The sequence below is a fragment of the Phoenix dactylifera genome, unplaced genomic scaffold, assembly GCF_009389715.1.
Source record: "Phoenix dactylifera cultivar Barhee BC4 unplaced genomic scaffold, palm_55x_up_171113_PBpolish2nd_filt_p 000097F, whole genome shotgun sequence".
In the NCBI taxonomy this organism is placed as follows: Eukaryota; Viridiplantae; Streptophyta; class Magnoliopsida; order Arecales; family Arecaceae; genus Phoenix; species Phoenix dactylifera.
In genome coordinates, this window is record NW_024067681.1 from 801,478 (window position 1) to 873,566 (window position 72,089).

Consider the following 72,089-nt stretch of genomic DNA (forward strand, 5'->3'; position numbering starts at 1 on the left):
AACTAGTAAAAGAATGTTAATTTTATATTTCCTTTTTTGTTGGTAACTAATTTTGTTGGTAACCTAGGAATAAATGAGTTTACCACATAGGATGAAGTAATTTATTTCAAAATAAAGAGGAGTAGGAGTACTCACTTACTTCCAATTCACTTACGTCACTTCCAAAACGCAGATGGAATGTCTTTGGCTCTGATCTAAAAGTGATATGTAACCTTTACGCCCTTATGGCTCGAGATTGGCCAGGCATGGGCTTCATTAGCACACTGACCTTCCCCCTAGTCTAAATGATATTTGGTCTAGGACTTCAGGAAGCTAATCAACTTCCAGAGTCAATTGTTTTGTCTACCCAGTGCTGCTTCCAGGATTCTAATCTCCCACTATCTCTTTTGGCTACTATACATGGAGCTTGAATCCTTCATGTGCATGTTTTGTAATGAGAGGTTGTACATCCTTGGATAGCAGCTATATCATCCATCTTAGAGGCAGACGATAGTCATTTATCCTTATGACATGCATGCCTGGCATCAACCCTCTTTATTTTCAAGATGGGTGACAATTGTCTATCTTCGAGATGGATGATATAATGTTGATTTTACCGTTGCTCTACCGTGAACCATAGAGGGTTCGAGCTTCTTATCACATACTGATTGTGAATACCGAAAAATGTGAATTACCTTAACCCCCAAGAAAAAAGTCGCATGTAATTACCACCTACATGTCTAGTCATGCATAGACACAACAAATGGAGAATGCTTTTGAGCCAAGAGTCTAGGTTGACTTTTGTCTTGCTGGAGTTGACTCGTGATCTCTATGGGTCAACTTGCTAATATATATGCTGAATTTTATGGCTCTCTGTCTTTCTTCTAAGACTATTCTAAGGTCGACTCGTGAAGGAATATCAGTCTGTATTAGTGTGCCAGAATCAATACATCAGATTTTAGGGGTTAACTCTTGAGATAACCTAAGTTGCAATTTGCTGCCATTGCATGTGAGCGTTCAATGGTTACTTCAAAGTATCTTTGGAGTCGAATTTCTTTATGTAGAGCTTTAGATAATTAAGCTTCATTTCTCCATATTGAGAGTGATTGAAGAATTTCTTCTTGGCTTCCTGCAAGCATTCTAGTACACTCCAAGTAACTGATTAGTGAACACATTACTCAAATATATTGTATCATCAAAATCAAATATTTTAGATCAACAATCTTTTTCTTTTTGATGATGACAAAATCTTTGAATTCTAAAAATAATAGTATAAACGAGAATGACATCTTTTGATACTGAATCAATATATATATATATATATATATATATATATATATATATATATATATATATATATATATATAATTTATTTTTATTCTTGATTGAATAGTGCTTGAATGGAGTAAGATTTCTTTGAAAACTACCACAAGGTTAGCTTTGTATGCTACTCCAAACTTTGCTATATAGAGAAATTCTCCTACTTTATGTTTTACATATTGGTTCCTTCTTATTACTCTTTTTAGAGGTTTTGATTATTTCTTTTGCTTCAATATTCCATAATCTTCTTTCTTCCATATTCCATAAGATTAGGTTTCTACATATTTTTATTCTTGCTTCTCACTATTCTTCCTTTTGGTATTTCCTCCCTTTTTGTCATAATCAAAAAGGTAAGTTAAAGAAAGGAACATACACAAGAGAGATATATTGAGAATTTTATAACACGAATTCATAACACTAAAATATCCGTACATTAATTCCAAATACTTAAAGCTAAAACACAATACAAGATAAATGAACCCATATCACATGGTAGGAACTTAAACTATAGAGTTTTATTAAGTAAAAGTGAGCAAACAAAATTATGATTCTATAAATTGTATTTGCTGAAGTGCAAAGATAAGAAGTAGATCAAGTAAACCTAGAAATCTATACAAAATAAGAAGATGAGGAAGGTTCCTACGTTCTGGAATCATTTGAGGAAGAGGATGAGGATGAGCTAGGGTAAGGGCGATAAATGGTGGATCTTCGAGCTCTAAACCTTAGTAGAAGTGGACGAGATAGACTAGGATAAGAGGGTCGACTGACTCTCAACTTCTGCATGAAGTGACCAATTATCTCAACAAGAGCAGAGGCAAATGTTGTAGGAGATTCAGTCAGACACCATAATTCATCCCAAACCTCCTTGAGAATCCTTAGAATATGTTCACTTATTTTCTATGTATATGCAGTAAATTTTTTGATTTCTTTCATCATAGAAACCTGTAAGTTCCTTGTCTCCCCTTCAATATATGCTATCCTCCTGAATTGATTAGTCACCAAGAATCGAATGTCAAACACCTCATGCCTCAGCTTAGCTATCATCTGGGTCAATGAAGAAATATGAGGCTCCAATCTCTTATCTGTAGGAAGAGTGTCATGTGGTGGCTTAGGGGATTGCTGCTCTCCGTAATTTCGGATGCCATCAGCCCAATAATCGCATGCTCAATGATGGATCTCAACTGCTCCTCATCCAATTTGACCATGTGACTCAAACTACTCTTTATTTTTCATACACAACTTATTAAATTTATCTAGTAACTCAATAAAAACTTCTCGAAGCTTCTTTATTTTGTATCATCAAAATCAAACCTTTTGGGTCAACAGCTGGTAAATCCAATGGTGGGCAGGCTCAACAAGCTTCAAGATGGAGGCAGAGTGGAGGAGGGGGCAGTAGGAGGACGATGAGGGCAGAGTTGAGGAGGGAGGGGTTGTGTGGGAAATAGGAACTATCATTTAGAATCTTGTCTTAGGATTACGCACTGGACTCTTTGAGGTAGAGAATCTTGTCTTAGGATTTATGGCTTTTGTGTAGGGCAGGAAGAAAAGAGATTTGAGAGGGGTTTGAGATAACAAAGGCAGAGGAGCATCATTTGTTTTTTTGGCTCTGCAGGTGAAAAGAGAAGTTAGGGAGGATTAAACCATCATTCGTGGGAAAGGAACAAAAACATGAGAGAGTGCAATGGGTATTCTTAAAAAAAATAACTTCCTGTGGTGTTCTCAAAAAAAAAAATAACTTCCTTCAAACGCAACATTCAGCTTATGGGACTGCATCTATGGGAAGTGCGAGGGAGTCAGCTTTACGTATCTACATTAATTAAGGCGGATTCTTAATGCGGTCCAAGATTACTTTTGAGTTGCAGCCCCAAATTCAATGATATGACTATAGAAAATATAGGAGAAGAAGAAGGAGAGAAAATAGAAGAGCCAAATGTAATATTAAATTTTATTAATTTAGTTTCTTTCTGTACATCTATACAGCCGAATCACCTTTTATATGGACTAGGACTCAAAACCATTCTCTCTCCACCAAAACACCATCAGGCCAAGAACCTTTTCATGTACAACTGAAAATCTCTCATCTCTTCTTTTGTTATCCTAATCCAACCCAAATCCATTACAACTATAACTATTAACCATTTCAAACTCTTAATGTAATTTTGGATTAGACTTCCAATACTAAGTCAAAGAATGCTGAATCTATTTCACACCAATCTATGAGCCATCATAGACCAAACCACTAACTGATAGATGTCCATTAGTTCAAATGTTGTAACTTAGCATAGAAGAACATGTCGTATCTTAAGATTCTTTAGATTATTTGCCTCCATACACATTAGTCCTAAAATGGAATTGTTAGGATCATTTGGAATTTTTAGATGAAATTATCTCTATTGAGTTAGCTTTGAAATGCATCATGAATCAATTTGATTAGAATTCCAATGATAAATTTATGGAAGGCATGTTAATAATGTCAAAGCCTCCAAATCTATTGGACGAAACCTAACCATTCGACTCATTCAAATGGAAGAACACCTAAATTTAATCTCTTAGAATCTAATTTTCAGTGTTTTTAAGGTGTAGGAATGTATGAAAGATCTATATATATCTACTAAAAGAATTATGAGCCTAGTATGACATTTGATCCCTTCTTTTTTATTTGGCGGCATAATCATAAAATCATTATTTTATTAATCTATATTGATGTTGTGATCACTAAGAATGATAGGTCTTACATCACCTATCTAATTGGTCAAATTTTCCGTGAAGGATCTTGGTCCTCTACATTTTTTTCTAGAGATTAAAATCACACTTTTGTCTCAAACGAAATATGATCTTGATCTTCTCCACTGAGCCTCTATGGATGGTTCCAACCTGTATTAATAGCTCTCTGGCCATTGCTTCTATCAAATTAAGCTCTTTGTATGGTGATCCACTGCTGGATTCTTCCTTTTGCTATGGTATTGGTGGTGCATTATAATATCTTTTGCTCTCATTAGGCCAGATTTGTGTTTGCAATACTCAACATTTGATCATCTTGTTGCTATAAGGAGAATCTATCATTTTTTGAAGGGCACAATTGCTCATTAAATTTACTTTAATTGCTGTACCTTGGATCTTCAAGCATTTTATGATGATGCCAACTGGGTTGGAGACTTGGATACCTGACAAAATTTTATTCAACATCATAGTTTCCCTACTACCTTGCTAGTTTTGGCCCAGGCTAATGTATATTGTTTACATATATATCTTTTCCCTTGCTAGAATAAAACATTGTTAATCATTGTCCTGTACACAAAAGTGAGCTAAGAATTGTTTATATGTTTTAGGACCTCTTACATTTATAAGGACAGAGGCACATTTAAAATTCGGCCTATTTACTTAAACCAAAACAAAATAAGTCTTTGCCAGCTAATTTTGCAACTAGATGTGAGTCACAAATTTTCCATGGGACCCAAGAGCACACACATAGCTCTTTGATACATTCCTACACCTTAAAATACTGAAAATTAGATTCTAAGAGTTTAAATTTAGATATTCTACCATTTGAATGAGTCGAATCACTACACCAAAATATTCAATTAGTGAAAAATTATTTTACTACAAAATACAATTTGACGCTAATAAGTACCATAAGATAACAAAATCAAAAATTCATCATGGAATATTATTGAAATAGTATTTTTGGCAACAACATTATATTTCGTTGCTAATTTTTATCACCAAATTTGGAGCACCAAATACTCCCACTCCAGCTTTTTGGTGGGAATATTGTTTGGTAACAATTTATGATATTTTCATAACAAAAAAATTATTATCATAAATGCTTAGGGGTATAAATAGGTCGGATCGAACTGGGCCATGAATGACCCCAACCTAATCCGGTTTCTTGTTCGGGTCCTAATATTAGACCCAAACCCAACTCAATAGAAGATCTGGTCAGGTCAGATCCATAGCTATAATTGTTGACCCAACGGATCATTCGGATCGGGTCGGGTCCATGTATAATCCAATCCCAACTCAAAAAAATTGTGTCCGAATAGGGTCCGATTCAGGTCCGGATTTCTGCTTTCTTTAAACTGCTCTCTCTTCTCTAAGCTAATTGTACAACCCCAAGATGACTTGCCATCCTTAATGCCATTCTTCAAACTGCTCCAATTCTTCTAACTTGCTGCATCTCGTTCACCAGACAGTTCAACTCCTACCTACATAATTAATTCATGTTTGAACCAGAAGTCAGGTTTCTGAAGCAATAAGCGTATATAAAAAAATGTTGTATCGACTTTATTCACATATATCAACAATCTCTCTTAGCATCCACAATGGCTTATCCCCTCAAGGTCAGCAAAATAGGCAACCAAGAGGAGATTCATGGCAAGCATGCGGCTCTGCTATCCTCCAACAAATTAACCAGAAAAAATATATGCTAGAAGAACATCTAGAACCAGATATTGACGACGATCTCATCACTCTTTTTTCTCCAAAATGAGATGGACTTGACGAAAGAAAAAATCAAGAAAAATAGTTCACCCATAGCGAGGACTGTGAACAGGCAGTCTAGATGTGCCATTAACACCTACAGAGCCTCCAAGGTTTTCAGAAACTATTTGTCTGAGGCCGTGGGACGCATAGGACTCATGTTTTTTTTTTTCAATCAAAGCTACCTGATGATAATTCTTAGACACAGATTTGCATGCATGTAGCTAAACCAGGCCCTCAAAGTAAATCTAAACAGGGACAGTCATGGGGTAACTACTTGTTTCGGATATCTGATCTTCTTCATCCTGGTTCTCCCCGGACATCTCTTCCAAAGATTTCCCCTTGGACTCTGGCAACAAGAAGGTAAAGAAGAACCCCAAGAGTTTGCAGCCTGGCAGCAAGAATAGCGAGTTCCTAACGCCAATGCCGGCCGGATAGCCGGGATCGGCCTTGGCCTTGTCCTGGTTCTGCGCCGCATACAGAAACCCAACGCCCCGACAATGGCGCCCGCCTTCCCTGCGGCCGAGGAGATCCGGTGGCACGTCGACCGCAGCCTCGCCGGGAAGATCTCGGCCGAGACGACGAAGGTGGTGCTGTTGGGCCCGAAAAGGTTGTATTCAAATTTATAGCATCTAAAATTAACCGAGGTGGTAGGAAAAAAAAAGAGAGAGTAAATTCTAATTACACAAATAGCTAGTGGGCCCTAATAATTTAGGGGTTCCGGTTAAATTGGGTTGTAGGGTTGAAAATCCAAAATTGCTCAAATTTCAAACTAATTGGGTCAAGTCGGATCGGAACAAAATTCAGAAAATCTAGACTTGGCCTCTAAAATGAAACTGGTCCAATTTTAAAACACAAGTTGACCCTATGGGTCCTTTAAAATGAGTCAGATTGGGTATAAGCAAGTCGGGTCACAGATCAACCCGATCCATTTGAAGCCTTACGAATGCCATGAATTTTAGTGATGATATATTCTTGTCATGAATTAATTATTAATTTTGACGAAGATGTTAGAATCATTATCAAATATATTCTTGGGGACATAAGAAATTAAAGAAAAATTAGCAATTTTTTTGTTTTTATTCACAATATTTTTTTTTGTATTTGACACCAAAACTATATTTTATTACAGGTGGATCTCTATTTTTAAGCGAGGTTAACATGTTCTCACTGAATATTTATTTATTTATATTGTGTATAGTCATAGAATATAAATAGATTTTATATTAACTATTTAACAATGAATTGGATTTTATACATACATATTATTGTATAACTTTTATGATGAAATAATTTTATTACAAATTATTTATATAATTTAACAATAATAGTGTTTCATCGTTAAATATATATTTATTGGCAACATATATAGTTTTGTTGCAAAATACTAACTATTTAGCAATGAAATGGATGTTGTCACCTATTTATCATTGTATATTTAATAAGTTTTGATGCTAATTATTTATGATTTATTTTTATGACGAGTTACTTTTGTTGAGCAGTAATTTGGAATTCAAATGATGAGTTATTTTTATAATGAAATTGATTCTATATTATATTCTTACGTGAAATTTTTATAATGTAATTTTTATAATATATAGGTTACATATATTATTTTTAATTGGATTTAACCAAATCTATTTGATGAACAAATTATATTAGTGAAGTTAGTTTAACAATTAGATAACTATAGGCTAGAAATAAAATCCACTACCAAAATTGCAAGTGACATGCCACAACCATGTAATGGTCTAAATCATAATTATGAAACTTGCATGAAAACTGATTCAACCGACAATTTATATTAAAAATAACTTAAAATTAAAACTATTTTTAATATATAATATGAGGTATTAAAAGGTTTTCAAAAGATATATACAATTACTTTTTTATTACAATATGAGTAAAGAGAATCATGAATTATCTATTTTAGATGACTTTAGAAAAAGATATATACAATTATAGAAATATGTTGAAATTATTTTAAATATTCCAAAAAAAAGGTTTTCAAAATATTATAAGAAGAAAATGAAGTTATTCATTTCTATTTTTTATCAAAAGAAAGAGGATCGAATTTTCTATAAAAATAATTAATTATTAAAATATGAATTACTATAATATATTTGAAATGAGTATATTTTATAATGTGAATAAATTTTGAATAAATTTAATAACCAGATTTTCTTATTACAAGCTAATGTTGTCAAAGTGGTTGAGCATGAGGTAATATCCTACTCATTTTTTGTCATAATTTGCAATAAAATATTTCACTCTAATGCCTAATTTTGAGCATCGAAATAGTATTGTCGCTAATAGTCATCTTTTTTGGGATGATTGTCAAAATATTTTATGATGAAAGTGCTTTCATCATGATAAAATTACTTTTGTAGCAAAAAAATAGCATACACGACCCTTAGAGTTGATTTTTTGTGACAAAATGGATGTTTAGACAATGTTGTTTACTTTCTTAGTGATGAATTAGATTGTCACGAGTTATGCAAGTATTAGCACCAACATTCATTTCATCACAAAATGTTGAATATTTTATGATGAATTACTATTTTCATCATAGATGATTTTTATTGATGGGGCATTGGCTACAAACCTAATGACAAAGTTTTTTTTTTTTTTGGTCAAATCTTTGGATGATGAAATTTATTTTTTAGCAACAATTTTTTTTGCATCTAAATGTATAAAATTTTATAGTGAAGTTTTGCATTATTTTTTTTTTTAGAGTTACCACAAATTTATTGAATGAAGGACTCGCACTAAATGATTTAAAATTGGAAGAATTTATTGGATAAATTGGAGGCATAAAGAAACCAATTAGCGAAAAGAAAAATACCAAATATCTGATGGAAGATTGGTACAGAAAAATCGAGAGAAAGAAAATATGTCTTTTAGTTTAGAAAACTCATTGAAGTCAGTTATCCCTTACTAGTATTAAAGCAGAGAGTGGATACAAAATGACATTCCTAATTTAGGAGAAACTTTGCTCTTTCGATTCAAAAATGGAGAAGTGGTTTCTCTAGAGATTTTTCTTTTCAAAAATAATGGCTCAATTGGATAAATTCACATATTTTATACAATTCTTCTAGTCATGCCGTGACATTGGCTAAAAAGTATATGGGTATAGAATTGAGCACTGCTTTTATCAATGTGACTCGTCTAGCCATAGATAAGCATTTCTGTTTCCATCTGCTTCACCATTTCTCCATCTTGTCAATCATAAAATCAAAAATCCTTTTTCCCTAGGTTTAGAAGCAAATAGAGGGATGCTTAGACAATATTATATAATATTTATATATATGCATATATATATATATATATATATATATATATATATATATATATATAATATACAAGTTTAGAGTGAGATGGGGTTTAAGCGAGGGTTAGGGTCTATTTCGCCTAATCCCTCTCCTAGCTCTCAGCCTCTCTTAAGCAATAACTTTGCCCAAGTTTTTTCTAACTACCATCCACAATCAACAATGCTAGTTGTCGTCAACCCACATCAAATAGATTGGAGGCATCATATATGCTTATAATCTTGGTCAGCCCACCATCAAATAGTTTAAGCTTTTGGATTATGAGATTGTTGTAGGTGGTATCAAAGCCTAGCCCAGTATGCCATAGCTCGACACACCATGTGGTCCATCACCAAAGATACCAAGGTCAAGGTAAGTTAGGCGAAGGTTTTGCCTCCTTATCTCCAAGGAGTGGTGGAGCCAAAAGAGGGTATCACGAGATTGAGTGAGGGAGAAGGTCATAATCCCATATCGATAAATAGGTGGTGCCACATAAGTTTGAAGCTTAGGCAGTCCTCCAGCCAATAGCCTAAGCTTGGGGGCAGTCAATCCGTAACATAATACTCCTCCAGCTAATGGCCTAAGACTCCATTTGGGATTATTTTTGGAGGAATCAAAAGTGCTTTCTAAGCCCAAAAAGATATTTCTTGATGATATATAGATATTTGGTAAAAAAAAAATTAAAATAACTTTCTAGTCCTCCTAGCAATTGAAAAAATTTCAAAGTTTCAATTTAGAGCTTCTCGCCAAAAGTGCTTTTTGAAACATGTTGGAAAGCTATTTCTATGACCAAAATACCCTTACCAAATTAATTACATTTTTATTATAATATTTAGATTAAAATAAAAAATAAAAAATATAAATTAATAATACTTTATACTATATTATAGTAATATAAATTAATATTATAATATAATACTATTATAATATTATACTAAAATAAGAAAAAAGCATTCATATATTGTAACATCATTATACTATGTAATAATATATTAATACATAATAATAATTGTTGCAATACTTTTTATTAAACATGATTTATAATTATTAACTAATAATAGATACACTATATTATATTATATTGCATTACTATTATAATAATATCATAATATATTTTTATATTATATTATTCTAATATTATGATAATACTATGTTACTATGAATAAATCATATTTTAGTATACTATTATATCACAATATCAAACTATCCTAGTATTATTCTATTAAAATCGGTCCAATATATGCATCCAATGCATAACTAACTTATCTGAGCATCTAGAGGCTTTTCAAATTTGGCCATTCAAAACAAATAGAATAAAAGAGCTCATAAATGTAAACAACTGCTACAGTTCTATCTCCACTCCAAACAAACCTGGCCTTAACTCCACCTTTCTCTTCCTGTATCTTGCTGCGACCAAAGAAGAAACGCACCAAATTCCTCCTACCATATTTGTGAAACGTCAAAAGCATCCGAGATTCCCCAAGGAAATCAACCACAGAAATTTCCTGCCTTTCTCGAGCCACTGCAATGAACGGTCAATACCGGATTTCCTCCATTTTTGACCCTCGGCAGGCTCTCACCCTGCTCCCTTGCACGTAGTCTACGTCATTGTTTTCCTCTGTTTATTTTTACAACGTCAATCAAGAAAGAGAAAGTAAATAGACAATAGTGTTTACAGAGAAAGCCAAACATTCGGTGGTAAATCAATGCACACCGTTCGGTGCACGCCAAAATATTCTGCGTCCTCCAAGTCCTATCTCTGAATTTTTTATTTTCCAAAAACTTATAGGAAATAAATATTTAAGAGAGAGAATAATTACGAACGTTTAAATCTTTTAGGAGGGCTAGCTCATGTCCTTGCCACCATTATTCCCTCTGCAGGAATTCCCATCATTCCTTCTGGCAACCCCAGCATAAATGGCGACAAAGAGATTTTTTTTCTTTTTTTTTTTATTATTTTGGTACAAGAACTTCCCTACCAACCTTACCTGAGTACAGAGGAGGCCATAGATATTTTTGTCAGCTGTGCTATTCATTTTTCGGTACATATATATATATATATTATTTAAAAATTTCTATACTCCACCAACCAAAGTAAATTACATAACGGAGAGTGCTCATCCCCCGCTCCCACCTTATAGCCTCTCGATCACCCGGGCGAAGTCATCCTCAAGGATGATTCATTCTGCCCCTAGAACTTGTCCAGCATAACTGCCCTAAGCTCTGTTTGTGTGGTTGACAGTCCTCAGCCTAGTATCGTAACTTTTGATCACAAATCTCATTCCTGCCCTGACACTATCGCCACAAGCACTACCATCGAAGTTTACATTGATATGGCCAGAAGATGAGAGCCCCCAAAATACAAAGACAATGAAGAAATTTTCACGATAATATAAAAAATATTATTATTATTATTATTATTTTTTTATTAATTTATAAAAAATATTTATTTATTTATTTAGATAACCTCATATGCGGCCATTCAAGAGGCATTCTTTAAGTTAGAAAAAAAGAGCTACCTAGTGCGTTTGCAGATACGCTTGTATTTTAATTTTTGTAAATTTATATGTTACTATGGTGATGTCTTTTGACGACTCCTCCATCGATGAAGTTTTCTAACTTTTAACGTGCCATTCCTCGGTAGCCTCCTTATCCGGATAAATCCGGTCACCCTTCCTTATGGGACACGTTAAATCAATTAAATGGCCTCTTGGAAAAATTTTCAGCAGCTGCTCGCCGTACGATTCATAAATTCTGTCACGAATAATAAATCTCGGCTATTCAAGGCAAGATCGGAACCGGGTGGGATTCCAAGAATTTGGATCCGTGCAACAATTGAATCCATGTACTTAACCATGGTTGTGTTTGAAGTCTTAAGCTACTGTTGCTTCATTGCTTTCAATCCATCAATAGACTATTGTACATCTTCTCTTTACTATATATACGTAAGTACACCATTGGACAAACTGTTAACTTATTAAATTGATAAAGGTTTTGGGAGATTTGTCAAATGATCTTGAGATTGAAAGCTAAGGCATGGTTGACTAAGTCATGTTTTTAAAGCAAACTTCTAACTTGGTAGCTATCAAATTTATTACTTGGACAATAACATATATTTGTCGTATATCTTATTATTCTTTTTAAATTAACTCAATTCTTTGTAATTGGAAATAAGGATTACTGTTGTTTAAAAATATCTTTTGATTACATTATTTTTTGTTATTTTAATTAAACCTAGGAAGTATTATATATAAACTAAGACCTACCATAATGGTTACATCTAATTGCTTAGCAATCAAAAGTTTTAGGTTTGGTGCCGGATGGTGCATCCTCAAAAATCTACGGCTCATTAACCATATTTCAAAGTGGTTCTCCCTTTTCTCTGAAAAAGAACTATGAGCTTTTTCTTGCTTAACATGCAGAGTTTTCAATAAATCAAACAGCTTGAGCTTAGCTCCAACTTAACTCAAGAAAAGCTCAAATCAAGCTCAATTTAAAGATGAACAAATCAAACTCAAATTAGCAAGACAAGCTTAAAACTAATTAATTTTGAGCCAAGCCAGAATTTATCCGGCTTAATCATGCTTAGCTCAATAAAACTTGTATTACTAGAAATGAACAAATGTAATGGACATTACAAAGATAAATAAATTAAAAAAATCAAAAAATAGAAAATAAGGGAAATAATATGTGGATGAAATAAAGAGTAAGATATATATTATTTTTTTTTTTGGAAAAAAAAGTCCATTTGGTTGGAGATGTTATAAGAGATAGATGAAGTTTTTTTAAACAAGAAAATAGAGTCCAGCTAGTTTGGGATACATAGGAGAAATTGAAACTTAGGAGAAACTATGCAGATGAGAAATAGAAAATAACTAGAGGCATACATGGAATTAACTCCTTAATCATATTGTTTTTCTGCAAATATTTGTGAAAAGATGAACAAGGGCTATTTCACTCTCATTTAATAATATAGTTAATATAGATATTGTGCATTATATAACTATGTATGATTGTATTAGTAATTTAATTATTGTAATTTATTTATTCTTAGAATCATATAAGCATTAATTTAGGCTTGAACAAAGCTTGAAATTGAGCTCAAATCAAGAATTTATTCTACATTGAACCAAGCTTGATTCAATATTGAGTTGATTTCAGCTCCAAGTTAGGATTATCAAGCTAATCAAGTGAGCTCATTTTCGCTTGAGCTCAAACTAATGGTAGACCGATCAAACAAAATTAGTTTCGAACTAAGCTTGATCAGATCGAAGATCAATCAAGCTTGGCTGCATTACACTCCTATTAACTTAGCATCCACGAATATGCAACAATCTTTGTAGAAAAATATCAATAATTAGATAATATTTTATTTATCATGTATAATGGAGTTGATGGATTATTTTCTTCAAAGAAGAGGGTATGCACTACTAGTTATTCACGTTCAGATTTTTAGAGACGCAATACCCTATAATCGAACTTAGGACCTCTAGTTGCTAAGTGGAGGTACGATGTAAAGATTTCTTATAGAATCAAACTTCGATTTAACTATATCTCAATCTAAAAATCCAATAACAAAGATACTAAAAATAAACTGTATATATGTAGTATGTGTAAATATAGAAATATAAAGAAATTAGATACATGATTTGTGTCAATCCTTTTCTTCATATTTAGACTTATACCTTTTTCTCATGCATACTCCTTAAGCTCTCACCATTGATATTGTAGTCCCAAATTAATCCTAACCTATATTTAAATTTTGATTATGTTACAAAGAAACAAACATATATAGAGATTTAAACAGAATAACACCCATATCAATCATTCACCATTGAATATTGTTTTTTTTTTTAAATCAATCATTCACTTCCCATATCATGTTATTTTCTTACATAATCTAAACAGAATAACACCTCGAGATGACAATTTGCTCATCATGTTCCTTTGCTACTCTTCCTGGATTCTTCATCAATTTCTCTTTCCCACCTTCGATCCAAAGTATATCTCGTGATGATTCAAGCATAGCGGCTGAGGCTCTCTTGCATGGCAACAAACAGTAAGTAAGGTACAATAAACTTTTTATTCATGTTGTGTTATTGGCTAAAGAAGAATCTTTCTTTTGTCATGCTCCCGATATGAATCATTCTTCAAAAGAATGTTTGGAGAATGCATTTTAGATCCCACACCATATAAAATAGAAACCGCCTTATTAACCTTTGGGAAGTTGGTCACTAAAGTCATGCATTAAATTAAGCCTGAAAGTACTCGAATCAAAATTGAATCCAATTATTAATCAAGTTTGGATGCGATTTTGGAGCTTACTATTTTTGATGAATTTGAAGCTGAATTTGATCTCAATTTTTCTCATTCAACTTAGTTGCACATATTGTGTGGATCCTACCTAAATCGACCCACTTGCAATTCTAAGTAGAGGGGTATGACCAGTAGGACAAGTCCTTTCTATAGTAGTCTTAAAAATCTAAAGGTATGAATTTGATGTATATACACAATCCTTTGGGATTAAATGAGAAACAAATTCAGTAGAATATTATATTATATTATCTTATCATTGCTGGACTAGTCACTTTTTGATTAAGCAATATCCAACTAATATTTCACACACAAATACATCTATCTCGCATAAGGTTGTGCTTGTTTTATGCGTATATTTACTTTGCACACGATTATGCTCAAGTATATATATGACTGTGAAGCTAACAAAAAATTAATGGCCATTGAAATGGAGTAGTGGGAACAAAATTTCAATCAATAGAGATTAGATGATGACTATTAGAAGGAGAAATTATTCATGTTATAGTCCCATTCTCGTCAAACTTCTTATGGATGAGCCCCTTTGGCTTCTCAACAAGTTAACAAAAATTTTATAGAGTATTTTCTACATATTTTCCTTCTAGTATCCATTTATAAAAATCATATTACTTTTCATTTCCTATCTTGCATCGTATATCCTACTAGTTAGAAACTAGAAAGAAAACGGAACACCTAGTCCATTCTCTAGCTCCCATTTTTTGTTCAATCCTCCGTATCTCTACGTAGGCTTCTACTTTGTTTTGTATAGAATTATGCTTAATATGTATACATAGAAATTAGTAGAGGAAGCGGATCGAAGATGTTGGTTGGTATGCGACCAACATGAACTATAGTAATGCTTAACCATTAAATCTATTTAGCTTAATTCAAGCTATTATAGGTCAGGTTAGATTATCTAGATTTGGATTCAGAATTTTGACCTATTTAAATAAGTAAGTCAAATCCGAATCAATGGAGTTTAGATCTATATCTAATCCAACCTCACATGATTGCAGCCCTCGATGTCTTCGTTGGTGCCCGACCGTCATGTCCTCGTGAGTTTCTTACCGGGGTGGTGATGGGATTCGAACTCGTAGTTAAAAGCCGGGGGTGACATCCAAGTCACCACAATGCCTATGAGGGAGCACATAGTAATAGGGTGGGTGCATCCACACCGTCTTCGTTCGTACCCACTTTTTTGAAAGGGAGAGCTTTAGAGGGGTACGCCCTATTCAGTCTATTTCCATTCTATTGCTCCTACACTGCCCCTCTTTTGGGCTATTGCAAGGAGGAGAGGTAAATTCGCAGTTACTTCCTTCTTTATCTTCCATCTTGCTCCCAATGTTGCATCCTATTAAGCTTTTTCAAGAAGATTTACTCACATTTTGACCGTAATTTTTTTTTTTTTGGTACAACGGCGGATCACACACAACAGATGTAAATGTGGCCAACTTAGGGTTGAGATTAAAAATAAAAAAAAAAAAATTAATCCCTACTATGAACTTAGTAACCATATAAAATAATAACCAACTTATTGCTTCGTATTATCAAGACGAAGTAATTTATGAAAAAAATATTGCGGAATAAAAAGTCGCTCTAGTCTTATGGTCAAATGAATGAACTGCCGGGAGCATACTCGGTCACCCGATGCAATGGAGGGTCCAAAAATTCTTGATCTTCCCACGGTAAAAATTATGAGTGTCAATACGTGGAGAACCACGCCCACCCCAAATAGGTATAAATAAATAAATAAATAAATAAATAAAAATAACAATAATAGAAATTATGTATATGAAAATAGTTATAAAGTGAATATTTTTTATTTATTTTGATGACAATTATTCTAGTTTGTGATCGACTAAAGCTTTTGAAATAACTTTTACGGGGATTTTTTTGTTGATACAATACTGCATACATGTCAAGAAATTATCTATGATAACTTTCTCATAGAATAATCATGTTTGCCATAAGTAAATTGATTTATATAACTCTTTCTGAGTTGTACTTCTTTTTCAAAAAATTATTTGATATATATAAGATTTATTTCAAGCCTCACATCTTTTGCATGCCAGAACAAAATACTTTTTTTGAAAAAAAAAAGTATAAACAAGGAGTAGGTATACTAAATAAAATTATTTCAAGTGAATATTATCATAAATTATTTTCAGCACAAAACTATCATTTAATCCTTTTTAATTCTTTAAAGTAATTATTCAATATTTTTTAAAAAATAATTCAACAAAAACTATAATAGCTCTTCCCTACTTTCAATTTTGCTTGTTCACAAACCCAAGGGATCCTTCAAGTTTCTTGATTGTCAATTAACTAATGAGATTTCAAATCACGTAATAAATTAAGAATGCAATTTGCGTACCGTACGACTAGTGTTTCTTTTTCCTTGAGTCCGTCCATTGTTTTCTTTATACTTTTCCCATAAAGCGATAAAATTACATGGTTTTGCAAGAGACTTGATAACTCACTTGAACTTTCTCATGCATTTAACTCATATTATACCCGCTATGCCCTCTATATCTACAACTATGATTGAAGTTTGAACTTGGGGTCATTCATGACCTCTTTCCTAGTCAATTACTTACAAATAATATGAACTTTAACCAAGATAAAGACATCATGGTCTCCGAAGAAAGGAAAGGAAAGGGAGAAAAAGGGCAAAGCTACAGTGGGAAAGCATGTTTAAAGTCTAAGGACATCTAGAGTAGGACTAAGTCTCCTTTGCTTCCCTAGTAAGCAAAACTAATAAAAAAATAATCAACAAAAGGGAAGGTGGCCTCCTCTATCTGCAAAGTCCAAGGCATTTACAAATGCCATGACACACACCCTTTATTAGGTCTGCCCAATTCTGCATGGAAGCAGGAGTTTTTTTTTTTTTTTTTTTTTTTGTACATGAGGCAGGAGGAATTTTCAGTGGCAGCCAGCCAGCTGACTGACTTCCCCTCTAAAGTTTTCAAATATAATTACACCTACAGAAGAAGAAAGGGCCTATTTTTCTTGTTTGTTTTGTTCTCCTCTGCTTCCTTGGACCCTTTTCTCCAGCACAACCCCATCTCCACCTTGGTTTTTATGGTCTCTTGGTTTTTTTAAAAGGCAGGCACTGCTGTGATTGATTTGAAAAGGCCAACTCCCCTGGAAAAACACCACATGAATTATATACGTATTATGGGCTAAACCCAAGGCTTGTTTTTAGGATCCTAAGGACTTACAGTTAAAACCTCATGGTCTTTGTCCTCTTGCGCGCCTACCCAAGAAGTTTAGACTTTGTGACAGGAAAGAATACAGAGGGATGAGATGGGAGACGTATGTTTTGACTCATGCATCTTTAAACAATAATATATTCTCCATGCCATTCAAATCTTCTTAGAGAGAAAAGAGGGCTATTATTACTTATCTGTGAGTTAGTAAAAACTCAATGGTCTTTCTCTCTCTTACATCTATATATTCTATTGAATTATTTTATAGCAGTAGGTACTAAATAGTAATATAGTAATAGTAGTTATTTAAGTTAAGAAAGTGTGGCAGAAGGGGAGTAAAGAAATCGTGTGCTCAGCGATTCTATAGCCGTTTTCTTGTGATCATACCTCTAGAGTTGGCAGCCCAAAACTCTCTCTCTCTCTTTCTTACAACTCCCACTTTCTCTCTCTATTTTTTGCTGTGAGTCAAAAGCTCTACCCAAGCGCAATAATTATAATTATGTCAAGAAGGTGATGATATATGATATTTCTTTTCCTTTTTATACTGGATTTTTCAGGAGTATATCAGAAAAGCGCAGCAGAGGAATTTGTCATCTCTCCTTTGTCTCTAGTCTTCTTTCTCTCTCTCTTATCTCTGCCCACTTCCTCTCTTTCTCCAGTCATTAACTCCTCTTAATGATGGCTTCCTCTCGTGATCCGTGGCCTCCAAGTGTTAAGTTAATCCTAGACAGTCCCAACGATATTTAGAGGACCCCAAGTAACAGACTAACGCAAAGGTCAGAGCTTTTTTTCGTTTTATCCTCGTGTGAAGGAACGCGGAGGTAAGAGCTCTAGAGAGAAAACGCGGTGGAAACTGATAGAGAAGCAGAAAGGCAGGGTTTTGGAGGGGTATTAGAGGAGGCAAAGAAGGGTTTTCTCGACAGAGACAGCCATAGATAAGTCCCTGGGACCGGTGGGAGACTCTCTCTTTGGGAAGACGCGTGATAGAGAAGAGAAAGAAAGGTTCTTTGGGACAAGGAACTGGATAGAGTTTGGCTATTAAGACTTCCAGAAAGGTCTGTTTGGTTTCTTTCCTCGCTCCTTCGGCTTAGTTCATCTACTTTACTGGATATATTTATAGTTGCTGAAGAGAATAATGCCCATTTGAAGAAGGGAAGAGGAGGAGGAGAAAGAGATCGAGATGGGGAACTGTGGAAGAAATGGAGGTGTGAGGCAGTACATCAGATCCAAGGTGCCTCGCTTGAGATGGACCCCTGACCTCCATCACTGCTTTGTTCGTGCCATTGAAAGGCTTGGAGGACAGGAAAGTTGGTACCTTTTCCATTCGAAACCTTTGTGCTTTGCCTTTATTTTTATTTGTCTTTCCTCTCTGTGTTACTGCTTATAGTTGTTACTTTTGTTTTGTAATCTCATTGCTTATTTCCTCTATTATTCTAGAGGCTACACCTAAGCTTGTCCTGCAGCTCATGAATGTTAGAGGACTCACAATATCCCATGTTAAAAGTCATCTCCAGGTATGGCTATGCTGTTTTGAAACTTGGTTCAGATTTATCCATGGTCATATTGTTGTCTCTCTTTCTCTTTTTTTGTGTTTTTTTGGGGAAGTTTGGCTGACAGATGGATGGTATGGTTTTAATCAGATGTACAGAAGCATGAGGAATGACATGGGCAGGCAAGGTATATATGGTTTTTATCTCTGCTCTTCTGTCCACCAAAAATTATTCCTGCCAAAATGCTTCTTCCCTTCAAACAGAAATCCATATCCATTTTTTTAAGATTATTTATCTTATGTTAAGAAAGCTCTCTCTATCAATTAACCTTCAAGTTGATGCAGTATTCATCTTTTGCCATTTGAGAAGCCTTGTTGGTAGAGGTTCTTGTTGTTTTTATATTTTTTTCCTTTTTTTCTCTCTCTAAAATTTGTGGCTTATTTTTTACCATTGGTACTCCTTCATATGACTTATCTAAAGATACTTACTCATTAAGTTGATGCAGCATCCTTTTTTTTTTTTTTACTTCCCTCATGTGGATCAGCTTTGATACTAGAGTTTGCTTTCGATTTTTATTTACTCTTTCTTAGTATTAAGACAGTTTCTTAGCCAAAAACAGTACAGAATAGGAAGCCAGACTTTTTGTTGAGCTGCACCATTTACAGTAATTCCCCTCGAACTAGAAGGTGACATCTTTATTTATTTAATTGGTTCTGGTCGCCTTTCAGAATGCATGAACCGGGAGCTATCAATAAAATAGCTAAAAGAAAAGGGTGTGAAGTTCAAAAAAACTCATATCTTTTACATGGTTTGCCTGGCATGCATCTTAAGTAACTCACATCTTCTTTTTCTTTCTTTTTGACTCTTTTTCACAATAAATTCAATTTTTAATGATGAATCGCCTCAGAAAACCTCAAAACTTCTGTTCTCTCTACCATACAGTTTCTATTCTTATGCTTTCATAACATAGAGTTGAGTCTAAGAAAAGGCTTGTTCCATGGATCAATCTTCTTGTTCAGCATCAGAATTGCAAGCAAGAAAGCACACATGTGAAGCCAATGATGGTGGTGCTGATGAGCGAGATGATGATGGCTCCTCCCCTCCTTCAAAGCCCACCACCAAGGAATTCCAGTCCCAGTTCGGGTACTTCCCACATCCTCCTCTGAAAAAGTTGGCTAGCTATCTATCTTTATGCACTTCAAATAATATCGGTCACATTAGGAACATATAAAGATGACCCCCATCTTCTTTTCTCCCTCACTTTTTCCTCACCTTTTGCTAATCTCTCCCCACTTCTTTTGCTTATTTTATTAGCAGGGCTCGAATGGAGACACAAGCCACCTCCAAAAGCTTGCAATGCAGCCAAGGAATCAGCGAGGCAGTCACCTTCCCGTACTGCTTTGATGATTACATGCAAGCCATGGCTGTGGGGAGGGGAATAAAGGAGGAGGGCTTCAGGTGGCAGAAAGATGCTGCGGAGACTGGCTTATTGGCAGATCACCACCCTTCCAAGCTCAAATTGTTGGGATATATGGTGGAAGAATCTGGCCCTTTAAAGGTACAGCAAAAAGTGATAAAAGAAACCACCCTTGCACCCTGTTCTTCTTCTCCCTTTCCAACTTTTCTCTCTCCCTCTTGAGTGTCCTCAGCTACTTTTAGGTGCCTTGTGTTCTTTTCTTCTTTAACTCTTCTAATCTCCTCCTTTGACCAACCTTTTTTTTAAGCGTTTCTAAGATTAGGTTTGATATTGAAAGATTGCATGGAGCCCGGCCTTCCTAACTTTAAGAGCGTGCCCCATGCATGTGCATTTATGTTTACATGTTTCATGACATGAATATTCCTTCTTATTTCATCCTTATTTTATCAATTTGAATGCTTGACCAGCTTCCTAAACATTGTATTGCACCCTATCCCCACACATTCCCATGTATCACTCTGGATCAATGAGATGCAGCCATGTAGCCGCAGAGGAATCAATAGTAGAGCTACACTAGTATATTTGGCATTTGTTGCTGACAAAAAAGGGCTGCAATGGGCAACCTCTTTATTCAGATCTTTGATCTATACTCAGAAGATATTGGAGTTATACTGGCTATTTGAATAGACTTTTAAGACCATTGGTTGATCAAATAGTATCTTCTTGATAGTTAGGTTGCTGCCTCTCAAAGAATGGGTGAGACTCTATGTAATTTGATTATTATATCAAACTTATGTCCACTTGTTAACAGATAATTGTTTACATTTGTTTATTGTTGCAACCCTATCTAAAGTTTAATTAGTGAGGAAATGGTGGCATTTGGATGACCCTAGTGAAGTTCCCTCTACTTTGACTAATGCATTAATTTGAGTGAGTAATGGTTGAACTTTTTGGTTAAAGAACTTAAAACTACGGCTTTATTTAAGAGAAGCCTTTGAGATCAGGCATATTTAATACAATTCAATGCTTAACTTATCTGCATGGTTGCGTGAGCTGCAGCATGTTCTTCTAAAATGAGACATCAAACAAACTCATCTTCTCTCTTTATTGACCGCAGAGCAGCAAACCAAGCGACCAGAATCTTATCTCTGCAGGGAAGCTCAAGTCCGAGGGGAGCTTCGAGAAGGGATGTCGATCATATGTGTCCCTATTATTCGAGGAGTGTTCAGAGGAGAGGGAGGAGGTTGATGACTGCTCACTATCACTATCCTTGACATTGCACCCAACCCACAGGAGTAATACACCCTCAGCAAGTGAAAGCAGTGGCACAATCTCTTCGTCTTCGAGGAGAAACTTCAGTGAGTGTTCAGGTTACTCAGAAGGTCCCAGAATCAATTTAGATCTCTCCATGTCCATCTGTGGTTCTTAGCTTGGACTTTGTAAATCTCTTCTCTTTACTTTTTTTTTTTTTTTGGAGGGGGGGGGGGGGGGGGGGGGGGGAGGGGAGGGGAGAGAATTGAGTTGTAGCCAATGTTTCTTTTTATTTTGTTGGCTTTGGTATCTTATCATCATACCTATTACCTCCATGACACTTCATATGTACTTGGTATAATGGATGCATTAGTAAGAGCTGCTAATTAAGTCTTATCAAGTAAAATATTTTCCATGCCTAGTCCTCTATGGAGGTGAAAAAAAAGCCTTTTTTTTTTTTGCTGAATACGGGTGCTTCATATAGTACGGATACGAATACACCCAATAAGATCAAAATACAATAACTCATGGAGTGCCAATGGCAACTCCCCCTCCCCCTACCAGAGGGCATACCCCGAGTGGTGGGCTGCATAGGCAGCCACCCAATCGGCTGCCCCATTGGCCTCCCTGAATATATGCTTGGCCTGGATGGCCCCCCCATCTCTCATCATCATCACAATGTCGCGAATCAAAGGGTGGTCTGTGCCCTCACCCCCCAATCCCCTCTGAATCCACTTTGACGACAATGGCCGAGTCACCCTCCAAAATAATCGAGCTGGCCCGCAGTACTACCCGCGCATGTCGAAGATCCGCCCAGGCTGTACGCAGCTCTGCTCCGGGAACCGATGTATCAAACAACTGGCAGCCTCCTGCGACCACTGCCTTGAAATGCGGGCCCCGTATGATAAAGCCTGCACCGCCCCGCGTGCCGCCGTCCAAAACCGACCCATCGAAGTTGACCTTGAGGAAGCTTGGGGGTGGGGGCTCCCAGGTGAAAAACACCATCTGAGGAGCTGCCAAGGGAGGAACCTCAGGTGTTCCAAGCTGTCAAAGGTCTGTCTGTATAAGAGGTGGGTCTGATCTCCATGGCCTGTGCTCGAGCAAACTCTGCCACAAACCTCGGTGACACCCTACGCTCGCCGAGAGTATGGGCGTTCCTGGCCAGCCAAATCTGAAGTGCTGTGCAAGTAGCTCTGATGCCCTCCTCGCGAGTCCGTGAACTGGCTAACCACTGCCGTATCACCCTAAGAAAACGTAGCCGTGCACTTCGGGCCCCCTGCGGGATTCCAGTCCACTGCCATGTCGACCTCGCCCATGTACACTGGAAGAGCACGTGGTCCACTGACTCCTCAGCTCCACACGTCCCGCACTCAGCCGGGACCCCCCAGCTACGCCTGCTCAGCACTGCTCTCGTAGGAAGGCGGTCCCAGAACACCTTCCATAGGAAGAGAGCTACCCTCGGGTGAAGTCCGGACCTCCAAATCCAAGTGCAATCCGGCCCCGGCTCGTACTCCGGCTGAATAACATGGGTGAGATCTCCCAGCCTAACACTGGCCCGGCTCGAGGTGCCCCACACCCTGACATCTGGCCCTCCGCATCCTGGTAATGGAAGGGACCGAATCCTCGCAGCTAGGTGTACCCCGAACAATAGCCTGAGTCTGGCCTCATCCCACTCTGCCCCTCGTGGTGCTAGGAGGTCACACACCCGTAGCCCCTCCACTGCCTCTGTGTCGACCATAGTCGGCCAACAGCTCAGGGATAGGGAGTCCACCCATGAATCGCTGGTCACATCAATACTCCGGCCATCGCCAATCAAACACCTGATGTGTGCCGATACTGACGGCAGGTACCTTCCGATCTCATGCCACATGAAAGAGACTCGATGACCCCTCTGTGCCACCCCTGCAGCCCCTCGACCATATTTGGCTGCCATCACCTGACTCCAGAGGCCGTGTGGCTTTAACATGAACCGAGCCGCATGCCGAGCAATGAACGCCTCGCGCTTCTCTATGAGGGACTGCACCCCTAGACCACCCTCACTAGTAGGACGACAAATCTGCTCCCAAGCCACCAGGTGCACTCCGTGACCTCCACCGTATGACCCCCACAGAAAGCTCCGAAGAAGGCGCTCGATCCTTAACAGGATCATCTTCGGAACCACTATGTTGGCCATAAGATACACCGGTATGGATCTCAGCACTGCTCTGACCAGTGTCACTCTCCCCATCATGGATAGGGAGGACGCCCTTCATCCCTCCAGCCTGCTTTGGACCCGCTGCACCAAACCCGAGCACTCTGCCACCCGTAGCCTCCGGCCAGTAATAGGGACGTCTAGGTAGGTAAGCGTCCCCCTCTGCTCCGGTATCTGCAGTATCCCTCTGATCTTCTGTCTGACTCTGCTCTCCGTGCTAGGACTAAAAGAAATGGTAGATTTGAGCAAATTCACTCTCTGGCTGGACGCCACGCAGTAGTCCGCCACCACCCTGCGAAGGACCTGAGCCTCTGAAATCCGTGCCCTGGTCAAAAGAAGACAATCATCAGCAAAAAGTAAGTGGGAGATAGGGCGAACCCCCGAGGCTGGGACATAGGCCTCCAACTCCCGGCTGGCGCACACTCTCTGCAAAGACCGAGATAAAATATCAGCACAGATAATAAACAAATGGATAAGAGACATTCCTGTCGTAACCCTATGGTGGACTCGAAGAAGGGTGATGGTGTGCCGTTGACCAAGATAGAAAACTTTGACCCCCGGACGCACCCCATAACCCAACCGATCCACTGTCTGGGGAAGCCGTACGCCTCCAACGCCCGCTAAAGAAAACTCCACTTGATCCTGTCGTAAGCCCGCTCCATATCCAGCTTGACTGCCATCAGGCTGTGCCACTTCGATGCTTGTCGGAGATCCCACATCATTTTCTGGGCCAACATAACATTATGGGAAATATTTCTGCCGGCCACAAAGGCCCCCTGCTCCTGGCTAATAAGACCAGGCAAGAGGGGCTTCATCCTGCCCACCATAATTCTTGCCACAACCTTGTATAAGGTTGTGCACAAGCTGATGAGCCTAAAATGACAAGGCTCAGCCGCATTCTGACGTTTAGGTATAAGTGTGATAAAAGTAGCCTTCCAATCCTCAGGCATAGCTGCCTGGGTAAAAAAGCACTGAATAGCCTCCACCATCGCTGGTCGGATAATACCCCAATACTGCCGAAAAAAGAAAGGGGAAAAACCATCAGGTCCCGGGGCCTTGTCTGCAGCCAAGGCCCAGACTGCCTCCTGTACCTCCTGTGCCGACACCGGCCGGGTCAGGGATACACTCTCAACGTCACGAATACCCACGTCCACCCTCAGAGGGCGGTCCCCATCACTGGCCTCCTCATCCTCCGTCCATCTAGTACGAAAAAAATCGAGTAAGACCTGTCAGATGGCAGGCTCACCCTCCACCCGATGTCCGGACCCAGCTCGCAGTACGGAAAAAAAAAAAGCCTTTTTTTTGGTAAAAACGGCATTTCATATAGCTCTAACTTGAGTACATCCAGCCATATCAGAAGCAAAAAAAGAGTACAAGGTAGGGGGTATCCCTCCTACCGATGTCCAAATGATCTCCCCGGAATGTCGGGCTACATAAGAGGCCACCCAATCAGCTGCACGGTTTGCCTTCCGGAAAACGTGTAGAGCCTGAAAATCGCTCAACTCCTGAGCCAACCTACGGATATCACGGATAAGGGGATGGCCGTCACCATATCTATCCAATCCACGAGCCCAGTCAATCACCACAGAGGAGTCCCCCTCAAGGCAGAGCCGCTCAGCACCCAGTATCTGCCTGGCAAAGGATATCCCTTCCCAAGCTGCCCGCAACTCCGTCCCAACAGCAGTAAGTCCGGGCGTGCGACGACCACCAGCTGCTATCATCCTCCCAAGATGATCCCTGATCACAAAACCGACGCCTCCAGCCACTCCGTCCACCGACATACTACCATCGAAGTTCGCTTTGAGATAACCAGGGGGTGGGGGTACCCAAGAAACAAGGACGAACCTGGGCGCTGTGACAGCGGAAGAAGTACCCCAGATGTCCCCGGCCATCCCAGAAGAGAACCTCGCGGTAGCTGTGATGATCTCCCTCGCATGACGAATCGCTCTATCCACCACCATCCTCGGCGGTAATCTTCTACCTTCAAACACGCCAGAATTTCTGTCCAACCATATATGATAAGCCATGTATGCCCAACGAATCCCCGCATCAACAGTACTGGGCTCCGCATAGAGACCCTCAACCAATGAATCAAATCCTGTGTCGACTCAACTGAGTGGGGCAATAGGGCCGGTGACCTCCTCCAAATCTCCCTGGCTCTGGGACACTGCAATAAAACATGATCAATAGTCTCCTCCGTATCTATGCACACCTCGCACCCCTGGGTGATCCTCATCCCACGCCGTGCTAATAAACTCCTGGTCGGTAAGCAGTCCCATGCCACCTTCCAGATAAAAAGCGACACCCGCAGATGAGTCCGCATCCTCCAAATCCATCCCCCCTCTATCTGCCGGCCTGGCTCACTAATCATCAGCTGATGAATATCCCTGGCACGCACCTGAGACCTCCCTGTCGGCACCCAGACTAGTCTGTCTGGCCTCTCCCTGGCAGGAACTGGTAGGGCCAGGACCATCTCTGCCAGCTGCGCCCCAAACACCTCCTGAATCAGCTCCTCCCTCCAACGACCACCCTCCAGCTCGATCAGGTCTCTGACCCTAAGCCCAGCTATCCTCGCCGTGTCCACCATCACCAGCAACCTACTGATAGGCTGCTCTGTCAACCAGCTGTCCTCCAGCACATCTACGGACCGCCCATCCCCAATGGACCACCTGATCACCGGTAGCACCATCCCTACTATAGTGCAAATCTCCCTCCATATCGGTGAATGGCGGCGGCCGCCACGGATCCCAGGCGCTAGAGCACCATACTTGGCCCTCATCAAAGCAGCCCACATACCATCCGGCTCTAGTACTACTCTAGCAGCCTGTCGAGCCAACAAAACCTCCCGTCTCATCACTAGGGACTGGACCCCTAATCCTCCACACCTGGTCGGCTGACATACAACCTCCCACGCCATCAGATGGATCCCCCCTCTACCTCCATTCCTTCCCCAGATAAAATTCCTGAAGATCCGCTCAAGATTTCGCACAGTCGCTACTGGCATAAGGAAATTGGACAGTAAGTAAATAGGGATCGAAGAGAGAACTGACCGTACCAAGGTAACCCTGCCCATCATGGATAGTGAATGTATCTGCCACCCCTCCAATCTGTGTCTAATACTGAGCTCAAGAGAGGAACACTCCCTGCTGTGTAACCGCTGACCCGAAAGTGGCACACCCAAGTACCTCAGCATGCCCTCCTGCTCTCCCACTCCCAACATCTTCAATATAGAAGTCTTCACCGCCACTCTGATCTTCGGGCTAAAGCATATTGCTGATTTGGATAAGTTGACCCGTTGACCAGATACCGAACAATAGTCCCGGAGAATCCTCTGAATGACCCGTGCATCCTGCCTCGTAGCCTGGGCTAGAAGTAGACAGTCATCGGCAAAAAGCAAATGGGAGGTCGGTGATGCGTCCGGCACGGGCCTGTAAACAACCAGCTCCTGGTTGCTCACTGCCTGCCTAAGAGCTCTGGAGAGAGCATCTGCACATATAATAAAGAGTAAGGGAGATAGAGGACAACTCTGACGTAATCCCCCGGCAGACTCGAAAAATCGGGAGGGCGTCCCATTCACCAAGATGGCAAAAGAAGGAGCTCTGACACACCCCATCACCCATCTAATCCATATCTCATGAAAGCCAAATTCCTGCAAGGACTGCTGTACAAAGTCCCATCTCATCCTATCATAGGCCCTCTCCATATCAAGTTTGATCCCCATCAAACTCCTCCTGCTCGATGCCCTACGAAGATCAAACATAAACTCCTGAACAATAAGAACATTATCAGAAATGCTCCGACCTCCCACAAAAGCCCCCTGCTCCGGGCTGATAATCCTCGGAAGAATGTCCCTCAGTCTGACTGCTAGTAACTTCGCTGTCGCCTTGTACATGGTAGTACATAGGCTGATCGGGCGGAAGTGACTAGGCTCAGAAGCATCCTGTCGCTTCGGTATAAGAGTGATCAAGGTCCTCTGCCAATCTGTAGACATAACTACGGTGCTAAAGTACTGCTGTATGGCTGCCGTCACATCCTGTCCTACTATCATCCAGTACCTCCGAAAGAACAACGGTGGAAAACCATCCGGCCTCGGCGCCTTGTCCCCCTCAAGAGACCACACAACCTCCCGAATCTCCCTCTCCGATACCGGCCTGATCAGTGCCACAGTATCCTCCTCTGCCACACGTGCCGAGGGCGGGACAAAACCCTCTGGACTCCCACTGCCTAACTGCTCGGACCACCTGGCCCTGAAAAACCCCTCCAGCACTCTCTGGATCATGTCGGGGTCCTCCACTATCTGCCCAGCCTCATCCCTGATAGCCCTGATCCTATTTCGATGTCTCCTGATCACCACCGCCTGATGGAAAAAACTGGTGTTCCGATCACCCTCCCGGATCCACTGTATCCGTGATTTCTGTCTCCAAAAAATCTCCTGCTGCCTCAGAAGAGAGTCATGTAATGATAAAAGTGACCTAAGCTCCCCCATCTCCTCATCCTCCAAGCCCCTCCCCTCTACCTCCTGGGATTGTAAACTAAGAATGGCCACTTCAGACTCCTCAATCCGCCTAAATATATTCCCACTTCCTCACGGTTCTACCTCCTTAGCCTTCTCTTAGTTAACTCCAGTCTGCATGACACCCGATACATAGCATCCCCTCTGACCGGCATACCCCATGCCTCCCTCACTATCTCCCAAGACTGTGGGTAGCATAACCAGAACTTCTCAAATCTAAAAGGGGAATGACTTGAGACAAGTGTATCGGTACTAACCAGTAAAGGACTATGATCAGATGCGATCCTTGGCAAATGACGAACATGATGATCAGGGAAGCATTGGATCCACCCGGCTGTGGCATAGACTCTGTCCAATCTCTCCCAGACCCGAGCCTGACCCTGCTGGTTATTACACCATGTAAACTTTGGCCCCGAGAAGCCTAAGTCAATCAAGCCATTCTCCATAATGAAGTCTTGAAATTCCCTGATCTCCCTTTTGTAAGTAAAAGCCCTCCCCCCATCTTTTCATGGGGATGAGCAATACAATTAAAATCCCCTGCCACCAACATAGGATAGCCCTGACTGATGAGCTAAGATGCCTCCTCCCATAAAAGCCTCCGTTCTATAAACTTTGTACTAGCATACACAGCTGCAAGAACCCACGGTCTGCGATCTTCCTCAGAGATCACTATGATCGCCTCTTGGTTGCAAACATTAAAGACATCAATTTTACAACCACCCTGTAACCAAGTCACAATAATACCTCCTGACAATCCCTGAGATTCCACAGCATAGAACCCCCATGATTTCGGAAGCATCTTTCTTACCTTCTGCAGACTCAGCCCGGATAACCGGGTCTCGAACAGAACACATATCTCCGGTTTGTGCAGATGCACTAACCTACGGAAAGCCGGAGCGAAAGAGGGCTTCCCCGCGCCACGGCAATTCCAAAGAAGTGCTCTCATGATGCACACTGATCACCGGCACCGCCCACACCCCCAGGGTCATTGCCACCTGTAGTCATCGAATTCCCACCATCGCCAATTATTACGTCATTAGCAATGCTCGAAACGCTGGGACTCACACTCTTCACCGAAGCTTTCAATCGGTTCAGAGTTTGAAAGTGAAGGTCACTGTTCACCTGTGCCGTTTGGCACGCATGCTCCAGTCCCCCCTCACTGGCATCACAATGGAGATCCTCACCTTCCATACACACAGTCTCCTGCTGTCCACACAAAACAGAGGGGAAAGAGGAAGCTGCTACCTGGTTTGTCCCGAAGCCACCTCCTGTAGAGCTCACACTGGCCATTTCCTTCCCTCCATCATGAATTGGTTGCCCGCAGCCAGCCAGCTCCATAGCCACAGGGTCTTCGGTCATCACCTTCCTCCCAGCGTTGGCGGATACGTCCTCACCAGTCACCCTCGCCAATAGATCCGCCGCCACCGATGCTGCCCGTGCCAGCCCCCGCCGGGGCGATTTGCCCCTCCCGAATCGCCGACCACTCCTCTCCTCCATTTGCCCGGCCATGCATGAGATCGCCGGCGAGAGGGGGGGTGGCGAGCTTTTGCTTCTCCAGCGCCCTTTTCCGACCTTTCCGGCCACACTTCCACTGGGAGAGGGAGCCCGGATAGGTGTAGCCGGGCAGCTTCCCGGCGACCTGGAGTCGAAGGCTGCCGAAACTCGCTGGGGCTTCGGTGGACTACGGGCCCTCTTTAGTGGGCTTGGACACGGCCCACTGCTCAAAACTGATCCAGAGGGCTTATGCCCCCCGCCGAGTCCCCTCACCGATTCGCAGTTTGACTCGATTTGGCCTCCGAGTTGACTCAGCCCTTGGACCACCCGTTCAGTTGGGTATCCCGATTTCATCAGCTCCGGCGATTTCCGCCGGGCTACTTTGGTTGGCTTTTGCCAACCCTCCAGGTCCGGCGGGGAAATAGGCATCCTCGGTCCCCCTTCGTCGTGACCCAGGGATGCGGCCTTGGCCACCGGAGCCGGAGCAGAGCTCGTGCTCGCCCCACCCGACTTCAGCTTCCGGCTTCCCCCTTTAGGATCCTTGGGGCCATTTATCCAATTCGTAGACAGCCATGGGCCATACACCAAATGTTCTTCTTCATCCCGAGGCTCCTTCCCTGTCTCCGTCCGTCCTGCAGAGCTGTCAGCCCCCAGCTCCTTTCCTGCCGTCATCGGAGGGGAGAAATCACATGCCGCCTCCCCATGGCCGATGCGACCACACCTGTAGCAGTAGTCAGGTAGGTTCTCATAAACGAAGCTTTGCCAAAACTTCCTTTCAATGCCTTCCTCAACCCCTTTCATGAATATTCCGGGCCGCAGAGGAATTTTGATATCAAGTTCCACCTTAACCCTCGCAAAGCCCCGTTTCGTCCCCTGATCAGTAGCTGCATCCAAGGCAAGCGGTCTTCTGGCCGTCGCAGCAATTTGCAAAATAGTCTCCCTGGCCCAAAAATCCAGAGGCAACCGTGGGAGACGCAGCCATGCTACGACTCGGCCGGCGCCGCCGGAGCCCGGAACGAAGTTCGGCCGCCAACGTTCCATGGTGAATAGCTGACCAGCCACCAGGAACGGACCCCTCATCATCATCGCCTCCCGATCTCTTTCGGAAGCAAAGCGGACCGCCAACACATCCTCTGCCATGGTAAATACCTCAGCATTATAGTCCATATTCCCCGCCCGTCTCAACTCCCTCACTACCCAGTCGACCGGGACCTTCCGTCCTACGCTCTGCATAAAGACCGTTGTGGACTGCCATTCCCTTCTGGTCATCTCCAGCCGCTCCTCGGGGACCTCCAGAACCTCAGAGAACCGATTCTGCAAATTCCCCAACTCCCGCTCAGTTATCCGGTGGCAAGTCCAGCTTCCCTGCTTTGCCGTGCCCTTCGCCACCGCCGCCCATGTCGCCTCCTTCATCTCGGCCCGGGGAGGGAGATGCCCTAGCCCCTCGACCCTACCGGCCTTCCTTGTCTCCCTCTCCTGCGCCTTCTTGTCGTCCATACACACTCCCAGCTCCCGTTCGAGAGAATACCCCACTGACCGCACACTTTTTGATGCGGCTCTCTCTCTCTCCTCCCTCTCTCTCTCTCCTCACTTTATATCCAGTCAAAAAAAAAAAAAAAAGCCTTGCCTAGTGCTGCAAAGTACTGCATTGCCATTATCACTGTATTCCAGCTGTTTAGTATTGGTAAAAACAAGAGATATTGTATCATAATGGTATATTGCGAAGTGAAACGGATCCCTTGGTTATTATACACAACAATACTTAGAATATTGCTTCACTAAAATATTTGATTTTTGGTGTAGATTTATTTTTATATAGTTTTCCTTTGTAGTTTGAAGTCGAGACACCTAACAATATTTCTATGATTCAGAAACAACTTAATTTTTGACCTGCAAAAGAACCCGGTATTGTGTGGATCTCAATGGGCATGTATTTAGTCCAAAATTGGTTATATGCTGGACTGATCTTGCATACTTATACAGAGTTAAGAAATCCAAAAAAATATTCTCGCTTGTCTTTTGGGGTGAAATTATGGATTGTTACAAATGATACTAGAGTGAATCTGATCCATAGCACATATGGACTGAAGGACATCATAACACGGACTCTTTTGGAGTAACCATGAGTCAACCATAGTATTTGTGATTGGCTTAACTTGGACTTTTAGTTTGGCAAGGATGCTACTTAAATAAAGAGAGTGTGTGAGGACGTCCAGGTCAGTATTTAGTCCCATATCCATTATGCACTGGAGACATCTTGGGTATTTATAAAGGATCAAAGAATATAAGTGACATCTTCATGACTAGTCTTTTTGAGTGAAGACTTAGGTTGTTACAGGTGTTGAACATTTTAACCTCTACTTTAGTGATGTTAACCGGTCTAGTAGTAATTCTAGGTACTATCGCATGTAATGTAGGCTTAGCGGTTCTAGAACCGTCAATGATTGGTGAACCGGCGGATCCATTTAAAATGTTGTATACTAAAATTGGACGATCCACATAAGGAGCATCTGTTGAAATCTAATAAAGCCATAGATAGATAAGAAATACGGTGTTTGGATATTTCAAAATATTGTATCTCAAAATGTTCATATATGACATGCCATGATCTACACATTTGCTAAACTATATAACACATGAATTGTTAGCGACATGATTGTGATGCTCAATATAGTGGCTAAATTCTAATCCACAAATCACATTCATTGAACAATTGGCTCACTTGAATTATCCAAAAATAACAATATATAGACATTTTTGTCAAGGAATCAAAAATGGAATTGGAAAAAGTGTGCATGCTGGAATAACTATGCCTCTAGTTATCCTCATATTTGGTCGGCTACAATTTCTGGAATAATTTTTTGACTGAGAATGTTTAGTCCATAATAAAAGAAAAAAGAGGTAGAAATAATTGACCGTATGCCACAAATAGCTTATGACAATGTTTCCATGGAATAATTATGCCTGGCGAGCTAATTCGACGGTCGAAACAACTAGTTGTTTATACCTGTTTTTTAATGGCTATGTTGCAGTTATGAGGCTTATGAAATGCTACAACAAAAGCTGATGCTTAGTATTTACTAAATATAGGTGAAGTCGATGAATTTCTCATGAATGTTAGAAATCTAAATTGTGGTGTAGTATTGTTGAAGTTAACAAGATGGCTCCTACCTGAAGCTTTAGCAACAGCTAGCAAGTTTCTACATTCAAGTTTAGCAGCCTATCTTCAATATTGTGCTTAGTATTGGCAAATCACTAAACCCTCATACACCAAAATGGTAATGCATAGCTGCTAAGAGGCCAAATTAATCCTAACCTAGGAGAAGGTTATCCAGTTTGAAGGATCTTTTTTACTATAACAATTCAAACAAGGATTTAAGTGATGAGTTGCATGCATCTGTTTGAGCATCATTGATTTTAGAATTGATGGTGAAAAGTTAATTTTATGGAAAAGTTTTGAACTTTCCAGGACAAATTGATGGTGGCAACAGTAATTAACTATTCAGAAGACTATAAGGACGTTCACTCTTCAGAAAAAAAGATATTAGTTGGTTAGGTGTTGAAATGCTGAACTTTGTGTCCTTGGTGTAAGACTTTGCTGTTCCTTATGACAAAAATGCTCTCTAGAAGCCCCATAATTAGGTTCTCTGTTAGATCTTTTAATTCCATGTTTGTAAATTAAGAATCCGGAAAAGGAATTATGATACCTGCTTTCACATGGGTAAAACGTAATTCAATTGACATAGGGAAAATATAAAATGCAAATATAATAAAAAACTCAAATAGTGAAAATTTAACAACTATGACTACGAGCATTCTAGGTGGAATTGGGTAATTAAATGGGATCATTATGGTGATTGTAGGTCACCGATGATCCCCATCCCAAATAATCTGATCACTGATAAATTAAGATCACTGTGTTTGGCATACTATATTCTAGTGAATAAAGACCCCCAGTTATTCACAAACTTTCAAATCATTGACCATATAATATTAAAATTATCCTTGATATATTCAATATATTTTGCAACTATATAAACAAATTTCTCAAATAAATTATAGTAAAATATGCATGAATGGCTAGAAGTAGATCCATGAAAGTTACATGTAGAATTGTTTGAACAAGATAGTTATAATTTTGACTTCCTAGAAAGTATATTATTTATACTTATAGAATTGATATCTTCATTTGTACTTATATTATATTACTATTTTAACACTAATAATTATTTTGATTAGAAAAATAAGGCAAATAGAAGTAATATATTAAATAATTTCATAACATAAATATAAAGTACAATAATATATTTCTATTATAATTATAACAACAACATTGAATAATAATATGATAATATTATAATTATTAATATTTTATAATATAATATATATCATAAATACTATATATGTAATATCAATATAATATAATATATATAATATTGATATTATATATTAATGATATATTGATATACTATTTTTTTCTCCTGAGAGGTAATTTTATCCCCAAATTTAGTCCAAGATCATGGCCTTAGGGTGATCTTCAAAACCCGTTCTCGATGAGTTGATCACCAGGTTGATTGGTGATTTCAGAAATACGGGTGATTTGGGATCACTAGAATGTAACCAAATATGGTGATCTTGTTGCCTCCACCCACATCTTCCTATATCTTGGAGTCATCACCCCATACCAAACATCCCCTTAGGTGCTTATACTAATCTTCTACATAAAATCCCTGGTGACACTTAATTTATCATTTAGATTTACACAAACTGTTCCTTAACTAATTAATACACTACTAACTAAAATATTTGTTAGGAAACAAGCCTAGAAAAAAAAAAATGAACATCAGTAATCCTATGACTAAATTCTTTTTAGAACCTTTCAAGTTTATTTTGGCTCTTATGGTGAGGATTTGCTGGGGAATATAAGACGAGCTGCAAATCTCTTTGTATAAAATTATTTTAGAAGGTGACATCTAGTTAAAATTTCACACCCTTTCGAAGCTTTCCACGTTGATAGCTGCTGATCATGCCTAGCAGAAATAAGATCAGAAGAAAGAAAAAAAGAAAGGAAGCAAAAGAAAACTGGAAAAAGGGAAGTCTCATAATCAGAACTTTTTTTGGTGGAGGGCAAGTTCACTTTGCAACATTCCAGAATAATCCCAGTCAAATACAAGCAATCCTATATGACTAGGACCCACCAATGAGGACTACAATAATAAAGATCATAAAAGAAAGCCCAAACCAATAATGAGTAGTATTCAACATTGCCCAACTTGAAACAAATAGTGTGATGCTTAGCATCTAGAAGACTTTTTTAGAATACCAGCAAATTGATTGCTTGTCTTAATAAATGTTCTAACTATTTTTTTGTCCTCCACTTTGCTTTGATAAAATGATTGCCTATTTCAATGTGTTTTGTTCTCTTATAGAAGACAAGATTACATGCAATATGAATTGCTATTTAGTTATTACATTATGTCTTCGTTGAATTAGTAACTACAAAACTCAAGAGACATTTGGTTCGCGATCGAAATTGGAATCAAAATGGATTAGAATGGGAATTAGAATGGCTACTCCGACGCGTTCAATTTATAATTAGAATCAGAATTGGAATTGGAACCGGATTTGAATATCAAGGGAGAATTAGAAATTGGTTTTGAAGGATTGAAGCCTTCCTACTTCTTTTTGAATCCGAATGGGAATGGAACTTTTCTCAACTAAACAGTTGCGATAGGAATCACTCATTCCCCACCCCCCATATGAGCTCATAAGTTGTGCGCACCATTGCTCTATACTTAGCTTACTACTTATCTAGCAACCGCTCCTTCCTTTTTAGTTTTCCATATCACTAGATTTCCTCCAATAAAAGTACAGTTACCCTAGGTGGATCTTTTATTTGACAACTGCCATCAATTGTGAGGAGAGTGCATAAATCGGCTAAACAAACAAATAGCATCTTGTAAAATTTGGCTGCCCATGTGAAGGTAATTTGATTTCTTTAGACACTCAATTTGCAAGGGAGCTAAAGTCTTAGGCCTAGTTTGGAAATTAAATAGCCAATTTAGATCAATCATTACTATGCCAGTAGGTATATTTGATTCCAGGATAAGCTGGGATATGATTTTTCCTTTTTTTTCGTTTGAATAAACCTTTTTTATTCCTATCTCAAGATTATATTGTACTAACAACACGGTGTTTTCGGGTGCAAGGACAAAACTCTCATTCTTGTAGTTACTCTTTGCTCAAAAGTGGTATTTTTGGATTTTTAATGAATCAAGAGAGGATTTTTCAAAAAGAAATAATTGGTTTGGTTTGCATTTTATTGTTAATTAGTTATAACTGCAGATTGTTAAATTTATTTAGAAGAGCACTTCTATATTGAAGTTTTCCTGAAAACAATATGAAAGAGAGTTTGGCCTTATCTAAATTTGAAATTTAGAGACCATTTGCAAAAGCAGTTTTAATTGGCAAGGCAAACATTTAAGAAAAGATATTCATTCATATACTCAAAATATATTAGTATCTGTAATTATTCACTTGGAGGGATGGAGGTGAAAGCTTAAAGTTGCATTTGGGGATTTTCACTCTATACTTATAGGAGGTCATTTTTAATAAATTCAATATACATTAGGGTGGCATGCAAAATCCTTTTGATGCTAAAATTCTTTTATAGGGACTTTCGCTTATATGCACCGGAAAAGTATCTTATTTACACATTTACTCTTCAAAACTAAGCGAATGTGTGTCTATCCAAAAGTTTGAAACTTGTAGTTACATCCTTCAAATCTTGTTGCGTTAAACTTCATTAGTCCAAAATTAGTTTGGATAGCTTAAAAGGTAATCCATCTTGTCCATGGGCTTTTCATCTTTTATTTCGTAAAATATTTAAGAAATTAGGAGATTTTTGAAATCTCATGCCAACATCAATATTATATATGCGCTTTTATTTGCAATAAACGAACAAGCAATTAAGCACCTATTAAGAGTATAAATGCAGAAAACCCTCAACGAGATAAATGGGTTAAATATTATGACCAAGTTATATTGGAAGATGTCATCGAATCCTAGGTTACTTAAAATGGTGATAAGTTGAACCTTTGGTCAAGTAACATTTATTTCTTTCCTCTTTTTCTGATTGACCTCCATGCAGGAGGTCAAATTTAATTGTAGTTCAGCTTTTCTTTTTTTTGATTTTTTTTTAAAAAAAAAATTTGGAGGAGCATGCTTGCACATTTTAGATTTAGCTGGAGCATATATGCAAGTTTTCAGCATAAGTTTGCACATTTCATTTTGGAGGGGCTAAACAAGCAAATAAGCATTTCTGGCATACATGGAAAATCCATGTTAAGATTTCAATTATATGCTATGAAATTATTTTTTTTCCATATCAAAATCAAACAGCATTGTTCAGGGAGTTGGGAGAACAACAGTGAAAACAAGTGTGGATACATGATGGTTATCCATCTGAATGGAAAATCATGCCTAAATACAAGTCCTCAAACTCTTGTGGCCACAGATGTGGGGAGCTGAGTAGTGTACAATAGCACCATTCCATTTCGAAAGACAGGTCTCAACCTTTTGTCATCCTCAATAAGTTGGAGAGCAACAGCAGCAATTTTTCATGTCACTGAAGAAAGCAAGGTCACGTACGCGCACATGCAGGAGAAGAGAGAGAGAATCTATCAGCTCTCAACTTTTTCTAAGACCACAACACAAAAACCAGAGGCAATTCCAATCATACTAAAGCACCAACTTTCACAGACAAAAACATTTTCAACTTTAAGTACAATCATTGCTCACCCTTTTGTTAATTTATGTAAAAAAAATAACCCTTACTTTCTGGATTATCAAACATCCATAAAGTTAAATGATCATAACCGAAATGCCAAAGGCAAACATGCACAAGTCCTGAACAGTGACAAGATCAAAATTTTACCCGGCGTCAAGTGCAAAATGAAATATTTCCTTTCGATTCTCAAATTAGAATGAAATGTTGAGAATAATCATCACTATTTTGTCTTCCTTGTTCTCTTCTCTGAATCTTATAGCAGGGTCAAGTTATTCACTGTGGAAACAATGGACAGCAGGGAATATTTGCACAAGAGGGAAAGATTTAGGAAGATCTCTCAACCTGTTTAGCCCCTTTTCTTTGCCACATTTGTATCAGCAACCAGAGACTTGACACACAGCCGTGGCTTGGTAGTCACAAGTACTACTGGAAGAACAGATACTCCAACCACTAATGTTCCATGCGGCACCCCTGAAAGTGGCAGTAACTCCACAAGCACGGCTACCTGGGGATAATTAACTTAATCAATCAGTACATGCATTCATATCAGGATGAAGATATGAAAGTGGTGATTCTGCATACTCAGGAAATATGTGAACCAATTGCTCAGACTAATTAGAACCCTGTCAAGTAGTAACTGGTTTAGTATAACAATGGAGCTTTGTCGCCAGAGACTAAACCCAGCAGCAAAACTCCTTTTTCCGCAAGAGCGAAAAAAAAACACTGGAGCTTTATTGCTGGTTTAGTCTCTGGCAGCATTCAAGCAACAGTTTGAAATGCACAAAGGATAGGATGGTGGGTATTTCCACCCATGAACGATGGAATACTGCAGCTGGTCTAATAATTCGTTTCTTGTTGTGCTTCAAATAGACACGTAGAAATGAGATAAAAGTTACCTCAGGAGATTTAAGATCCACGACGGCATTTTTAGCAACAGCTTTGACTGCTCCAGCCACCACTTTGAAACATGTGTCTCGATCCAACAAAATCAACCCCTCCGAGTCTTCTAGAGTGTTTTTCTGAACCTTCATCTCTGTCTCATCAATGCCTCTCCTGTTATATCCAGCTGCAAACTATAGAGGTGATTAAGAACATTATACTGCAGTAGAGCAAGTGGCATTTGGTGAACAATAATGAGCAGGTGGTTACCAAGAATAATATATGGAAACTAGCATTTTTAAGCTTACAGGAACAAGATGAAACATAATCATCCCAGCAGGAACAAGATGAAACATAATCATCCCAGCACAATCAAATGTAGAAAACAAAATAAAGAGATAAATAGATGGAGACATTTCAATAAGAAAATGAAAATTATGAGATTCAGGTACTTATTCACACATAAAATCAACAAAGTTTGCTGCTTCCTCGGTTGTAATTCATGCAGTGGTCTATGACAGAGCATTCTTTATTTATTTATTTATTTATTTGATACGAGCAGCTATGAGATAGCTGCTTACTATCTGGGTTATCAACATTAGACAATTATTTTTTGAGATATCATAATGGATGATCCTGGCTATATTCCATAGAGAAGTATGCTGCTAGTTAAACAAAAATAGATACATATACCTTCCACATGGAAGAGCAACAACATATAGTAATGGGTAAGTGAATAACAACCACTAACGAGTATGTACACATGCAAATAGACAGACTGAACAAAGGAGAATGAACATTGGATAATTATTTTTTGAGGCATCATATCAGTTGATCCAGGCCATATTCAGTAGAGAAGTATGCTACTAGTTAAACAAAAATAGATGCATATATCTTCCACATGGAAGAGCAACAACAACTAGTAACAGGTAAGTGAATAACAACCAGTAAAGTGTTTGTACCCTTGAAAATAGACAAATTGAACAAAGGAGCATGGACATTTATGTTAAACATATCAAGAAAGCAATATGTTCTTTAAACTGGGCTATTAACTGGGGCTGTCAAATGATCAAGCCGTTAGTGAGCCAGCACGAGTTTGGCGTGCATGCTTAGTAAACGAGCCTAGGTAGAGCTAGGCTTAGCTCACTTGAGCTTGGCTCGAAATATAAGTATGAGTTATTACACTTGCGACCTAATTCTGGCCCTATCAGGTCGCATCCCAAGCCATAGGATCACCAAGAGATCTGCGTCACCAACCAGCCAATAAAGAGATGGCATCTTCGCTCAGTTCCATCTACTCAATGCTCTACACGGTTTAGTCTCCGGCTACCTGTCCCATCCCTATACAGCTATCTAGATTGATCAAGATAGAGAAGGAGAGCGAATGGTTCTTTCAGCGAAGGCGAAACCCTCTTTCTACCTCTCACCTTTCTCTCCCTCTTCCTCAACATCTCTGATCAACCCAAAAGACAATTTCCTGATCAATTCCAAAGAAAAAACTCTTATCAATCCCAACCAAATTGGTAACTGAAAACTCCCACAAAACCAATCATAAGCCCTCCTGAAAAAACACTAGTTTGCTTCATTTGTCACACCTCAAAAAACAAAATAACCAACCACCAAGCATATAAAGAAATATTTCCATGTAAAATGATAAGCTGTCCTGCAAAAAAAATTCCTCGACCCCGAAAAACAGGAGCTCTATTCAGATTCCTCCAGTCTATTAAAAAATATACTAAGTCTCCATTGGGCCCATGCTTCCTCTCCTTATAGAAAGAAAAAGGATCGATTCCATCAATGTAATCTCCATAGAGAGAGGGAAGGGGGATGTGGGTGGCATCTAACGAGATGGGTGGCCCCAGATGGAATCTAGTCGAGCATTAAGGAGATGGTATTGAACAATGTTAACGAGAAGGAACTGGATGGAACCGGCAGGAGATGCCATCCCTTTATTGGTTGGATGGTGACACGGATCTTGATGAGAACCTACGGCTTGGAATTCAACCTGATAGATTCTAGAATCAGGTCATAAGTATAATAGCTCTACTCTTATTTTAACTAATATTTTCTAAATAAAAATTTTTGTATCATTATTACAAACTAATATATATTATATAAAATATAATGTATTAAATTATAATACTAAATTACAATTTGGATAATTAGCCTAAAGTTCAGGGTATGACGTACCGGCCGGTACGGGCCCGTACGAACCGGTCTGAGCAGGGACCGGTACCGGATCAGCGTAGGATCCGATCCCGGAAGTTTTCATTGAAAAACCAGCTGGTACGACTGCTGTACCGATACGGGACCGGTATGGACCGATACGGAACCGGTACGTGCCGGTCCGGGCTACCACCGGTACTGGTACGGCAGACCTTAGCCTAAACTATATAAATAGAAGACTTGAAATATGTTGAAATCTCACAATTCTTTGTAACAAAGCTTTTTGTGAACAACTCAAATTTGGCTCCAAATTGAATGAGCTAGCTCGATTACAAAACTAGCCGAGCTTGTGCTAGGCATAGCTTGCTTTTGTTCGGCTCATTTACACTGCTAGCTATAACCCAACTGTTGGAGTCTTCATGTAGGAGGAAGTTCTGGGTTCAAACATTGTTAGGGTTGTTTCCATAAGTGTTTGATCCAAGCAACTCTAAGTTGCCAACTAGTATTGCTCCCACCAATACTCCCAAAAGGAAAAGGCCATTAAATCAAGGGAAAAAATCCAACAGCACGAAAGCAATGTAACTAGGAACTTCATCTCAAGATGTGAATAAGAATACATACTCTCAGTTATAAAATTATCCATAGGAATAAGCTGAGGTAAAAAGGCTTAAAACAGAAACAAAATAATAGAGATCTTTATGAGGTAATTTCAAAAAGTTTATATAATGAATCATGCACAGATAAAAGTACTACCTTGAAAAGTCCATCAAGTCTGTCTTGTTTATTGCTCAAATATTCTTGGACAAGCTTTGAAATAACTACTTTTAGGTTCTTCTCCGTCAGAAGGCAAGTTTCTTGAATAGGAAATATACGATGGCACCAACTGTTCATTGAAATGACCAGCACTTAGATGATACATTATTTAAAGACACGAAACCAGCTGACATACTAAAGCATGGTGTAGAAAGTATGTTTGATACAAGATCTACGATACCGACTCGTATCAATCTGTACCATTCATATTGATAATGTACTGGTATGTATTAAGGTTCAGTTTGGTATGAATCAAACCAAGCGTAACTGCCTAGTACCACTTGGTACTGCCCGAGAGCAGGGTACCTACCATACCATACCGACCCATACCACCCAGTTTCAGGCAGAACCATAATAAAAAGTGAGAAAGAAAGGGGTCAGAAGTTGTCTTGGTATGGGGCGCATACTTTACGATTGATAACAGGTCGGTACGATACCTAGTCCTAAGATTACAATCCTTGTAAAGGATGCAATTTTTAAATAAACATAATAAGATTATCCCAATAGCAAAAAGGAATTTAGCCCATTTTACATATACAAATAACTTACTAGTAGATTAGGTAGTCAGAAGACAAATACATGTCAGACATAGAACTGAAAATACAGCGAACATAAATAATGCAAAAACATTGTTTTTGATTTTGTCGGAACATGTCTGCAAGTGTAAGCTGCTAGAAAAGAATGCACAAATAGAGTTATTGAATATCTCAAGGCAACATGTGCGGTTGAATGGTAATAAAGGTTCATTTCTCTAAACATTCATTTGATATGCTGAAAGGGAGAATGATCCCACGAAAGATAAAATAAAATCTTTGAAACTAGAAAGCTAAGAAGATAGCAACAGTTAAACATAAAACAGGTTATTTTCTACAAGACCATATACAATTAAGCATTTTATTTTTCTTTCATCACCAAGTTCTAAACATAATTTAAATTAAGTACCAAAATATAACACATAATTCAAAATCTATAACTTATAGTATTCTATCAAGGATGTTGCTTACGTATATTACTCCATCAAAATTCGAATATAACTCATTTTTACCCAATTCATATCTAGCTTGTGACAGCTACAATAATCAACACGCTAGCCCCAACAACTTGGGCTAACGCTTGATAATTATTGCAGTTACCCCAATGCCCATCTCTCTTTTACAAGCCTTACAATATTTTTTAAAATATTTATTATTTTAATTATTTTTTATTTTTAGTGCATTATATTATTTTTATTTTTTTAATATATTTAGTTTCTTTCTATCCATAGTTCCATACTTACTGTGGTTTATTATCTCATTAAGTGTTTATATTTTCTGAAATTGTACATATATTTATATATCTATTATATATTCCTAATTTTGAAAATTTTATATATGTTTAACTTTTATTAAAAATGTTTGTACCTTTTGATTTTGCTTTTAAATTTATTTTTTCTAATTTATATTTTTATTTTTAATATATTTAATTGTTATTTTCATTCTAGCTATCTGTTATATTTTATATTTGACCCATCTTTATATATTTTTTGTTTTCTTTTATTTTTTAATTTTGTTAGAAATTTTTAATTTACAATCCAATATATATTTTATTAACATTTTGTATATTTAGTTTTACAATTCCAAATAATCAAACTCTTTTAAGTATATCACCTTTCATATTTCTGATTATTGTATCAATTAATTAATATTCTTATTTTTTTATCATTCCCTTCTATTTAACTAATTTCTTTCTAATTTTAATTCATTCTTATTTCCATTTTTTGTATCTTTGGTTTTGTTTTAGTTGTATTCTATTATATTATTTGTACATTTTAAATTTGAATTCTTCTACTTTGATGTGTTATTTATTTGCTCATTTGCAGACTGTTTTGTACTTTTAGTTTCACTATGATTTTGTTTTTACCGATTTTTAATTTTCATTTTTTCCTTATGGTTTTAGTTTATTTTATAGTATTTTATTTCAAATTATTTGTTATATTTGACAAGCAATCCTCTTTTCACTGCTATATTTTTTCTTATTTTAATTTTTACTTTACATCATAATTTTTATTTTACTTTGGTTTCTTTCTTCACTTCTATTTCTATATTTGATCCTTTTTAATCTTCAATTTATCTAAATATGCTATCTATGCATTCATTTCAGCTAAAGATAAAATCAAGATTCACCATTTCGGTATCAAACCTCATATCGGTACCATGCTATTACAGTGTTGGTACCCAGTATAGTACGAGACGTTGAAGCGTATCGAGTGTCGGTATGATACAGGACTCGATACCAGTTTAGTATCGATATGGAACAGTATTTTTGATATGGTACCAACCAACATGGAAAACCTTACATAAAACAAATAAAATTAATAAACAATATATTATCTTAACCAAGGATGGTTGAACCGTGCTGAACTGACCGATTTGGGACATACCAAACCAGATTGGTCGAGACCACCATGGTTCAATCTTTATTTTTGACATGGGGCTAGCTTGGGTTAAACACCTTCTTATTAAACCCCCCACGTAATGAGTCCCTCCCCCCGGTCCATCCCCACAGCCCCCTCCACCTCGGGTTCGAGGGTTCCCGGTAAGTCCCTCCATCTCTCCTCTCTCACTCTACTAGAGGTAGGGTTTCTCTTGACCCTCTCCCTTCCTCCCTCCTTTTCTCCCTCTTTATATCTTTGGTACGGTCTGAAATGGCATGATATGGACCTGTACTGTACTGAACTAGTCGTTGGTATGTACGACCTCCGATATTGGTTTAGCAAACCATTCTTAACTTTATTATCATTAATTTATGAAAAGTGCATTGCATGTACCTCTGTCAGTATCATTTAATGTACCAAAATCTTAATGGACTGCCTAAGCACATGGCTAACACCTAGGTATATGCGGTCTCTTCTGCTACATACAGGAATGGAGGAACCACTTTAGACCACTATTTTGAAAAGCATAAGGGGTGTCTTTAATGTGTGTTACTATGTTTATCCATTTTTCTTATGACGTACACTCAAAAATTGTAGAAAAGGTCAAGATTTGACACACCTGTTGCTATAAATGCTAAGATCGTAGAGGATTATGATTGAAGTATAATATATTCTTATCTTGCCAATTTAGTCACATACTTGTGTACTATTTCTGGCTTAAAATATAGTTCATGCTGATTTTAATTAAAAGTTTCCATAAAAAACTCTATGTTTCATCTTCATTAACATTTCTCTTTCAATATGGAGAATGCAAAAGAATTTGATAACAAGTTTGAATATCCATGGCAACAAACCTTACTTAATTTTAATTATAATGAGAATAAGGATAACTACCACCTTGTCACTCTATTGTTCATAATCCATAAAATCTGCAAATTATAGAAATGCAATAGAGGTATTGCAAGGCCTTGCAAGCATTAACACATATACCAAACAAAATATTAGAGGTGGCAATTTACTCTGCCCCATTAGATACCCGACCCGACCCAACGCTAATAGGTGGGTTTTACCTGACCCATAGTAGATCCAGGGCAGGTGCAGGTAATGGTAAAACCTGGCCCACACCTAACCTAGATATATACTCTTCACACGTCCCTTCCCCGAGGCAAAAAAAGAAGATTTGTATGCAAAAAAACAAAAAAAAAAAAAACCCACCCCGCGCCCCACCGTGCCCCAAGGCAAGCATGGGGACGATACGGGTAATGACCTACCTGAAACATGCCCAACCCATTGCCATTTCTGCAAAATATTAATGGCTCTTCCTCTTTCATAACACTAATAGCAAAATTCTTCCAATCATTGAGATTTTGTTTCATGTTCAACAAAAGGTTTTTCCAGCTTTTCTAATGAGAATAAAAATATAAACTAAGTTATTGTAAATTTTGAAAAAAAAAAAAAACCATAGGAAAAAATTGTATTTGAAATCGTTGATAATTTTCTTCCTTGTTTTTGTTTCCAATTGTTTATTTTCACTAGTCTAAAAGAAAAGTTGAGATTAGTAATCATAATTCAAAATTATTTTTTATATACATAAATAAGAGATCTATAATTACAAGTCAAATTTGATAAATGTAAACCTGAAAAGCCTAGAGCATAAGATTCTAAGTTAACGAGTACAAGTATAGCAGATCGTATGGTATCATGACTTCCTACATGTGAGTGTCTATCAGGCCATGTTTTGCTCTCCAATAAGTAGAGATGGAACATAGATTTGCTGCAAAAAACAGTGGCAGAAACAACTTTCAGATCGTAAATCTCAGTGGACTGCAGTTTGAAATCACATGAATTTTAAGGGGATTCCTTGCTGATGTATTTATACCTAAAGCTAGTTGATAAGAAATGTAAATCATATGAAAAAAAATGAAAATCTTATTATGCATGAATGGTAGAAACATGCAACTTACAGAGGCGGCTTTAGCTTTCCAGATCGCAAAGAGAGAAACATATCTGACAATATATCAACAACATGACGGAAGCTATTACTAGGAAAAGTAAAGAGAAGTAACCCACTCCCTGTTAGCTTAACCAGAGAGAGATCAGGCCTGTCTTTTACATTCTCAGTTGTCTCTGAAGATCCTAACCTAGCTTCTTCTTCCAGTTTACCTGTTTCAAGAGAATAAAAAGACATGCTATCTCATTTAAAAGATAAAATAATAATGATAGAAAAGAAGCCATCATTGGTCGGCTCTTGCTATCAGATGTTCAGTTTACAAGAAATGTAGCATCTACTCAAGAGATATTGTACTAAATTACTATAAACCCTTACCAGAAACTTCCAATATATTGATATCCCCATTTCTCTCTGCATCTTCACCATTTCTTGGACATATTTCGGAAGAACATATTTTCCTCTTCTTTGCTGGAACATTTGCATCACAAGGCTGTAAACTTTCACAGCCTTTGCTACATGTATAACCGACATACTGCACAAGAGTGATAAGAATGCATGTCATTGTAATAAAAATACAAAACAATACAATGCCTTAGATCACAAGAAGTGGAAAAGCAAATAAAATATCAAGGAAGAAATCCAAGAGCTAAACTTTTAATCGATCATCTGTAAAGGAGTTTAAATCAAAAAACCGGATCAGGAGAACAAGCTGTGAATTTTTATAATTGTTAAACTTATTAAATAATTATTACTTCTGCACTTCCATCAGGTTGTAATTCTTTGTGTGTTTCTTTACTCTGCATCAGATTGGCATCTTAAACTGACAGATAAATGGAGATTATCTCTTTATTGGTGGAAGTTCGTGTAATGATTAAATTCGCTTCATATTAGTTTTGATGACATCTTTGCAGATCATGATACTTAATCAACAACTCTTATAAGTTTTTTTAGCCAAATCTTGCCTCAGTGTATTCTTCTTAGTCCTTAATCAAAATTTTGCCACATACTCATGCCAAATTGATGAATTTTATTGCTTTGTCATGCAAAGTAAATTATTCACTTACTGAACTTTAGAAAACAGCCTGTGTTTATACTGTTCTAGGCCAGAATAACGTATTTATGGGTATGCTTGGTGTGCTGTGGGATACTTGGACACCAGGTATGGACATGGATACTTCATGAATACTTCTAAGCCAGATCTTTCTTTATGTGATTTTCTCTAAGAAACCCTTAAACAAACAATCTAAAGGCATAAAGAACTTCAGCATCCAAGACATCCTGTAAATTTAGAAATTAACTCTGAGGCAGCCTAATTCAACCCTCTTATGACATAGAGGAGTATTTTAGGATGTCACATAGGCTAGATTACTCTTATGTGTTGAAATATTGGAGAAGGTTAACTGATCTACTCAAATGATAGGCATTAACTATACTAGAGTTCTGCACATGTGATGCAACCAAGAGGCACGAATATCTGAAATGAACAATTGTTTTCTGTACCATCCTACTCAAGATCCGCGAACCGGTACCAGAACCCGTACTGGTCAGTGCTTGGTACGGTTCGATGCCGAACTGAACCGGTAGGGCATGCCGGTTCACGGACCGGCACACCCTAATTTTTTATTCGAGTTCTCAAATAAAATTAATTGGTAATCACTCTTTTCGAACTTTTTCAGTGAATTTAAGTCTAATTTGATGTTTTTTGATATTTTTCTATGTTTGTTTGATGTTTTTTTGATATTTTTATGATCACATCAAAACTTGAATAAATGAACACCAAATTTTTATGGAGAGCAGCTTGCATGCCCCTAAATATGTTTCTAATTTTACATTTTTTATTTATTTTTTAAAAAAATTATCCCTTTTAATCTAAATATATATTTTTATTTTTTAAAAATATCTATAATCCAAAAATTAAAAAATTTTATGTCAGCGTGTACATCATCCATAGATTTACAACATATAAAAAAATCAAGCCCAAATCAAATATTTTGGCATAATCTTCTCTTATTTTGCAATTTTTGAGCTAATTTTTCAGGCTCCCCCAAAAAAGAGGAAAAATAATAGGAGAAAGAAAGCACACCTTATTAAGCTTTGGATCTTCCTTCTAATAGCCTAAATTGGTATTGTTTGTAAATTTTTTGAGAAAGAAAAGCGCCTTCGAACTTTCAAATTATGTTGGAAAGGCCTTCTTAAGCCTTTCCAACGCCACCTGATGCATCAGGTAGCAGTGGCAGGTGGCCCAAACCTAACTCGGTTCAAAATCGGGTTGACTCGGTGCGAACCGACCGGTTCGCACCGAATCGGTCGGTTCTGGCCGATTTCGGGCGGTAAAGGACTGATTTCGGCTAATCCAATATCGGTTCCGACTAGTAGGGGACAGAACCGAATATTATTAACGAACCGACCTAGTTTCAACTGAACTGGACAGCTCGGCAGACCTTGATCCTATTTGTTTGGATGGCTTTAATAACATGAGGTGGGGCTAACTTGTGTTGGGGCCCACTAAGGAGTTTGGTGAATCACTCCAATAAATAAAGAAAGTTCCGTACATAGTGGCAAGGAAAAAAAGAAGAAAACTAAAGGAAATTGATAGAATCCCCCTCCTCTAAGTTTGTGTTATACAAAGAGACAATTTGATTGGTACCCTAACATCAAAAGCTGTGAGACTAGCCAGCAAACTGAGAAATAAATGTAGGAAACTACAAACCCTTACATGAAATGGGAATAAGAAAAGATAATATAGTATTTGCATAATGCAAAATATAAGAAAATCTTTTGGAAAATGTAGAAGGAACACTTGGAAATCATTGAGCTCATGTCACATATTTTGCCTATAGTATGTCTCATATTTTGGATAAATTAGATTTCTCTATATTTACTATGATTTTTCCAAAAATTTTACCTTTTTGTTTTAGTTTAGATATTTCCCTTTTTGAGTGTATGCTAGACACTGTGCAAAGGGGAGGGAGGGAACTTTAAATATCAAGTATTTCACTTTATGGTCCCACATTGAACCAAAAAGGACAATAAGGTTGCTTCGCATACCTTCCTCCCCTTTTCTTTGCTATTTGGTTCTCGGGTTCCTTGCTGGACCCTTAGCTCACCTCTACACACGTGGCTCAAGTCAGACGATGATGCCTCCACATGCGCAGCACAAGCATGGGTCTAGATGTGGCCTAGGATGTGTGTGCGCTAACTTTATTTATTTTTGGGATGTAGCCTTTTTCCCTCCAATTGTTCTATTGGTGGCCAATTGATTGGAATAGCAAATACTTACCGGCCATCATCCCATTTAGTCATGGACTATGGTCCAAGAGGATCGCTAGACTCATTGTGCCACTGCAGCCACTTTAAGTATGTCTCGACAAGGTTTGGAAGCAAGATCAATTACATCATAAGCTGAACTGCACATCTAAACTTCTGAAGGCAATAACTTCCTATAAGACATCTGATTGAGGTGCTCTTTGTTTTAAAACTGGTAACTTTTCAAGATCTACAACAAGGTTCGATACACGCAGAGATCATAGCATAGAATGATATTTAGGCCTTCAAATGGCTTGGTCAAAGTAAAATTTTCATTTTTGGAAAAACTTGAATCAAGTATAATTTATAATCTAGGAAGAATTAGGAAAAGCAATTGACAACCAAATTGATGAAGTAATCAAGATCGAGTTCTAGGAGAATTTTTAACCTTTTTATGAGTATTTTCACCGGTCATGCCTATTTTGAGCAAACAATAACCTCTTCTAACTAGAAAAGGAATCCAACTTGGATTTTATATAGGCAGCCCTCATTAGTATAAAAAGGGTATTATAATCAATTCTATCATAGAATTAATAAAAAAACCCTATTTTGGCAATTCTCTTGTTTTCTTTTATTCTCTTAGAGATGTCTGAGTTGAGTGGATTAAGATTTGCTTCCTTCGGTGAGCAGATTGAAAAAAGAAGTGACTTTTTATTCCTAATACCATTTTTTGGCTAGGAATTCCCAACACCAAGTTAACCATGAAGCAATTGCCTCACATGGGGTGGAAAAGAAGAAAGATAAGAAAAGAGAGAAGAGATGGACAAATCATATACCACAATCATAAAAGAAACAACTATAAAAGGTCAGACCTTCATTTAGACAGTAGTTTTGTACCCTAGAATTTAAGATCATGCATTTATACAGAGTTTGCAAGAAAGAAGAATTTGCAAATCTATCGTAAGATAACAAATAAACAACTTAGGCTACAAAAACAAATGGACTCAAAACTAGCTTCAATAAACAATACAAAAGGCTTTCTTAACCAACATAACTACTAGCCACACAGCTAAACTCTATAGTTCAAATAAGGCAAAGTTTTGATATAGATAAGGGACTGTCTGGTTGCTTGTGAGTTTCTCTAAAATAGATAATCATTTTTACACAATTAACTACAAAATAGGTTTTACGAAAAAACCAGAGGAGACCTGCTTTTCATAAGATTCATTTTTCAGGTTTTATGACTAGTTGGTTTTGGTTAAATATGTTCCACAAAAAACATGATTAAAGGTGTAAAATACGGATCTAGGTATCATTCATGTGTTCTATCATGGTTTGAAATGCAATAGTCACATTTACTTTATATGAATCATTTGTGAAAGTCTTTGGATACAAAAATTTTGTTTCTAATAGTCGCATCATCCGATTTAGGGTCCTCGCATCTGCAAATCATAATGGTTAAGGTTTATATGTTGATTAATCATCCTGAGGACCCTTTTGGGAATAAAAAAGGAGGCAATAAACTGCAAATAAATGTCATGGAAGGAAGGAGGAGTTTCAGTTAATTCTCACACTTTTGGGACCTAACAATGGTTAAACATCATTTCATATTTTGTTGTCAATAGACAATATCTAAGTTGTGACTAAGGCAAGGTCGGAGGAACCGGTACCGGACCCCGTACCGGTTCTCCGGCGGGACGGTACGATACGGGGTGAACTAGGCAGTTCAGCCTGGTTCGGCAAACCATACTAGGAAGCCTTTGTATAGACAATCTGATTCAAATTTAAATTATCATGAATTTCTTATATTTTGTTAGTAGTTTGATTTTGTAAATACAAAACATACCTTTAACTTTTCAACAGATTTTGCTCTAACTGTAGGACTAAATCTTTCATCAATAAATGCTAGCAATCACAAAATATTATAATCAATTCTCAATTCCAAAGCTTTGTTTTATTTTCCGCATGTATAGCATGTTATCACTGATCCACTGTACAACAAGCATAGGCAATAATCTAATGCATAAAAGAGGTAAGGAGTTCCAGTTATAACCTTTTCAAGAAGGGAGATAGCTTCCTTTGTTGCACTTTTCTCACGTTCTGGAAAGAAACGGAATAGATTATCTTCTTAAAATAATGAGCAAAAGAAAAGTGATAATAAACAATGGAATAATTTGTTCATCAAACATCTAGCATGAAGGGCCCATGATTCAGGAAGATTAAAATAACAAAAGCATGCAGGAATATTAAAAGCCAAAGATCCTGAATGATAAGTAAGAGTTTGCAATACATATTTGAAGGGGTATATCTGCCAAAAAAACCTAATCTTTACATGTATGAAAACGGAGAAGGTGCACAAGTTTAATGTGCAATAAAGACATACTATGACTTCTCTTATGAAATTGATTTTTGTCCTATGAGAATAATTAACCCACAAATTCAATTGGTGCCATTCTACAGAACATTAATCCTCGGTTCTACAACCTCCCGTTCCCCAGCTTTTAACAATCCAAAATCTAGCAACAAGATTCTTTTAACAATGAACTAATAACTTATTCTCAAAACCTAATAAATTGTTCTTAAACTTTTACCTAAAGCTTTTTCTTTAAATTCACATGACTTAATGCGACCGACTCCAACTTAATTTTAAACCTTTTGTGAGCTTTAAAGATAATTCAAAATATGGTGCATAAATATAAGAAATTCTCCAAGTTTTCTAAGCTTTGCTAAATTATTAATCAAAATTTTGTTATTTTTATTAAATTATGATTTTTTTCATAGTTTTCCTTCACTGAAACAACACTGAAATCCTGTATGATCATTTACTAAACTCAAGAACTAGCATTACACAAAATAAACCACATCACAAGTACAAGCGATCTAGAACTCCCATGCAAAGCTGCAACATAGAAGTTGACGATTAAATAACTCCTCTTTTGTTCTCAAAAATGCATCCAAGAGGAAGTGGCCACCCTCAATTTCAAAGTTTGCCATAAACTGATTATCTTCCCTGTACAGGCAATCCACAAGCTAGTCAAAAGGTGATCATCTCCCTTGTGAGAGCAATACATACCTAAACTCTAACATTTAAATTAGAAGTTGGCATAAAAAGAATATCTCAAGGTTGAGAATCATCCATTTTCCAAAACAAAATTTATCATTTATATTGCATATCTTGGGTGCTTATCTGTGAATCCAACAATTTTACTCCTAATCATTTTGACAAGATTAATTCATAAACTTCCATCATCAAAGTTACATTGCCTCTCTATTCATAATAACTTGCATTCATAGCATCATTCCACATCATTGTCAAATAGACAAGGATACCATGACCAGCAGGAGGCCTTGCATGTTTACACTAGGCACAAAAAGAAATGTCTGCAACCCAATCACAGTGAACTGACAACAGGTGCATCTTCAGCAATTCTGGAGCTTGATGGATCACAAAATTTTCTAGATTTTTGAAAAGGGGTGGCTCAGTGCACGAGGTTCCTGCCTACCAAGTTTCTTTTAAGTCACCTGAGGACCTGATCATAATGATTATATTGGTTGGGCATTTTGCAAATTTAATAAATTAGCACGTGGCAGCACCTTAACTCTTTGAAGGAAGAAAGTCATAAAGGCCAATATTGAAATCTTGTTCAATGGCTGACAAAGCTTCTCAAGAAGCAAAATGGAAATGCCATGAAAAGGGGGAGAAAAAGAAAGGCCAGCCACTTTATGGAAGATAATCTCCCATTGAGGATTTTTCATAGAAGACAATGCCTGATCTCAAATAAAGATTCCCACCTTTTGATCAAAAAAATAAAAATAAACCCCTCCATTTTTTTCCTTTCTTCATTACTCTTTCTATTTAATGTCTTTTCCCTTGTATTATGGAAAGACTCAAAAATCTGAAAAGCTGCAAATTCATGCAATTGTTAAAGAAATCCAAATCTTCTTGCTAACGTAACTTTTACAACTAGTTTGAGACCATTAAATTCCTCTCAAAATGAATCCAAGCGAGGGGCAACAACAGATTGGGTCATGTTGAATTCAAGTTGGGTCGAGCTCTGGTGTCAAGCCAAAGAGATCTTGACCTGAACCCAAACTTGACCAACAAGTGGATCGGACAAAATTGACGAGAACTAGTTGGAGACTCAAAAAACCTAACTTCTTTTTACCCAAAGACAATTGAGGATTGAACAACTTAAAAGAGAAAGAGTTGGTAAAAGCTTTTGATGCAGTCAATGTGCAACTCAAATGATACAGGGAGTATAGCTAATGGCATCCTGATGGTCAAGTGGCAGTAACTATGGTCCATCCCATTAGTGAGGCTTGAACCAAGTATTCCATGGAAGAGCATGGATGCTCCCACGGAGTGGTGAATGTGCCGTGATGGCAGGGCAGCAATGGCCATCAGCCACTGGATAATTAGGTGCAACAGGTCTACCAATGTCAAACAAACAAAGAGAGGAGAAAAAGGATTGGAGGAATAAAAATGAGAGGATAGGGAGAGGAGAGGAGTGGAGTGGTTGAGGATATTGCGGATGAGGGGGATGGCAACAAAAAAGAGGAGAGGTTAGAAAGTTGGAGATGTAGAAGAGGTTGGAGAAACAGGAGATGAGGAGAGATGAGACTGATGAGTTTGGGAGAAGATGACAAGAGAGTGGCAGCTCTTAAGAATAATAACTAAACTTAAAGGCTTGTTCCTGTTTATTTCAGAGCTGAGAGATCTAGGAACTAAATTTACATGAGAGTCGTATATCTACGATCATATTTTAAGTCTTGTAGGCGGAGTATGTCAAGACCTGATCGGTCATATTCCACCAACCTGAATCCAACCAAAGCTGCTTGCAGGTGATGAGTTCTACATCTTGCATTACATGAGTTCTCCATTTTGTGTCCCATCAAATTAGGAAATATCTCCACTTAAATCTATTTGTATTGGTTGTATCCCTGCAATAATGAGACCTAAATCCGGTTCCAACATTACTCATCCTTGACCAAATCCATCCACTAAAAATAGATATGCCGGTCAGCTCTGGGTCATAAACCTCATCCTGCTCTCCAAGACCTGATGGGTCATATTCCACCAACCTGAATCCAACCAAAGCTGCTTGCAGGTGATGAGTTCTACATCTTGCATTACATGAGTTCTCCATTTTGTGTCCCATCAAATTAGGAAATATCTCCACTTAAATCTATTTGTATTGGTTGTATCCCTGCAATAATGAGACCTAAATCCGGTTCCAACATTACTCATCCTTGACCAAATCCATCCACTAAAAATAGATATGCTGGTCAGCTCTGGGTCATAAACCTCATCCTGCTCTCCAACTTGGCTAATGATCTTGTATGAGCAAAAACAAACTAAATAGGCTTGACCAAACATGACAAGAAAATCAAAAGTAGTTCAAAATGTCATGTTTGGCTAATAAAATTGAGAGTTTATCGACAAAGTCTTGGTGGAGAATGTTATTAGATAAACATAAGCAGTTATGTGGTTGTACAGGCAGAGAGTGGAATTAAAGAGAAAATAAATTATGGTTGTTGTCTATGCATCTCTATTCATCATCTTCCTATTGAAATCTATCATATCTGTCATTTTTAATATGACCAAAAGTCTTGGTTTGGAATTTTTTATTTTAGATGATTATGGATAAGCAATTCACCAGCACAGCAGCATCTATCCCAGCTATCTAAACCAATATAAACGCATCAGTCAGTTCTTATTTCATTCAACTGATTTCACCATGCAAATGTTAGCACTGAATACACTCGATGTGAAGGAAATATCATAATCAAACTACACTAAGCTCTACAGTCCTATAAACATTCCATAAAAAACAGAACACAGATCATATAAATAAGTAGAAAATACAAAATTTCCGAATTCAACCAATCATACTCGTGTGGAATAACCCATAGGCAGAAACGAGACCTCCTTAAAATTTCATCCATAGATTTCCAGACTATAATCGAGAGAGAGATAAAGAGGGACGTTTAACTGATGGGGCAGGTGATGAGAAACCCGGAATGGGAGCGCTCGAGAAGCGAAGAGGGGGCCGTGTAGTCGTAGCGGGGGAGGCTGATCACCGCCGAGTGCTGCTCCCATGGCGTCAGGCCCTCTGCCTTCTCTCCATGCCCTTTCTCCTTCTCCTCCTCCTCCTTGAATGGACCTAAGCCTTGTTGTTCCTCCTCTTCCGCCATTGTTGTCTTCTTCTTCTTCAAGTACGTCTATTTCTTAAACCCTAGAGGGGCTCGTGCTACGTACCATCCCTGGTTGTTTTAGTATTTTTTTCCGTAGGAAAACATCCATAGTTTATATTGGCTCATGTGCAATACACGTGCTTCCCCCAAAAGAAATTTCTTTCTATTTCCTTATTTATTATAAAATTTTGCATTGACGCCATCCAAATATGCTCATGTACTTTTATAAGTACTTTTAGATGAAAAACTGTGTTTGATAAATTTTTCAAAAAGCTGTTTCAGCTTTTGCGGGAAGCTGAAAACAGCTTTTCGGAGGAAGCTCCAATTTGGAGCTTTTGGAAAGCAGCTATTTCAGCTTTTTCAGAAAACTGTATTTTTGACAAAAATGCCCATATTAAAATAACATAATTACATAGTTTGTCCCTTTATAAACCTAAAAATCTGCTGGAGCCAAGAACCCTAGCCGTCAGACTCCCTTCTGTAAGAAAAGGTATTTTTCTTTTCAATTTTTGTATGCATCTCTTGAACAACATTTTAAAATAAAAAAATTTTAATCTTTTTCCATACCTTCCAAAATCAATCTATTGTTTTTTTTTTTTATCATCAACCTCGCGGCCCGCGCTGAGGTCCTCCTCGAGCGTGGACCATGAAGAAGAGCCCCTGGACCGCGGAAAATTATTTTATGGAAAATTATGAAAAATTATTATGGGAAATTATCTTATACTAATAATTATAATATTTTATACCTTTATTTTTGTATTATACTATAAATATAATATCATATTATATTATATCATAATACATTAATATATTATGTTATATTATGGAAAATTAATTTATACTAATAATTATAATATTTTGTACCTTTATTTTGTATTAAACTATAAATATAATATCATATTATATTATAATAATACATTAATATGTTGTGATAAATAATTTAATATTATGTTATATTATGAAAAATTAATTTATACTAATAATTATAATATTTTATACCTTTATTATTATATTATACTATAAATATTATATTATATTACATTACATTATAATACATTAATATGTTATTTTAAATAATTTAATATTATGTTATATTATGGAAAATAAATTTATAATAATAATTATAATATTTTATACTTTTATTATTGTATTATACTATAAATATTGTATTATATTACATTACATTATAATACATTAATATGTTATTTTAAATAATTTAATATTATGCTATATTATGAGAAATTAATTTATACTAATAATTATAATATTTTATACTTTTATTATTGTACTATACTATAAATATAATATATATTACATTATACATAATACATTAATATGTTATGTTAAATAATTTAATATTATGTTATATTACCAAATATTAATTTACTCTAATAATTATATTACTATTATGCTATATTAACATAATATTATTTTATATTACAATAATATTATACTATATCGTATATTTATGTATTAATTTATGTTATGTTTTATTATGTTCTGTTGTATAATACTATGCAATGTCCTTTATGATAATTTTGTCATACAAAAGTACTTTCTCAGTTTGTTTACCAAACACAAAACAAAGTACCACAGCACTTTACGAATGTAGTTACCAAACAGCAAACAGATTTTTATAACAGCTCTACTTCCAACAGCTCTACTTCCAACAACTCTCCCAAACAGGGCCTTATTCTTCAGTGAAAAGGCCATGTAAATATTAATTTTCATGTTAATCTTAAATACTATTGCATTACTGTGAGAATAATGCCAGCCCAAGGCTCTTTTGAAGAGCTGGAACAGAGGATTGCGATCCTCTTCGGCTTCTTCGGGCGAGACGGGAGTGGAGGCGCCACGGCTGGTCCGCGGTAGCCCCACAGCCGTTTCACGGTAGCCCCGTGACTGCTTGAACGGCCGCTGATCACGCTCAACCGCCGCAAAAATTGCGGCGGTGCGTCATTCAAATTCTTCTTATAAATCCCTCCTCCTCTGTGATTGATCCACCACCGAGCTTCTCCTCCCTCTCCTCCACCTCCTCACTCCTTCTCCGATGGCCAGCATGCCACCCCAGCCAAGAACCACCACCGAGATTTCTCTTCCCTATTTTTCCTCTATTCTGAGATCAATTTGGCAGCCAGAAGCGTGGCGCCACCCTCGGCCGAGATCCTCCCCTCCGTCGACGTGCCAGTGAGCCACCCTTCTCTCTTTTCTTCCATTTATGGTCAAACCGAAGCATTTCTTCCCTTGTTCCAGACCCAAATCGAGAGCTCTTTAGGTCTTCCTCCTCGCTGGCCACCACAGCGGCCGCCAGCTGCCACTACGGTCGGCTGATCGTCGACCTCCGGCCATCTAGGCCCGGCCACCATCAGAGCTCCCTCCCTCCTCCCTCTCTTCCTTCTTTTCCTCCTTCCTCCTTGTTTTCTCAACGGGATGAAAAACCCCCTGTTTTGGGTTGTGTTGGGTCATGATTGTCTATTTGGGCCTTGTTCAAATTTGGGCTCACTTTAGTCATTTTGCCCCCGTTGGGCCGTTCCCATTGTGGGCCAAATTTGGGCCCAATTCAGTCATTTAGGCCATGTTGGGTCATGCCCATTGTGGGCCAAATTTGAGCCCAGCTGAGTCACTTTGGGCCTTGTTGCGTCGTGCCCATTGTGAGTCGTATTTCTTTTGGACCTTGTTGGTTCAGTTCATCCTGTTAGGTCGTGCCCATTGTGGGCCAAGTTCGGGCCTTGTTCATTCTGTTGGGCCGTGACCATTGTGGGTTGTATTTCTTTTGGGCTTTGTTGGGCTATGTCCATTATGGACTGAGCTCGGGCCCTATTCATCCTATTAGGCTATGATCATTGTGGGTTGTGTTCATTTGGGTCGGATTCATTCATTTTTGGCCCTATTTGTCTGTTGTAGGCTGTGATCATTGTGGGTCGTGTTCATTTTAGGCCGTGCCTATTCATTTTGGGCCTTATCCATCCATTGTGGGCCGTGTTCATTTTAGGTCGTGTTCATTCATTTTGGAGCCATATTCATTTTGGGTCGTCTTGGCCCTATTCATCCATTGTGAGTTGTATTCATTTGGAGCCCTGATCATCCATTGAGGATCGAGTCTATTTATTTTGGGCTCTGTCCATCCATTGTGGGCCGAGTCCAACCATTTCGGATCGTGTTCATCCCCATTTTGGGCCAGAGGAAAAAAAGAAAGAAAACTATCCTTAGATCGTGTATCTTTTTCTCTCTCTAAGCAAGCCCACATTCTGATTAGATTTAGACCTTTCTCCTAATGGTCGGCCCGAACCACTCAGACCGGACCCATGATCAGAATCAAACCAAGACTTGGACTGAGATTCTCTCTCTAAGCCAGACTAGGGATCTTAGTTCAAAGCCTTGGTTTCCCTTTTGCTCAAATTCAAGTTGATTCTTGGGTGGACGCCCTGAACCGCCCCAGTACCCGGGCGGTAGACAGGCCAATAATTCAGCCTTAGCTCAATTTGACCATTTATGATCTTTACCTGACCCATTGAATCCTATTAGTTCGGACCGACCTGAGGAGTCGTGCACTGTCACCCGACCGAACTAATATAGAGGCATGAGACCGTAGAATTTAATTTTGACTTCTAAAATTATGTTAAAATTAATAATATTTTAATGATATTAAACAAGTGTATCTGACATATTTGCCTGAAGTGAGATTTAAAGCAAAAAGAGGTAAGTAACATAATGCTTCAAAGTGTATTTTCTAAATTATTAAGTAAAATAATTATTAGTTGACTAAATTCTAATATTTATTTTGAACTTAGTAAAATAAGTTAGTCATGTTAATAATCATTTTAAAAATTATGTTACATGCTATAAGATCTGAAAAATGTGATTGGGCAGAAATTTAGTTTGTATATATATATATATATTCTCAACATAGCTATGATCTGGTCCCGCCAATGGAAATTATTCGTTGGCCCTATCGACTTTTAATCTGTAAGGAACTAGTTTCGACACCAAACCACTGGTGATTATAATAGTGGTATTTGGACACCATTGCCACCGGTGGTTAATAATAGTAATTTTTGGCACTTTGTGCGACCCATGCCATTGGGTTACGTGGCCATAGCCTATTGATATTAGAATTCTGGTATCGGATTTTTTTATGAAAATGATAATAAATTTCAAAAACAAAATATGTATTATTCGTGCTTTATTTCTGAGTCATTATTTGTGTTTTAATTAAATATCCGGCATGCTTTGACCCCACTATGGGGTATTATATTACTTACTGGGCTAGTGTAGCTCATTATCATATTTTTTCTTTTTTTAGATCCAGATGCATGATCGCTGTTCGTCTAATTCCTGTCCACCTAAAAATATGCTAGACAGATCGTTGTTAGAACCGACGAACAAAAGTTAAATTTAATTTACTCTTACCTGTTCTACTCGAAGAATAGTGGTTGTAAGAGGTCGATCCACAGGGAGGCGATTGGAGTTGCTTAAAAATTAGAACGTTCACTCGGATTTGAAATCGATTTTTGAATGATAAAAGGAAAACATTATTTTGAGGATGTTGAATGTTTTCTAATTGAAATTAACTAAAAGACAAGTACTTAGATTCGAAAAGCATTTATTTAATTAATCAAAATAAAGAGCTTTGGCATAAATTAAAATAGACGACACTAAGAAGATTGAAGCCTGAAACATAAATTTCATAAAAGAAAATTAAATATATTGCATCAAAGAAAAATTAAAAGATTGCATAAAAGAAAAAAAAATAGAAATTAATTTGAATCTAGAACAGAGATTGCATGAAAGAAAATTGATGGATTTCATAAAACGGAAAACTGATTACAAATAAAAATGGAGATTAGAGGCCTAATACTCCTTCTATTTTGCAAATCAAATAAAGAAAGAAAAAATAAAAACAAATTACTTCTCTTTTCCCTCTCTCTCTCTCTCACGGTGGAACATAAAATACTAATTTTCCTTTTTTTTTTTCTTTCTTCTTCCCAAAAGAACAGAGCATCCCCTGTTCTTTTCTTTCTCTCTTCTCTCCCAAGCCGATGGCCTCCCTTCTCCCTGGTTCTTAGCCTCCACCAAGCACACCCTTCTTCTCTTCCTCCTTCTCCTTTTATAGCCGCGGACGGGCGCTTGATGCGGAAGGGAGATGGCAGACGCGGTGAGGACGCGGGTAGGAGTCGATCACGGGATGCTTGCAGTCGGACGCGGGGATCACGGGATGCTGTGATCTCGGCTTGAAATCGAAAGGGAGGAGATGCAGTGGGCGGACGGGATGCTTGCAGCGCGTGAAGAACGCAGGCGTTGCTGGCATGTGGTGGAGACGCGGTGAAGACGCGGTGCAGACGCGGTGAAGACGCGGTGCAGACGCGGTGCGGGATCACCGGAGATTGGATCACGGCTGGGGCTTCCTTCTTCGGATGCTGGGATTTCGGGCGTTGCTGGCACGGTGGAGCTGATGATGAAGCGTGATCCGTGGACGATGGGATTCCGGGAGGTGGGGACGCGGATCCAGGCTGCACTTGAAACGGGCGGAAGGGATGGGACGGATGCCACGGCTGGGATCACGGAAGAGCTGAGAGCGTGATCGTCGGGAGGAAGGAGACGCGCGGGATGATGCCGTTGAAGATGCGGACGCGCTGCTGGCACGCGGTGGGTGGCACGGTGAGAACTTCCTTCTTTGGTAGGTGGCCTGCGGTGCGGGGATTTGGTCGCAGATGGTTAGAGACACGGTGGCGACACGCTGCGGGACCCCTGCTAGCATCACGGAAGAGTTGGCAGCGACGGGAGAAGAGGAAATGGGTCATGTGCCTGCAATGGAATTGGATTTGGAGGAAGGTCTGGGAGATATCAAGTTCCGTCCAATTAGATAAAAAAGAATAGTGTGATATGGAATTTGGCTTGTAGACGGACGGGTCATCTTTCAAGTCATGGGTTACCCAGCACCTTATGGCAAATTTAGATTTGTCCAAAATTATTTTCCAAAGGCTCAAAAGAAATGGATCCGATTCGGACCCGAACCCAACTCGGACCCGATTTGAATTCAAATTTGTACTCAATGTGCATTTTATCTCTAATTTATACTAATCTATGTTAAATCCAAATATAATATTAATCTAGTGAATTTATTATTATCGGTTAACAATAACACTCATTTTAGTAACATGTAGGTCGCACTTTTGTGCTCTCATCACACCCCCCAAGTAGCTTATTGCTAGTCTCTAGCAATTCAGTGCGAAAATGATAAAATGAGAGAGCAAAAGTGTTATTTATTATATAAATATACTAAGATAAATACTCACTTTCGTAGAGCATTACGATTGCACTTAGCATGTGCAACAAGCCGTTAAACCCCTAGGTTACCCTAGGGGACGAGTGTTGTCTCGTGAGGGTTTGCAGTGAAGTTACCCACAAACTTCATGAGTCAGGGATTTCCAAATTTTAACTCGAAATTTGAACAAGTATTACTGTATGAAACTAGAATTGCAAGGACAATAGAGACTTGTTGTTATCATATTTAAACAGACTCTAACTCAAATTTCATTACACCCCATCTATCTGCTAACAAGTCAAGAATGTAGTGAGGTGCAAGATAGTATCATATAAATGAGTGGCTTTTACTTTACTTCCAACATGATTACTTTAGTTTTCAAGACTTTCTAGAGTTAAATGGTAATGAACACCCCGGATTTATTTATTCATTTTTTTTTTCATCATTTTTTTTTCAGACTGAGTGCTAAGAAGAATGACTTGTGCAATATCTAGCCTTATTAAGCTTTCTAGCTAACCCATGTAGCGAGTGTTAGGCCAATGACTCCCGATCCAGATGGCTCAGGGCACTAGGTGTAGAGACACCCTAACAGGCTTAATAACTCAGGTTAACTAGGCTTCAAGGCCAAATTAGTCACTCAGAGTTTACTCTCAATCATCCTCACCTTTTTACGCGAACACTCGCTGCTTGCCAGGCAGGAGGCCCGGTTACTCAGTGAGAAGACTTAAATTAAACTCATTATTTTATTTTATTTTGTCTTTTTTTTTTTTTTTTTTGGTTAGGCTAGGGTGTTCATGACACATATAACTCTAAATTATCCCAAAAATTAAAAGTATTCATATTAGTCGTAAGTTTACATACCCCACTATTCATGTGCTTACGTGTAGGTGCTAACTCATCTTGTATCATGTTAGCAGAAGATAGGTGGGATGAAAACTTAAGCTAGAACTGCTATCATATTTCTTAACTCAAAGCTATTGTCAGAGCAATTCCTAGTTTGTACAGCCAAAAAGATTAGAGTTTGAGTTAAAAATTTGAAATCCCCTTTTTTTATTATTTTTTTGAAATTTTAATAATTTTTATTTTATTAATTTTTTTTAATTGCATAAAAAAATATTCTCTCCCTTTTTCTTTTTTTTTTGAAGAAAAATCAAAAATATTCTCACCCCCATACCTAAATCTAACATTGTCCTCAATGTTAAAGAAAATTTAAAGCAGTAAGAGGACAGAGGAGAAGGTACCTGATATGGGCGGGTAAATTGGGGCAAAATACCCCCAAACCTGCATTTTTTTTTTTGAGAATATTTACATGTTGGGTTGCCTCCCAAGAGCGCTAAGTTTTATGTCTTCAGCCAGACAATTATAATTCATTCATGATAAACAGGGTCGGTCAGAAGTGTCTCCTCAACTTCTGGACTCAGATACTCAAGGTATGGTTTTAAACGATGTCCATTGACTTGAAAGGACCTACCATCCTTGGTATTGCATATTACTACTGCACCATGCGGGTGCACTTTCTCTACTGTGTATGGGCCAGTCCAGCGAGATTTAAGTTTTCCAGGGAATAGATGTAATCGAGAATCATATAGAAGGACTTTTTGTCCTCGGTGAAATTCCTTACGAATGATCATTTTATCATGCATGATCTTCATGCGATCTTTGTACTTTTTGGCACACTCGTAAGCATCGTTTCTAATTTCTTCAAGCTCATCGAGTTGAAGCTTCCTATGTTCTCCTGCTTTGTCAAGATCGAAATTTAAATGTTTAATAGCCCAATAGGCTTTGTGCTCTAACTCAACAGGTAAATGGCAGACCTTGCCATAGACAGTTCTATATGGAGACATTCCAATTGGTGTTTTGTAAGCCGTCCGATATGCCCACAGTGCATCTGTTAGCCTAAGAGACCAATCCTTCCGAGATGTATGAACAGTTTTTTCAAGGATGGTCTTGATCTCCCGATTGGAAATTTCGACTTGTCCACTTGTTTGTGAATGATATGGTGTACTGACCTTATGATTAATGTTGTACTTTCTCATAAGGGCTTTAAAGATTTTATTACAAAAATGTTTCCCCCCATCACTAATGATAGCATGAGGGGTGCCAAAACGAGCAAAGATAGATTCTTTAAGGAACTTGATCACCACTTTGTGATCATTGGTCTTACATGCGATAGCCTCAATCCATTTTGATACATAGTCAACTGCCACAAGAATGTACTGATGCCCAAACGACATAGGAAAAGGACCCATAAAATCAATACCCCAAACATCGAAAATTTCTATAATTAAGATAGGGTTCAGGGGCATCTCATTCTTTCTCGAAAGTTTTCCTAATCGTTGACATCGATCGCAAGATTTACAATAGTCATGCGCATCTCGAAAAAGTGTGGGCCAATAAAATCCGCACTGCAAAACTTTTGCAGCAGTTTTCTTCCCACTAAAATGACCACCACAAGCATGGTCATGACAAAAGAAAAGGACATTCCTTTGATCGTGTTCGGGGATGCATCGTCTAATGATTTGATCAGGACAGTATTTGAACAAGTATGGTTCATCCCAAAAATACCACTTCACACGAGCTAGGAAGCGAAATTGTTCCTGTTTGGTCCAAGAGCTGGGCATTTGTTCAGTAACAAGGTAGTTGACTATGTCAGCATACCATGGAACATTGGTGTGGGAAATCATCATTAGTTGTTCATCCGGAAAAGTTTCGGCTACAGGTAAGGATTCCGCAGATGACTCAACAATCATCCTTCTATGAGCCTGGACAAGTGGTCAGCTACTACATTTTCAGACCCCTTTTTATCTCGAATTTCGAGATCAAATTCCTGGAGCAATAGGATCCAACGAATGAGCCTCGCCTTAGCATCCTTCTTTGTGAGAAGGTACTTAAGGGCGGCATGATCAGAATAAATAAGGACCTTGGATCCTATAAGATAGGGACGAAATTTGTCTAGAGCAAAGACAACAGCCAACAACTCTTTTTCAGTGGTAGAATAGTTAAGTTGGGCATCATTCAGAGTTTTGCTCGCATAGTGAATCACATGGGGCAGCTTCCCCACTCGCTGACCTAGGACGGCACCTATTGCATAATCGGATGCGTCACACATGATTTCAAATGGCAAACTCCAATCAGGGGACCTTATGATGGGTGCTGAGGTTAGTTCAGACTTTAGTCTTTCGAAAGCAGTTATACAAATTGGTGAAAAATTAAAAGTAGCATCTTTCGCCAACAAATCGCATAAGGGTTTCGACAATTTACTGAAATCCTTGATAAAGCGGCGGTAAAAACCCGCATGCCCTAAAAAGGATCTGACTTCCCTAACAGTCTTAGGAGGTGGCAATTTAGCAATTAATTCTACTTTGGCCTTATCCACCTCAATTCCTCTTTGTGACACAATGTGTCCCAAAACAATACCTGATTGGACCATAAAATGACATTTTTTCCAGTTAAGAACTAAATTTTTCTCTTTACATCGTTCTACAACAAGGGTCAAGTGATGCAAACATTCATTAAAGTTAGATCTGAATACAGAAAAGTCATCCATAAAAACTTCTAAAAATTTCTCCACCATGTCGGAGAAAATACTCATCATACACCGCTGGAATGTAGCCGGTGCATTACATAACCCAAAAGGCATGCGACGATAGGCAAAAGTACCATAAGGACAGGTGAATGTGGTTTTCTCTTGATCCTCACGTGCAATTGGTACTTGGTTATATCCAGAATAACCATCAAGAAAACAGTAATGAGAGTGGCCAGCTAGACGTTCTAACATTTGATCAATGAAGGGTAGTGGAAAGTGGTCTTTCCTAGTCATGGCGTTAAGCTTCCTATAGTCGATGCATACTCGCCATCCCGTTTGGACTCGAGTAGGGACTAACTCATTGTGATCATTTTTCACCACAGTGATGCCAGACTTTTTAGGTACGACTTGAATTGGGCTTACCCACTGACTATCAGAAATAGGATATATAATCCCTGCATCTAACAGCTTGATGACCTCAGCTCGAACTACGTCCTTCATGATTGGATTAAGTCGCCTTTGTGGTTCTCTAGAAATTTTTGCATCTTCTTCTAGATGGATTTTATGTTGGACCACAGAAGGACTAATCCCCTTAATATCAGCTATAGACCAACCGATAGCTTCCTGATTCTTCCAAAGGACACTTAACAACTTCTCTTCCTGTTCTTTAGTTAGATTCGATGCAACTATAACAGGTAAGGTCTTGTTTTCCCCAAGAAATGCATACTTCAAGTTTTCGGGAAGGTCTTTGAGTTCTAGTTGTGGAGGTTTGACATTGGATGACACTAGCTGAGATTCCGAAATAGGCAATGATTCAAACTTGGTCGCCCATCTGCTAGTATCCACCACAGGAATGGAATCTAACAATGCATTAACCTCTTGACTTGACTCACAATCTTGACCAAAATTAGCCAAACATCTTTCTAATGGGTCAGAATAACTCGACTCTTCAAAAGAACTGCTAATTATATTCTCAATCATGTGAATTTCTTCCAAATCGTCCATCTCAGTTGACTGACTACTACTATGAAAAATATTGAGCTGGACAGTCATGTTCCCAAAGGCTAGAGTCATTATTCCATTTCGGCAACTAATCACAGCATTTGAAGTGGCCAAAAATGGTCTACCTAGGATCACCGGGATGTGACTTTCTAGATTTTTTACTGGTTCAGTTTCAAGGACTACAAAATCCACAGGGTAGTAGAATTCATTAACTTTTACAATCACATCCTCCACAATTCCTTTGGGATACTTCACAGTCCTATCTGCTAATGACAAGGTAATATTTGTGGACTTTAATTCCCCCAAACCTAGTTCGGTGTAGACAGAATAAGGTAATAGGTTCACACTTGCTCCTAGGTCTAATAGGGCTCTCCGAATGATGGTTTCTCCTATTTTAATTTCAACAGTGGGGCAACCAGGGTCCTTGTATTTTGGGGCAATCTGTTGTTGAATAAGAGATGAGGCTTGTGCCGCCATCACAGCTTGCCTAGGAATGCTGGTTTTCCTTTTCACCGTGGTTAGGTCTTTTAAGAATTTTGTATAGGAGGGAATCTGTCTGATGGCATCTAGGAAGGGTAAATTTATTTGAACATTTTTAAAGACTTCCATGATTTCATCGTACTGAGATTTTTTCTTTGAGTCTTGTAGTCTACTAGGAAAGGGAGCCTTAGGTGTGTAAGTTTCTATTGGTTTCTCCTCTATTCCTTGTGTTCCCTGTTCTTGTGCCTTTTTCTGGGTGGGATTTGGTTCATGCTTTTCTTCTTTTTCTTGCACAGGAAGTTGGACTTTGTTGTCCACTTGCTTGCCAGACCGTAAAGTGGTAATTGTCTGGACTTCATGGGTAGGGTTTCCATTAGAATCAATCTGAAACTGGCCTCTCGACCCTTGATTCTGTTGTCTACTAGGGTTAGGTACTGGCTGACTGGGCAATTCACCTCTCTTCCTATCCCCTAGAGAGTTAGCTATTTGGCTCAGACTAACCTCAAGTTTTGCAATCGCTTGCGCATGGAATTGATTAGTCTGGGTTTGAGCTATGTTGGTCTGTTGTTGCTGTTGGATGAAGTCTTGTTGCTGCTTCATCATGTTAGCCATCATGGCTTCTAATGATGTAGTTTGCTGAGGGATAGGGGCACTATAAGTAGGAATAGGTGGAGCCAATGATTGGTTTATTTGTGATGGACCTATCCTAGGAAAATTCTTCTGAAAACCTGGTGGACCACCTTGATGCTGAATAGGTTCATTTTGCTTGTATGAAAAATTTGGGTGGAACCTATTATCAGGGTGGTAGACTGGGCTGAATGAATTGGGAGTGGGCTTCTTGAAGGCACTATATGAGTTAAGAGCATTTGCCTGCTCAGCCTTAATGTTGGGTAAACTAGGACAACACTCCACTAGATGCTCAGAACTATTACATAAGATACATAAACTATGTGACTCGTGATCCACTTTCATGATTGGATTTAACTCTTTATATGAACTCGGACTAGTGGAAACAGTGAAAGCATCAAACTTTTTGCTTAAGTTGTTCATTCCAGTCACCAGATTGGACATGACATTTTTGAGTTCTGGATCTGCTTTCATTTCATAATTACCCGGTTTTCTAGACCCGAACTCATCTCTATTTACTTCCTCACCATAGCTACTCCAATTTTGGGCGTTCTCGGCTAAGTCAACAAGAAATTCATAGGCTTGATCCGGGGTTTGGTTCATGAACCTACCCTTGTGCATGGACTCAATCATGTTTCTATGTGCTGGAGGTAGTACTTTATAAAAGAAGTGGACCAGATCAGCCTTATCAAGCCCATGGTGTGGGCATTTGACCAACAAGTCATGATATCTTTCCCAAAGTTGGAAAAATTCCTCCTCAGATTTGCCTCTAAAAGTTCTTATGGCATCCTTAATTTTTTCAGTCTTTACCATAGGATAGAACTTAGCCATGAACTTCTTAGATAGTTGTTCCCATGATGTGATGGAATTTGAAGCAAGGGAATACAGCCATGCAGCAGCACGATCCTCTAAAGTCATGGGAAACAACCTTAATTTAATACCCTCTTCATCTAAGTTTTGGTTTCTAAACGTTTGACAGATTGTCAAAAATTTGTTCAGATGAATGTAGGGTTGTTCACTCTCGAACCCATGAAACTTGGGTAACATGTTTATTGTTGCAGCCCGAATCTCGAATTGGGCTGCATTATTGATTGGTAATACTATGCAAGTAGGGGGACTAGCAGATGCGGGTGCGAATAATTCATTCAGGGTTCTAATATGTTCACCCATTGTAGAGATCGACGGTTGGTTTACAGTTCGTAGGTTATGATGAAAAGTTCTGTCAATCTCAGGATCAAATGGGGTTAACTTATCCCTTAATGACCTTCTACCATGCATACATTTTCCACAACTTAATTAGACTCAATTTTTTTTTAAACGAAATCCTAAAAGATAAGAAGAAGGGCTAGACCAAGATGACCACAATCAACACCACACAACAATTTGACCCTATTAGTCTTAGAGCTAAGTGAGGATTAGTAGGTTCTTAAATCTAGTTGCATAGAGACTTATCAGGTTAAAAAAGTTCCTGAAATTCTCTCTAGATTAGACAGCTCCTAATCTCCCTTTCAGATTAAGCTTGAGCTTACCAGTTAAGTGATCCAGTAACCAGTGACCAGGAAAGTCCCGGGGTGTGCAGTGGTGCCAGAAGGGATACACCGATACCACAATACCCGTAACAGTTCTCACTGTTGTAAAACTTTCCTAGACATCACCAATTACTAAATCCTCACTGGAGTGGCTTTCAGCCGCTTCTTTCCAAGAGCCTAATTGAGCTCGAAAATCTTAAGGCCAATGTCTGATTTGATTTTAATTTAATTTGGCTTAGAATAAGTATGCAATGTGGTGATTTTTGGGCTAAGGACAAGTAATGACTTCCCGACCTTATCTTTTTAATGGGTTTTGCCCTTAAATTATTTTATGCAAATGCTTAATACTAAATGCAACAAATAATCAATGTTTTTTTTCAAAGTTTATGCAATGTCATTAGGTTGTATTGATTAAATGAGCAAGCAAATTTTTTTTTTTACTTTTACTTTTTTTTTTTTAAGCAATAACTTGAATGTAAACTAAACACAATCCTTATGCGTCAGTCAATCTCCGAATACCCGTTGAATAAGCTCTGGAGATTACACCGTGAGGAGCCCCAATAGAGGTATGATCACCTCGGAGGATTGCACCCTATCAATTACTAGCAAAAATAATATTTTTTGAATTTAATTAATTTTTTATTTTTACTTTTTTTTATTTAAATTTCAAATTTCGAATCACAGAATTCGAATTTTGAATTTAAATTTTTGAATTCTTGAAAAAAAAAATTTTTAAAAAAAAAAAATTTTTTAATTTTTTTTTTCTTTCTTTTTTTTTAGAAAACTTTAATTACGAATTTCAAATTTCAGAATTTAATAACTACGAAATTACTAACTAAAATAATCAAAATAATAAAAATAAAAACTTACTACCGGAGTGCGTTCACTCCGGGCATCCAAAATCCAATTTGATCTTCGTGATCGTTCTTGCTTCTCGATTTGCCTCCCCGGCAACGGCGCCAAAATTCTGTTCGTCTAATTTCTGTCCACCTAAAAATATGCTAGACAGATCGTTGTTAGAACCGACGAACAAAAGTTAAATTTAATTTACTCTTACCTGTTCTACTCGAAGAATAGTGGTTGTAAGAGGTCGATCCACAGGGAGGCGATTGGAGTTGCTTAAAAATTAGAACGTTCACTCGGATTTGAAATCGATTTTTGAATGATAAAAGGAAAACATTATTTTGAGGATGTTGAATGTTTTCTAATTGAAATTAACTAAAAGACAAGTACTTAGATTCGAAAAGCATTTATTTAATTAATCAAAATAAAGAGCTTTGGCATAAATTAAAATAGACGACACTAAGAAGATTGAAGCCTGAAGCATAAATTTCATAAAAGAAAATTAAATATATTGCATCAAAGAAAAATTAAAAGATTGCATAAAAGAAAAAAAATAGAAATTAATTTGAATCTAGAACAGGGATTGCATGAAAGAAAATTGATGGATTTCATAAAACGGAAAACTGATTACAAATAAAAATGGAGATTAGAGGCCTAATACTTCTTCTATTTTGCAAATCAAATAAAGAAAGAAAAAATAAAAACAAATTACTTCTCTTTTCCCTCTCTCTCTCTCTCACAGTGGAACATAAAATACTAATTTTCCTTTTTTTTTTTCTTTCTTCTTCCCAAAAGAACAGAGCATCCCCTGTTCTTTTCTTTCTCTCTTCTCTCCCAAGCCGATGGCCTCCCTTCTCCCTGGTTCTTAGCCTCCACCGAGCACACCCTTCTTCTCTTCCTCCTTCTCCTTTTATAGCCGCGGACGGGCGCTTGATGCGGAAGGGAGATGGCAGACGCGGTGAGGACGCGGGTAGGAGTCGATCACGGGATGCTTGCAGTCGGACGCGGGGATCACGGGATGCTGTGATCTCGGCTTGAAATCGAAAGGGAGGAGATGCAGTGGGCGGACGGGATGCTTGCAGCGCGTGAAGAACGCAGGCGTTGCTGGCATGTGGTGGAGACGCGGTGCAGACGCGGTGAAGACGCAGTGCAGACGCGGTGCGGGATCACCGGAGATTGGATCACGGCTGGGGCTTCCTTCTTCGGATGCTGGGATTTCGGGCGTTGCTGGCACGGTGGAGCTGATGATGAAGCGTGATCCGTGGACGATGGGATTCCGGGAGGTGGGGACGCGGATCCGGGCTGCACTTGAAACGGGCGGAAGGGATGGGACGGATGCCACGGCTGGGATCACGGAAGAGCTGAGAGCGTGATCGTCGGGAGGAAGGAGACGCGCGGGATGATGCCGTTGAAGATGCGGACGCGCTGCTGGCACGCGGTGGGTGGCACGGTGAGAACTTCCTTCTTTGGTAGGTGGCCTGCGGTGCGGGGATTTGGTCGCAGATGGCTAGAGACACGGTGGCGACACGCTGCGGGACCCCTGCTAGCATCACGGAAGAGCTGGCAGCGACGGGAGAAGAGGAAATGGGTCATGTGCCTGCAATGGAATTGGATTTGGAGGAAGGTCTGGGAGATATCAAGTTCCGTCCAATTAGATAAAAAAGAATAGTGTGATATGGAATTTGGCTTGTAGACGGACGGGTCATCTTTCAAGTCATGGGTTACCCAGCACCTTATGGCAAATTTAGATTTGTCCAAAATTATTTTCCAAAGGCTCAAAAGATATGGATCCGATTCGGATCCGAACCCGACTCGGACCCGATTTGAATTCAAATTTGTACTCAATGTGCATTTTATCTCTAATTTATACTAATCTATGTTAATCCAAATATAATATTAATCTAGTGAATTTATTATTATCGGTTAACAATAACACTCATTTTAGTAACATGTAGGTCGCACTTTTGTGCTCTCATCAATCGCACGGGGCTTAGAGAGTACGCTAGATTCTTGAAGATTCTTCGGTTATTGGCATTTTAGTTGGATTAGTTAGATTATTTGATTTATGTTAGTATATGTTACTTTGAAACTATTGTAAGAACTATTTGAATAAATTAATACTTAAATAAATTTTAAAAGTTTGTCATTACTTTGATATGATCTGTAGCCTTGCATGCCTGTACGGTCCATCGTACAGGTGTGTGGCGTCTGTCGCGCTCCGAGTTCGGGCGTAATAGTTACAAAGTTTGTTATGCATCTAGGATCATTTCTTTGGGATTCATAGTAAACACCTTACAATCTTAGTAAAAAAATACGAAGGGTAGATGGACCAAAGAAGAGGTAGATCAGAAGTAAGAGATATCCACCGGAAAGAACAAGGAAGGTGGGGTGCCAGGTTTGC

At 38.3% G+C, this 72,089-nt stretch overlaps 3 protein-coding genes across 9 annotated transcripts; 1 reads left to right on the plus strand and 2 right to left on the minus strand.

The window, feature by feature from the left end:
- The first annotated feature begins 18,157 nt into the window (after positions 1 to 18,157).
- On the plus strand, positions 18,158 to 21,978 carry LOC103718164 (myb family transcription factor MOF1). 4 transcript variants are annotated; one of them, XM_026808880.2, is made up of 7 exons: positions 18,158 to 18,663; positions 18,758 to 18,915; positions 19,046 to 19,122; positions 19,249 to 19,285; positions 20,118 to 20,241; positions 20,413 to 20,656; positions 21,633 to 21,978. In XM_026808880.2, the coding sequence occupies exons 2-7, from the start codon at positions 18,789 to 18,791 to the stop codon at positions 21,942 to 21,944; spliced, it is 921 nt and encodes a 306-aa protein (XP_026664681.1). In that variant the 5' UTR covers positions 18,158 to 18,663; positions 18,758 to 18,788; the 3' UTR covers positions 21,945 to 21,978. The 4 variants fall into 4 exon arrangements, with proteins under 4 accessions (XP_026664681.1, XP_038972421.1, XP_038972420.1 ...); XM_039116493.1 differs by having other exon boundaries at positions 20,416 to 20,656; XM_039116492.1 differs by lacking the exon at positions 18,158 to 18,663 and having other exon boundaries at positions 18,670 to 18,915.
- A 2,599-nt stretch (positions 21,979 to 24,577) lies between these two features.
- On the minus strand, positions 24,578 to 28,443 carry LOC120104769. Its single transcript, XM_039116523.1, has 3 exons — positions 26,096 to 28,443; positions 25,332 to 25,958; positions 24,578 to 25,157 (listed from the first exon to the last, which is right to left on the minus strand). The coding sequence occupies exons 1-3, from the start codon at positions 28,441 to 28,443 to the stop codon at positions 24,578 to 24,580; spliced, it is 3,555 nt and encodes a 1,184-aa protein (XP_038972451.1).
- Positions 28,444 to 37,272: 8,829 nt separating this feature from the next.
- Positions 37,273 to 55,495, minus strand: LOC103718148. Of its 4 annotated transcripts, XR_005507134.1 has the most exons (9): positions 55,215 to 55,495; positions 51,275 to 51,321; positions 46,351 to 46,507; positions 45,989 to 46,187; positions 41,552 to 41,681; positions 38,650 to 38,826; positions 38,096 to 38,258; positions 37,901 to 37,999; positions 37,282 to 37,591 (listed from the first exon to the last, which is right to left on the minus strand). XR_005507134.1 is itself a non-coding variant. In XM_008806829.3 (8 exons), exons 1-7 carry the CDS (start codon positions 55,414 to 55,416, stop codon positions 38,100 to 38,102), a joined length of 1,071 nt encoding a protein of 356 aa, XP_008805051.2. In that variant the 5' UTR covers positions 55,417 to 55,495; the 3' UTR covers positions 37,273 to 37,591; positions 38,096 to 38,099. The 4 variants fall into 4 exon arrangements, 3 of the variants coding, with proteins under 3 accessions (XP_008805051.2, XP_038972423.1, XP_008805048.2); XM_008806829.3 differs by lacking the exon at positions 37,901 to 37,999 and having other exon boundaries at positions 37,273 to 37,591; XM_039116495.1 differs by lacking the exon at positions 37,282 to 37,591 and having other exon boundaries at positions 37,716 to 37,999.
- Between the last annotated feature and the right edge of the window lie 16,594 nt (positions 55,496 to 72,089).

Bases quoted from the DNA above. Each gene is read 5' to 3' on its own strand.
- LOC120104769 (XM_039116523.1), bottom strand. From the start codon at position 28,443: ATGGGGGAGCTTAGGTCACTTTTATCATTACATGACTCTCTTCTGAGG. The intron at 25,959-26,095 runs GTCACCGGCCCT...ATGGTTGGACAG, and splicing joins GCCAGGGAGATTTGGAGGAG to AAATTCTGGCGTGTTTGAAG. The intron at 25,158-25,331 runs GTACTCTTTTTT...TTTTCGTACTAG, and splicing joins GGAGGGATACCCCCTACCTT to ATGGACGGAGGATGAGGAGG.
- LOC103718148 (XM_008806829.3), bottom strand. From the start codon at position 55,416: ATGGCGGAAGAGGAGGAACAACAAGGCTTAGGTCCATTCAAGGAGGAG. The intron at 51,322-55,214 runs GTTAAACGTCCC...GTTTCTTTCCAG, and splicing joins TCTCATCACCTGCCCCATCA to AACGTGAGAAAAGTGCAACA. The intron at 46,188-46,350 runs GTAAGGGTTTAT...CTCTTGAAACAG, and splicing joins CAATATATTGGAAGTTTCTG to GTAAACTGGAAGAAGAAGCT.
- LOC103718164 (XM_026808880.2), top strand. From the start codon at position 18,789: ATGGGGAACTGTGGAAGAAATGGAGGTGTGAGGCAGTACATCAGATCC. The intron at 19,286-20,117 runs GTATATATGGTT...CTTCTTGTTCAG, and splicing joins GAATGACATGGGCAGGCAAG to CATCAGAATTGCAAGCAAGA. The intron at 20,657-21,632 runs GTACAGCAAAAA...TATTGACCGCAG, and splicing joins AAGAATCTGGCCCTTTAAAG to AGCAGCAAACCAAGCGACCA.